Consider the following 72,089-nt stretch of genomic DNA (forward strand, 5'->3'; position numbering starts at 1 on the left):
CCGGATTTACGTATAAGCTGAAGAAGCTACAGCTTAGGGCCCCACTCTCTTGGGACCCCAAAAAAATTTAAAGGGGAAAAAATTAAAGGGAAAAATGTACATTTCCAAAATATAAGATAAAAAAAATATAAAACCTACATACAGCAACAATGTTTTGTGTTGTGTATGTAAGTAATGGGCCCCGCCTGCTAGCCTGCTCCCTAAAATATCATTTCTATATATAGGGTGCCTATATTCTGCATGTGCAAATGGCTATAGATACCTATTAGGTCCATAAATTACCATATAGCATATATTCAACACAAAAAACAGCGACAATTTGTTGTTGACAAAGGACAGCTGAACATATAAAGGGCTCAGTAGCTGAGGGCCTCATCAAACCTAAATCCGGCCCTGAATAGGACACACTGAAGGGAGGGCATTGTCACCGTCCCGCAACGGTGCCCAACTTGGCGGTAAACGTCATTACTCAACAGATGAAACATGTACGAACAGTTTTTCAACATTTTCTTCTGTTCTTTACGCTTCCACTGCCCTCTTATTTTTATTCAGTGGCCCCCAATTGCACCCAAGGCTTCTACATGCCCCCTGGATTGTTCCAGCACCACCCCCAGGGGGAAATATCACTCACTTTGGGAAACACTGACCCTGATGGGAGCTTGAGAAGATCAGTAATAATAACCGCAGCAACAAAATCCATGCGGCAAAACAAAAATGAATTCGTTCCATCTGCAATTGGATAAAGGCTGCCGCTACACCCCAGAACTCTGGGAATTGTAGTTTTGGGGGAAGTGGTGGATTAAAACCCTCACACAAATGTAGTTTGCAAGCAAGGGATAGCATCTGATGGTGGGAAGGAAAGGAGCCAGCCTGGCTTGCTCCTGTTGCTTTAACAAAGGTCTTCCCTGCTAAGCATAGCATGGAGCTAAGCCTTCTCTCCCCAGCTGCAGTGACGTAGTGTGGGTTGCTGGTGCCTGGAGCAAAGCAAGTGTTGTGGCCCCCTGGGCAGCTGGCTTGGGGACGCATGCCAGTGGTGTGTGCGTAGAGCCAGTGCAGAGGGTGAATGGAGCCCGCCTCTAACAGGCTCCTTGCCCTCTGCTTCCATCCACCTGCCCACTAAACCAACCCGCCTGTCACCACACCTCAGCTGCCAGGGCTCTGTGCCTTCGTGGGGGCACCTGATTGTGCCCCCTAAAAAATGTGCACCTGAGGCCATGTCCCCCCTGTACCCCCACGCTACCCCTCTGCACAGCTGTAGTAGGGGGCCAAGTTCAAAAGATGGGCAACTCTGTTTCTAGAGGGGCTATAGGAACCATTTCAGCACCATTTATCCTGTCACGAGACTCTTAAAGCCACAACAATCTTCTCAAGATCTGAAATCTAGCTGCTATTTTCTCCCGAACTTAGCTTGAGCATGAACAGATCCTAGAATTCCTGGCGAAATGCTGGATGAGTTTCTGTTGAATTTCCACCCTTCGAATTTCTGTCTGTTGTGCAATTCTTAAAGGGACGGAAAACCTTTCAGAACAATAGTGGCAATGGAGGGTTGATAGAGCCTTAGGGATAGAAGGCCACAGATATGTGATGCGTTGTGTGATGAAAGGTTTCATACACGAGAATGGGGAAATCTTGTAAGAAACCTTTTCTCTTTTCACCTGGGAACAGCAGTTCTGTTCATTCGTGGATTTGGCAGTCCAATTGCGTACCACAACACCTATAAGCGTCAGGGTTTAGAATGCCAGAGACCTGGCAGTTCTTCATTACTGAAGAAGCTAAATTCAGCAGCTCCTCTGAAACACCTGTTCTGTTTTCACCTCGAAGCTGCATCCTGAAACAGACTGCCCTCACCTGGCTGCAGGGCGACAGTGGCCTTGAGGGTTTATTTTATCTTGCTTTTCCTCCCAAAACTGGGCCTCCAGTTATAATAAATGTAGTAAATACAATAAAGTAAACACAACACCACAACAATTAAAGAACACAGCAGCATGCATTTTTAACATTTCAATACCCTTTTGTCACTAGATGGCAGTCTTTTCATTGCTTCCAAGGTAAGAAGAGCATGACTAGTCAGATTCTTAGCCCAGTTTAGGAAATGTAGTCTGATGTAATCTGAAGTCACATTTTGCCTTCCCAAACCTGTCATTTTCAGACAATGTAAGTGGTCGTCATCAAATTTAGCTGAGAAAATGGTACATACAAGTTTGACTGATGACCTGTATTTACTTTGTCCAGTTTGCTGTATTCAACAGCATCAAAATCCTGCAACAGCCTGTGTTGGAACATGCAAAATTATATTGTGCAACATTCAGGCTGTTTGCTGAGAATACATAAACTGCACACCCAGGTGCTAGTCCAACCTTCCACATCTTAAAATCTGCAGGTCTTAAGGCTCCTTTTGTTGCAGTATGTAGGGTTGCAATATGTCCTCTTATTCCAGGATACATCTTCTTTTTCGTGGGTATGTAAAATGAGAATCGTCATAGTGATCCGTAGTTAAAAGTAGAAGTTGGCAAATGTGTCCTCTTTTTTGCTCTTCAAAATATGGCAACCCTAAAAGTAACTTAGAAGCTGAACAGAGGTGCAAATGGAATAACCACAATGATGGGTTTTCTGTCTGGTTTTGGTCAAGGGGGGGGGGGCATGTTCAAATTTTCACTCAGCCTTGAAGCTCACTAGGCAACCTTAAGTTAGTTGCTCTCTCTCAGCCTAAACTACATCACAGTGAAGTTTTGAAGCTAATATGTGGTTTAGCATGTTTGCTGCCTGGAGCACTTTGGGGAAAAGACTGGAGACAAATGCAGCTTATATATTAGCCAAATTTAGGTCACCACCTGAATGTTATTCCAAATTTTCTAACAGCTTTACTGGAATCTGCGATGCTTTCATGTTTATTGCAGAAGCTAGGGGTGCAAGTAGACAGGACGAGATCTGGGATCAGATATCCCATGTTTATTTGAAGTTAAAAGTAGCTGAGGGACATGGGTGGCGCTGTGGTGTAAACCACTGATCCTTGGGCTTGCAGATCGGAAGGTCGCGGTTCGAATCCCCGCGACGGGGTGAGCTCCCGTTGCTCTGTCCCAGCTCCTGCCAACCTAGCAGTTTGAAAGCACGCCAGTGCAAGTAGATAAATAGGTACCACTCCGGCGGGAAGGTAAATGGCGTTTCCGTGCGCTGCTCTGGTTTCGCCAGAAGCAGCTTAGTCATACTGGCCACGTGACCCGGAAAAACAGTCTGCGGACAAACAGCGTCTCCCTCTGCCAGTAAAGCGAGATGAGCGCCGCAACCCCAGAATCGTTCGCAACTGGACTTAACTGTCAGGGGTCCTTTACCTTTACCTTTAAAAGTAGCTGAGGGATTGGGGATTGAATCAGGTTGCAGCTGTGGTAACAAAGGAGGGGGATTTAGCTCCATCCCTACATCATTTCACTGATTTCAATCCTTTCTGATTGCAGTATCTGCCTATTGCAGAAATACACAGGTACCTATTCCACACCTTTTTCAGGGGGAAGTGTTAAAGCAGGAAGACCCCTCTCTCCCATAGAACCTTAGTCTTCTGCAGCTGCTAAAAATGCCCCATGGAGAATCTAATCACAGATCCTGTGCCGTCTCATATGGTTTGATCCAAATCAGGCTCTGCTCATAGCTGAGAGGGATGGTCAGTGTATGGATTGAAGCAATAAAGAGTTTACTGTGGGTCACAAAGATCAGATGTGCATTCAGTTCCTCCTATGGCTCATGGCGACTGCAGCTAAGTATCATTCAAAGCTTGTCAGGTAGATCTCATCTGATGTACTTAGCAGAATGAATCCTCGCAAAAGACCATTTGAGGGGAGTTTGTTTTTGTTCAATGGCTGGATTCCTAGGAATCACAGCTGAGCTCTTTCCTAGGTATTCTCTTGCGTGCAAATGTTTGGATCAAATGAATATTTATCCAATAAATTAAAACATCCTCAACATATTCTGGTCTGTTGTGCAAATAATTCAGTTTTTAAAATATGTACTTAAACATTTTTTTAAAAGGCTTTCTCTAATAAAACAATGAAAAGTTCAGTGGCACCTTAAAGGAGACGAACAAATATAATGTTTAAATGTCAGGTGGTGATGTGGTTTTTGGACCTGGAAAGCAAAGAGAGAGATGCATTCTGTATTTCTAAAGGAACCAAAGCACTCTATGAAAGTCTATTGAGAGGGGTTTTTTTTTCTTACATCAGACTCTCGTGGCTTGAATTTGTAATGAACTTGTAATGAAACGTTAGTTGAAAATTACCCTGACATAGCAATTAAAACAAACATCAACACATGTTTTAAAGCAACATATCTTTAGTGGTGTGATTCCACAAGTGGAGAAATTGTTCCCAGCTCGTTTTTAAAGAGAAAAAAGAAGCATAAAACCATCCTTTCTCTGCTTGAACACATTACAAAAGAGGCAGCTTATTAATGGATGACGTTTCCCACATTTTATTTAAACAAATTAGATTGTAGCCAATGCTAGTCCTACCCCCCAGAGTACACCAGTTGAAATTAAGAGCCCAAGCCAATCATATATATATGTGTGTGTGTGTGTGTGTGTGTGTGTGTATATATATAATTTCAATGGGTCTACTCTGCTTCAGACTATCTATATAATTGGGCTAAAAGAACCAAGTTGCACAACGAGGTGCCCATAACAGTTTACAATTTACTTGTTGCTCTTTTGAGGCCATACTATTATTATAACAAGTTCATCAGTGAAGTGTATCAGAGCCAAGGAGGGTCTATCATTCACATACAGTGGTACCTTGGGTTGCATATGCTTCATGTTACAGGCGCTTCAGGTTACAGGCTCCGCTAACCCAGAAATAGTACCTTGGGTTAATAACTTTGCTTCAGGTTGAGAACAGAAATCGTGCTCCGGTGGCACAGCAGCAGCAGGAGGCCCCATTAGCTAAAGTGGTGCTTCAGGTAAAGAACAGTTTCAGGTTAAGAACGGACCTCCGGAACGAATTAAGTACTTAACCCGAGGTACCACTGTATTCAGTCAATCCCAGAGTTTCAGCACTCATTTGAGCCCAGAGGCTAAACATGGAAAATGAAATGCCAGCGTGAGGATTTCAGTCTGTTTTCTTCTGTGTCACGGTTGAGCGCTATGCACTGTAAAACTTGGGGAAAGCAGCCTCAGAGGCACAAATGATCAGAGAACTGAAAGTAAAGTTAGCCTGGGCCACTGTTCTGCCTATGAAGAAGACATAATTCAATTCATCTGTAGTTGGCTTTGCTGCAGCTGCACACTTTCTGGCCTGGGGGATAAACTGTGTCCCTGTCGAACGCAGATGTGCCAGTGAAAGTTCTTTTTTATTGTTTTTATTGTTTTTCAGGTATACTGGAACAAGTTATCTCAAGCAAAAGTACAGACTGTAGACAAAAATAATGAATCCCCGAGTCGACATGAGGCACTTTGACTTGGCTGAAGCGAAAATCATCTCCCTGGATTGCAGGAGGACACTCTGATGTCAAATAATAAAACTGATACATTACTGTCACACCCAAGAAAAGTCTAAAAACAATTATTAACAGTTTAATATATAAAGCAATTAAATCAATTTCATCTATAAAAAAACAATCATTTAAAAACAATTCCATGTATAAAAACAGTTTAAAATAGCTCCAATGCAGATGCAGGTTGGGATAATGAACCTCCACTTAGAACATGTGTTGGAAGAGGGAGGTCTTCATTCAATAGGTGCCAAAATAGGTGAATAAGAAATGGGAAGAAATGCTAAAGGAAGAAGAGGAGGAGGAGGAGGAGGAGGAGGAGTTTGGATTTGATATCCCACTTTATCACTACCCTAAGGAGTCTCAAAGCGGCTCACATTCTCCTTTCCCTTCCTCCCCCACAACAAACACTCTGTGAGGTGAGTGGGGCTGAGAGACTTCAGAGAAGTGTGACTAGCCCAAGGTCACCCAGCAGCTGCATGTGGAGGAGCGGAGGCGCGAACCCGGTTCACCAGATTATGAGTCTACCTCTCTTAACCACTACACCACGCTGGCTCTAAAGGATAGCTGTCACATCACTACAGACCTGATTCCTGTATCAGACAGAATGGACTTTCTGATATCAAAGACTTGAATATCAAAGACAATCTTCGGGTCATGCATCTTGTCTTTCAAGGGGAGCACAACCCCATTTAGAACGAGCTGAGTAACCTCTCCCAGATGCCAGAATTCCTGGGTAACTATCTGGATTAATTTCAATCTTGATCAGCTCCTATCTGTCCTGAACTGTTGCCAGTGACTGTTGATGTTGTAATCATTTGATGTTATAGTTATTAACCATCGGCCCATGATATCCCTTACGTTTGTATGAAATAAGAAATGGAGCACTTACTATGATCACTGGGCTGTCTAAATGGCTCCCCCAATTCAAGCAATGCCCTCCCGGTTCAAAGCATCTCAAGGTCTGCCTCTCCCCATTTGCATCAACCCTGTGATCATCTGAGCCCTTGTCTCCACAAGAGGTCTAGAGGGTGGCAACAAGAGAGTGGACCTTTTCTATACTGGCTCCCTGTTTGTGGAATGCTCTCTGGAGGGAGGCTCGCTTGGCACCATCGTTATATACCTTTAGGCGCCAGGCAAAAACTTTCCTTTATTTTCCTTCGGCCTTTAACTGTCTGTGGCCTTTTAGAAGTGGGTGGGGTGTTTTTAAGGTGTTTTCTTTCACCCCTTGGTTTTATTGTATCAACATGGAGGGCATTGTCTGTTGTTGGTTGGTTGGTTGTAAGTCGCTTTGGGTTGCCCTGTGCAAGATAAAGCAACTAAAAACTCAATAATAATAATAAGCATTTGTAAGTGGTCATCATGCTGAGAGTTTGCATCCTCTCCTGTTGCTTCAATAATTTTCAAAGGTATACACAAAATGTCTGGGTTGAAATTTGGAAGTCGCAGCTGGTGACTTTCTTTTATCGGTGGTGTTTTGAAGGTGTTAGCATGCCCCAATTGTGTATTATTTAAAATTGCAGTCAATTTTCTTATCCTATAGTTCGGGTCATTTATTCTTTCCTTTTTTTATGACAGGCATAAATAATGCCTAAGTGGTTCTATTTTTCTTTTGCAGAGGCACATAAAAGACGGAAGATTAATCTTCCAATTTAAACTGCAGCTTGAGGCATTTGCTAGATGCTTAAATGACAGCTAAAAGATAGTTTATGATTCCCTAGGTTGGGGCTCAAGGAAGAATTCAAATGCCCAGAATTTATGCAACTATTGTGGGGAATCAATAGCTACCTTTATGAAATAAATTACACCAGCGTTTAGCAGATGGTTATGCATGCAAAACAGCAATACAGGGAACATCAAAGCCGTTTATTGCAAGTTCCTTAAATGATTTTGCGTCAAGGTGTGTAGGTTATAAAACACGAAATACTTATTCCCTGCAGCATCTGGGACAGAACAGAGAATCAAGAAATTGACTTTGTATTGTGCCTAAAATCCCAATCACTTTCCTCGTGCAGTTAAGATATCAAGGGCAGCAATTTGCGGAGGAAAGCAACTCTCATTTTGACTCATTTTTCAAGAATTCATAAAGCATTTGATTTAGCATTGTTCGCATGGCAAACAACAACAGCTTGCCTATACTACATATTAACTGTAATTCATGGGTGTAGCCAAGGGGGGGCTCCCCCCAAATCAATAAAAATCAATAAAAATACATAGCTAACTCAGGTTCTGCCCCCTCCCCAGAAAAGGCCTGCCCCCCCCCCCCCAACAAAAGTCCTGGCTATGCCCATGCTGTAATGTGGCTTGTTTGTTTTGGCACCAGCTTAACTGTAATATGATTTATTTGCTTTGGCATCAAGTAGCTTTAAGAAAACATCCCATTTATATCGATGCCTGTGAATAGTCCTCTGTAATTGCACGTACTGTACTTTGGGATAGTTATTGTTGCACATCACTCCAATCGCCAAGCAGCCAAGCAGCCAAGAGATTCCAGGGCTTCCAGCGCTTATCGGGGGTTTGGTGTCCTTGGAAGGAAAGTCAGAGGGGCCTGTGGCATCTTCTGGGTATATGGTTTTATTTACACTTATATACAACCTGAGCATAAGGCAGAGGGGCTCACAGCACAAATATCCCAAAAGATCTTGCTTCTCCATTAGTCACAGCTTTGGACCCAGCCTAGAGCAAGCAGGTGTCTGTGTTTCCTGCTTCCAGCTCAGTTCACACACATGATCTCGGGCTGTTGTTCTCCTACCTAGCAGCTATAAGGGGGATGCGGGTGGAAAGGCTCACCCAGTGGCGTAGCGTGGGGGGTGCAGGGGGGGCCATCCGCACCGGGCGCAACATCGGGGGGGGGGGCGCGCTCGCACTTGCAGCTCTCTGCCCCTACCTGGCTCACTCACTCTCTCTCACTGCAGTGCTGGCTGTGTGAATCCGATCCGAGCCGCCGGGTCGCCGCCCACTGTGGAGGGGAGGGTGCCAGGCGTGCGGTGCGGTGCGGAGAGAGAGCGAGGGTCTATCTGGGGGAGGGACAGTGCAGCGGGGGCGGGGGGGCACAAATTACTTGCCTTGCCCCGGGTTAGGGGGCGCAAATTACTTGCCTTGCCCCGGGTGCTGACAACCCATGCTACGCCACTGGGCTCACCCATTTGTTCTATGTCACAGAGCATCTTCTTTGGTTCTGCTAATCGTGGTGTTTAACTAGTCAGCCAAAACCATTATCTAGACCAGTGATGGCCAAACTTGGCCCTCCAGCTGCTTTGGGGCTACAATTCCCATCATTCCCGACCACTGGTCCTGTTAGCTAGGGATGATGGGAGTTGTAGTTCCCAAAACAGCCGGAGGGCCAAGTTTGGCCACCACTGACAGACAAAGGGACTGGTTGGGCAAGCTTACTGACATACATTCTACTCCCAACAGATATAGGATCCTAAGAATTGGAAGGGACTCAGGGCATCATCCAGACTTACTCCCCCCCCCCCAATTCTCAACATTATTATTGCTGCATTAAATGGTGTCAGAGACTTGTCATTTTCAGTTCACACACAGTAACTTTTTCTACACATTTCCTTGCAAGCTGAAAAAACAATCTGGCCACATGATAGAGTGAGCAGATGACCAATTGCACCCTAATAGTCTCCCTTAGCTGCAATCTACCATACATATTAGGGTTGCCCAGCCAAGGATGAGACCTGCCCATGTGAATTGCATCTAAAGGGGGAAATTAAGGGGAGAAACTTAATTCGGTAGACTGGCAGCTCTTATGAACATAGCTTGCACAAATCATTCACGGCTGATTCTGGTATAGTAAGTTCTACTACATTTTTTTTAGATTTGCCTTGAGAGCATCTTTAAACCTCTTTTGTTGTCCACCGGCATTTTGCTTTCCGTTCTTAAGTTGGGTGTAGATCCAGAATTGGCCTCCACAGTCACCTACAGACTCACTGTTAAGACCTTATTCATGGGAAGAAAATCTTACTCGGCTACAAGTGATCAAAGAAGAAGAAGTAGAAGAGGAAGGAAGAAGGTTCTACATATTTTGATCTCCAAAATGATTCTAGGACAGTCCAGGGTGGAAAATGGTTGTGTCCTAATAGCTATTCCTGTAACTGGGATGTGGCAGAAATCCACAGGTTCCAGACAGGCTGTTTATTCACATAAGGTTTGGTGGTTAGCTCATGCTTTCTAGTGCAATTATACATCTATTTTTCTAGCTGCGAAAAGAATAAGAAAAGTGACAGAAATTGCACCAGTGACATCAATCACTGCTGTGTAACCACTGTGTGAAGATATCAGAACAATGCTAAAAAGAGAGAGAGATAAGGTTTCGTGCCAACTTCTCAGTGCAAATGTCCCATTAACAGCCAGTCTGGAAATTTCATTTGAAGGATCCTGCTCACAAGATCACCCTGTGAAACATTTTGCATGTGACTTGCTTCTGGCATAAACTTTCCTGTTGCTGAAGCCTTGTTTTCAAGCATAACTTTACAGGAGGTTTTTCCTGTAGTGTAGGCCACCTGTCCACTGCTTGGCAGCTTCCTCTGCCTCTGAGATTCTCTCTTGTCACCTGTCAACCTGATTCAGAGGGGGAGACTCCAAGAGCCTCCTTTTTTGTGAATTCAAGATAGATTCAGCCAGCTGCTGTCAAGAGGACCCCAGCTTGTCACACTTCAAATTTTGCTTTGGGGCACCAAAAAAAGAAAAAGAAAAAACACCCACCAATAAGTAATGTGAAATATATGAAATTCAGAGTTTATATACTATTATTTTCTCCAGGAATATATCCTGAAGCTGAGGCTCCAATACTTTGGCCAGAAGAGAAGACTCCCTGGAAAAGACCCTGATGTTGGGAATGATGGAGGGCACAAGGAGAAGGGGAGGACAGAGGACGAGATGGTTGGACAGTGTTCTCGAAGCTACCAGCATGAGTCTGACCAAACTGCGGGAGGCAGTGGAAGACAGGAGTGCCTGGTGTGCTCTGGTCCATGGGGTCATGAAGAGTCGGACACAACTAAACGACTAAACAACAACAATTTTCTCCAAGGAGCTCAAGGTATATATGGTTCTCCCCCATCTCATTTAAAACCTACAACCCTTTGAGATAGGTTAGGCTGAGAGCAGGGGCAGCATATTCTGTTTTGCCGCCTGCAGCCAAACAGGAAAAGTGCTTTCCCTCCCACCGCCCCTCCACTAGAATCTTGCTTACTGGGGTTGTGCACCAGTGGCAGCTTCCAGTGAGATCTCGTTCTGCGAGATCTTGTGAGAACTTGCTGGGTTCTGCTGTCACACCCACCCAACCTTGGCAGTGGAGGGGCAGGTGGGGTGCCCACGGAATCCTCTGCCACCCAAGGTGGCTTCTTCAGCCTGCCTCATGGGTGGGCCGGCCCTAGCTGAGAGGCAGGGACTGGCCTAAGGTCACCCATTGAGCTCCATGGCCAAGTAGGGATTTGAACCGTGGTCTCCCAGTTCCTAGTCCAACACTAGGGAAATGGTTAACAGGAAGACATATACACCCCACAAGCAAATCAGGATGAATGCTGAATGTCGTGTGGGCTGTATGGAGGTTGCCCTAAACCTCCCATGACTTTCATTGTGTGTGGAGATCCTGTGATTAGTTCCACATTTTGTTTTGTTCAAAAAATGCAGGCCAACAGCCAGCTGCCTTCCTCTCCTTCGGTGGATAATAGCCTTCCGCCACTTCTCTTGCTTTATTGTAGCATTTTTGCACCTGTGTTTCACAGGGTTGTGCCGAATTAACCAGGGGAACATTACGATTTCCATTGTGCCAAGAGGAAAACTGATGGAAAGAGATACTGGCATCTCAATTAAGCCCAAGGTACCTGGCTCGTCTGCTGATTTGGTTTCATTGAAGTAAATGGGAACAAATCAATTTAAATTGGAATTACTTTGGCGAGTAGAGGAGAGAATAGAAATGCTTTCAGCACGACCCCACAGATTAGCTTTGGCACAGCAGAATCCTGTTTTAGCAGCAAGGGAGCACCTGAAACCACCAGCTCCTTATGTTGCTTCCTTTTGAAGTTGGTTCTGAAAATCTCTAGGATCTCTGCTTTTCACTGCCGCATTTGGATGAATACAATAGATTGTGCTCTGAAGGGATTAGTAATAAGGATATTTATCTGTGTGCCACTTTGGACTGGGACATTTTTCCCGTGGACAGCCTCATGCAAATATTCTTATCTAGCTGACAAAGATCAACAAATGAACATAGAAAAATCCTTTGAGTAAACAGTTTCTGGTGAATGCCCTTTATAACTGCTAACATTGTAAGTCAGCGATAGTCTGTTTGCTTTAGATAAAAGTGCCTCTGTATATTAGCCACTCTTGCAAGCTCATCTGAACGATCCTTCATCCATTCCAAGCTTTGCAAATGTCTCCTTTAAGTCGTGGGAGCAGCAGCTTTCCACATCCTTCTCGGTAGTGGCGCCCACCCTGTGGAATGCCCTCCCATCAGATGTAAAAACAGATAAACAACTATGAGACTTTTAGAAGACATCTGAAGGCAACCCTGTTCAGGAAAGTTTTTAATGGTTGATGTTTCATTGTGTTTTTAATATTTTGTTGGGAGCCACCCAGAGTAGCTGGAGCAACCCAGTCAGAGGGGAGGCTAATAATAATAATAATAATAATAATAATAATAATATAGCTAAAAGTATTTTGTTGATTCTCCGATTAGGTTGCAATGTACCTCTTCTGATGCTGGAGAGCCACTGGCAGGCAGAGTAAATAATACTGGGGTTGTTGGGCAAATGGTCTGGCTTGGTGCAACTTTGTATGTCCATGACGTAAACCGGAAGCCAAAAAGAATCTTGCTTAACTACAAAATGAATAATATGCCAATAACTAAAAAGGATGCTAATGGTTTTTCTAAGCTGCTTCACTTATTATGATGAAATCCCTGCATCTTTTCTCTGTTCCTTTTGATAACACCTCTGTATTAAAATAAAATAAAAATGGTGCAAAAACCAAAGCATGATTAGTCAGGCAGAACATAATGCATTTAAACGAATGGCTGAAAGAATTCTCTGCCTGCTCCAATCCAGGCACCTGGCAATCACAGAATTCTATGAAGAAATCATTTTATTGCGCTTGACAGTGTTATTAAACTTTAACCGCTTTCATTGTCTAATGCCGTGATGTTCCTTTAGCTGAAATAAAGAGGCTTAAAGAAGTATTTACTAGATTCTCTAACACAATGTCTCAAAGTGAAACAAAATTAAAGCGTGCTGCCAATCCAGGATTTGCAATAAATTGGCACCCATTTTATGTAAGATTTCAAATGCCACACAGCACCAAGCAGTGTATTGAACAAGCAATGTGTGAAATGTTAAGCCTTTGGGAAGTTAATGATCAAGGACTGATGTCTCATCTCCCCCTTAGCTGTCAGTCCCAAAGTTACTTCAGGATTTGTAGAGGCGAGTGGGGAGCTGTTAGGCGTAGTAGCTGCAGAGTTTAATTGCCTGTCTAGAAGCAAATCATACACAACCCTCCCATTTGTTACTCCTCTCTTCCACTATTAAACTGCACAAGAAATGAGAGAAGAGGAACCCTCCAGACATATTATATACAGATTATGAATCATCTTCATCCTTATTTTTTCCCCCTGCTCATCAACTGAAAAAGCTCCCATTGGCTTTCAGAACAAGCAAGTTCCTGCCCTCAGGCTTACAATCTTAAAGGCATATCACAAAGGGAAAGGGGAATGGAGAGGGCAAAGGAAAAAAGCAAATTCAGGCACTGGTTCTTAAATTTACAGAATTGCTATAACAATCAACTAGAATGAAAGAAGAGGTCAAAAGGAGCTGGTCTCTCAGCGGTGTTGATGGAATACCCTTGCTTTTGCAGTCTGATGAAATGGAAACTTTTGTTCTAGGTGACAGCAATTCTAATTACTCCATCTGAAATCCACAGATGTTGTACATTTTAACATGCTTCTCAGGTCTGCTGCAAAAGATTGCGCAGCCCCTTCCTCTTTTTGAAATAATAATAATTTTTTATTAATTTTCAATTATAGTCCGATAATAGCTTCATTATAACAATACCGATTTGTTATAACATACCAATTTATAATACAATTATTAATGCCAATTGTTCAAATACCAAATTATATAATTTAGATAAAGTAGCCCCCTGCGTGCTAATTTGATGGTTTTCTTTACTTCTGCATTCCAAAATCTTATAAATTTCAATTACATTCCTGTAATTGAAATTTATAATAATAATAATAATCCCTTATACAACAACTGCAATATTAATAACTTCTATTCAAGTTGTCACATAAAATGATTTATAAAAATACAAGTGAGGAACTCAAACTATATGCTTGTTCTTCCTGTGTGGGGCAATTATTCTGTCTGTGGTGTTTCTTCCTGTCCTTGTAAGATGTTATGTCTTTCTTTCCCCCGGTTGTTGCTGTTATCAGTCATGCCTTAAGCAGAGCTGATACCCCATTGTTGTTCCAGAAATTTCTCCATCGCTCCACCCCGTGCTTCATTGTTTTGCAACTTTAACAACAACTGCAAAAGTCACTCTGTCCTAGTAAACAACCTGTTGTCACCATTTTCCCTCTCAGCATGGGAAGAAGAACGGTCTGTCGAACTGCAGATGATTCAATAAGAACCTTATCTGTTCCTTGGCAGTTCACAGACTCCTTTCATTCTTCCTTCCAACTGAAGTTACATGAACAATTATACTTCCAATTAAGTTAAATTCCAAGTTCTCTTAGCATTGTTCAGTTCACTTCATAAATAATAAAGGTCAGGGAAGAGTCAGCTCAAAGTTTCCATCGTAAGCCTTTTGCAAAATAGAGCTTCCCTCCCTTTTTCCTTTTTTTACACACACAGTTCCGTTTGATGTTATATTCCATATTTATAATCCAATTTCTTCCATCCTCGCTTGCACAAATATCATTTGAACTAATATTTAGAGGAGGGTTGCCAAATCATAAATGTAGAGAAGAAAACTTTAAATAAAACTGTAGGCTCCCCTCCCCCCCCCCATGTCTTTTGCATGGAATGAAGTCTTATCTCAAGTTCAAACCTTAAAGTCCTTGCAGTTGGTTTGTTCCGCAGTTTGCGATCTCATCTATTCTAGCACATGCCTGTACTTTAGTCCAATTAAGTTCTAATTAACAGGGGAGCCCCTGCAACACAGCCCACAGCCCCTTCCTCCTGTCTTCCCCCTGCTGCCCATTCGACCTAATCTCCCTCCCCCAAATTATTCCCCCGCCCCATAGTTTTGCCACCAAAATTAGCAGCAGCAGCGCTGGTGCTTTCTCCCTTCCTCACTCTGAGGAAGAACCCACAAGAACCTTCCTCAGAGCAAGGCATCCTGGTTGAGGGGGCTAGAAATGTGCCTGTACTGATCAAAAATTATGTTTGATCTTAGAAAAGGTTGAAAGTTACTGTGAGCCAATGAGCACCCTGTGAGCTCCCTCTCAACCCAACCTATTTCACAGGGTGGTTGTGAGCATCTTGGAGGGAAGATGGTGGTGATAGCTCAATTGGTAGAGTATGAGATTCTTGATCTCAGGGTCGTGGGTTTGAGCCCCACACTGGGCAAAAGATTTCTGCATTGCAGAAGGTTGAACTATGGTCCCTCCTGGTCCCTTCCAACTCTACAATTCTATGGTGGTTAATATTATTTAGAAAGAGGGGCTCATCTAACTTTGGAATTAATCTGTCAATAGCATGTGTTAGGGCTCTCATTGAAATGAGGTTCACAAACAGCTGGTCTCATGTTTAGAGGGTGTTGAAATCTAAACCTTCAAGTGGATTGTATAGAAGGGTGCGCTTGGTATAGCTTGGACGATGGGTTTTGTTAATATGCCCTAACATGGCAGAGGGCCTTCTCGGTAGTGGCACCCACCCTGTGGAACACCCTTCCATCAGATGTCAGACAGACAAACAACTACTTCACTTTTAGGAGACATCTGAAGACAGCTCTGTTCAGGGAGGTTTTTAATGGTTGGTGTTTTATTGTGCTTTTAATACTTTGTTGGGAGCTGCCCAGAGTGGCTGGGGCAACCCAGTCAGAGGGGCAGCACATATAGATATAGATTATTATTATAATCTAGGACTAGATGACCCTCGGGGTCCCTTCCAACTCTACAATTCTATGATTCTGTTATTCTAAGTGCTGCACGTAGTGGGGAGTGTAGTTCTGATAGTGTGCTTACCATACAAATCCAAACCTCCTTTTTTAGTGGCATGGATTCACAGACAGCTCATTTCAATCTAGAGATGAAAACTATTCACTCATTCACTCTGCAAGACCTGATCCAGCGTTGTCTGAACCTGGTGGCAACAACCCCTGCTGCCTTCAATGCATATAAAACCAGGCCTGAGCATTCTTGAGTTGATGACAAAATCCATAAGAGGGAAGCTCACCTCAGAGTCTAGCTAGTGCATTTGTAGTTGATTAAAATCAATAGTTGTGAAGTTTCTGGGCTGTGCGAGGTCCTTTTTGATCTTCGCAGTCCACGGAAACAAGTGTCTGTGTTGAGCTTTTCTATTATTTCACAGGAAAGAGATCAAAGTTCAGGGGCCCATCAAGAACACACACCACATGCAATTCAATCTGGTCATAACAGTCAAGGTGCCACTGCTGTCAGGGGAAGGATAAGCAAGCTCACACAGCAACAAGCAGTATAGAATATCTGTCCATTGCAAGGCTTCACATACTGTTTCATTAGAGTCTGCACCAAGGTGTTGTTTTTGAAGACAACCATTTATTGAAGACATACTCCTACTCAGTCATAAAGGGTATTATGAAAGAAACTGAAACTAGATTAAACTCACGGGGGGGAGGGCGCGTATGTTCAGTATCTTCCAGACATAGCATGTGATCAGCCGCCTCAAAGAAAGTGAAGTATTGGGGTGGGAGAGCTGAAAATAATACCAACATATTTCACATCTGGCAACCAATGGTTTCAGGTAGTACATGGGTAGACGAGTCTAAAAAGCCTGGGACAAAATTTCCACAACGCACTAGCAGCTATGGTGACACTGCTGGAGCCGGACATGAGGGGCAGGTCCTTGGGAGACAGGGAAAAGTAGCCTGGTTGTCATTGTGGGGCTAATGGCTGAGTAAGTTCAGGGACTCACAAAGCCACTTTTGTGTGTTTAACATTAGGGTGTGCCTGGACACAGTCGGCACACCCTGTACATACACCTATGATGCTGCCCCTGACAACAGTCCTGCCCTCAGACCATGCTCATCAAGTTTATGCTTTCCTTATGTCCTTAGTTGTTTAGACTGTTGTCTTTTTAGTGACTGGGTAAGCAATCCACCTCACTTCATATAGATGTTCCTGTGGCTTTCTTTCAACTGTCCTGTATTGTGAATGATGAATGATGAATTATGCATTTTGCTTTGCTCTATTTTCACCAGAATTCCTTATTTGTCAGAGTAGTTGCCTCCACTTTAGAAGAGACGAGTGACACCTGTCGCCTTCGTTGTTATGCTCTGCTAGAATCACTGAGGACATATTTTGAGAGGCCTCTCTGATCCTGGAATTATAAAACTAGGCCGTTGCTTCTGAAATACTTGTCCTGTTTTCGGATTCCTTCCCCCCCACCATACACTCCAGTTCCTCAGGTCCCTATTAAGCCTCCAGTTCAGTTTCTCTTTAAAATAAGCTTTGCACAAGTGCTTATTTTAATTTTTGACAAGAAGCAGAAAAGCAACTTTGAACTGTATTAGAAAGGTAAACTGAATTGGAAAACAATAGCCATGATCTTCCTCAGAGACTCCATTTGCTTTGATGCCCCAGCACTGCAATTTGCATTTGCAAATGATTTCTCCCCATGAACATACAACTGTGTGCCGCATATTTAATGGCAATATCAATAAGAGCCCTTAACTGTATTCCCAGCATACTTCAAACATTTTGTCATTGTGCAATGTCACTGGTTGGCCAAACACATTAATATCAAGATGCACTCAATATTCTGCATGCCAGAAGTGACTTAACTTCATTAGCAGGACGTGCATTTAGTTAAGAAATTTATTTCCCTGACAGTAATACATGTCAGGGCTTTACAGAATATGCAAAAGCATATATTTGCATGCCTAATGAACACTTTGGAATACTTGCTTTGTAAAATTGACTACAACACCTAAAATGCTTAGTTCTATTTCCAGCGAAGTTAAGTAACAAATAAGGCAACTTCATGAAGAGGGCCAGCTTCATGGTCAATGTTTAAGAAATTGCACAACTACTTAAAGAGAAAAAACAGATATTTTTTAAAGGTACAGTATGAAAATAACGTGGGATACATTGCTGTCACCTCTTTTGTGTTAAGGCTTTTATAGGCTTTCACAATGCAGAGTAAAACCTTGATAATTTTTGTGGCTAGGGAAACTTTCATCCCACTATGATAGGAGAATCCTGATTGGATATGTTGTCACTGTAACTTCAGGAAATATATAAGGAATGTGGATCACAAATATGCTGCAATGCCCAAGTGATTAAAGTGCTGGACAAAGGAAACCTGGATTCAAGCACCCACTCAGTCTGGGTTTATCTCTTTTCCCATAATGGAAACTGTGAATTGATTTCCCTGTCTCTCAGAAAAATGTGTAGTAGAAGCATGGACATCCTGATTCCACAAGCCCTTGTGCTATTCTTTTTCAAAGAAATAAACAAGGAGAATCATGCTTACCAGGATCTAGTACAAAAATACTAAGCAAAGGTACCATTTTAATGTCTCTGGTAAATGTTTGTTATAGACCAAAAATGCCTATCACTCACCATATGTGTTCTGGGACACAGCTGTCTAGGAAAACTTCTGATGAGTTGCTTTCATCTACTGGACAAATTGCATCTAGAGAGAGAGAGAGAAAGAAATAATTAATTCCTCTTGCTTCGGTGTTTGTTTGATGAACTCAACTACAGCAACGGAAACAAACAGACAAATATTGGGGGAAGAAAAGTATAACCACAAATCTTCATAGGGGTTTTCAAAGGCCCCAAACAGCTTCTAATGAGCTTTCAAACCCAAAGGGGACTTTAAAAGAAAAAGCAGAGAACAATTGACTTCTGTCGAATCGCTTCTTGTTCTTAGTGATCACCAAAGGCAAACAAAATAAATCAAACCACAGGTACAGTTTGAAAGATACTGACCTAATTAAATAGAAATTATGGAGAAGCCACACACAACATTTGTAATGCGCTAGCAGATGACATCAGTGTAGCAAAAGCCAACAGTGACTGGCTGGGTTACTTTTGTTAAGGTAATGCAGGAAAGGAGATTTCTTATTCCCTTTGGTGTTGCTGCTTTGGGGAGCCATTCTGAGGCACCACCAGAAGTGCTCCATCGGAGAACCTCAGTGATTGAGGTGGAGTAATAATATCCACTAAAGGCATTTTTGAAATCCATTCGTCTCACAAACATAAGGTGTCAACCTTCACTTTGCCTCATTCAGGGACATATTAGCACCATGATAGCCCAACACATTACTAAAGTTTTAAAAAGACACTTTAATCAGTGATGTAATCCTGGGGAATTTTTGTATCTCATAACCTATTTATGTTGCTGTCTTCAAGACATGATTTCTGGCTACAGTGAACCATAATCACCTTGCCAAGACCAAGTTTTAACACTAACCTAATTGTGATATGCCATCCCTTCAGGAAATAAGAAGAAAATCCCCTAACAATAAGTGAATTGTAATCTGATTGTAGAAAAGGCATTTGTATTTGTTTTTTATTATCTCATAAATGACATGAGACCTCACAGAATACCAAGGGCAAACAGTGCCGATTGTCTAGTTCACATGGATACTACAAAGCTTGGCTTGCTCAACTCCTCAGAAGCTGTGACGGTTCCTGGCTTAGTCTCTTGAGTTAAGTATCCAAAACACAGTTTGTTTCTGGTGTAGAGGGAAACCTTTTCTGCTTTTGAATATAAATGAGGGGAGATGGCTGAACTGAAGAATGAAAGCTGCACAACAAAGGGATATACCCCAAAGTTACCTGTCTCCAAAACTGCAAGAGGTAGGCAGAGGTGGCTGTTGATCTGGGATTGTGCTGCTAAGCGTTTTCAATTTTCGATATTGAAATTTGGCTTGAATTTTAAAATAAATCAAAATCGGAGTTGATTATAAAAAAAGAGCAGAAATAACCAAATTAATCAATCAATACACATTGTCTGTTATAACAAGGGGGAAGGAGGATTGAATGTCCTTGCAATCAATATTATTCCAAAATCTTTAGTCTTTTTTGTGCCTTTTATGGTGTTATCAACTTGCTATGTTTAATATTTTTCATATTGTGTTCCCCCTCTAAAACCTCCCAAACTAACAAAAATCAACTTGAGGAATGCATGAACTTGGATTATTTTTAGGGTTGCCATATTTCAAAAAGTAAAAACCAGGACACACCGAATGTTGTGGACAAACCACAAAGTGATTTTACAAAAACTCCCCAAAAGAGTGATTTTTCTTGCCTAAGATCCAGGACAAAGCACCACCTTTTGAAAATCACACCCCCACCCAGACATCAATTCCGCCTTTGAAATCTCAGTAATGTCCAGGAAATTCTGGGTGGAGGACAGCCCTAATTATTTTGAAAGGAGGCAACCTGTGTAGCTGTAAGAACGTGAGAGCTTAGAGCTTGGTCCAAATTACCGGTAATAACCCAGCAGCTGAGTTTTGCACTATCTGTTGTTCCTGGAAAACCTTCAAAGGCAGATGCACCTTCAGTGCATTGCAGTATTCAAATCTGGAACTCTGTATAGTTTTGTCTTAACCCACCCTAATCATTTACCAAAATCCCTGCAAGCAATTATCCCATTCAAAACAACACTATTTGCCTTGCTGAGTATTTGTATGTAAGGCACATACTTGCAGGTGTTCTAAAAATAACACTAATTATCAGGCTTTCATGAATCAGGAAGGTACAGTCGATAAATTATTACTTGTTATAAGTTTGATTTTTTTATTTAAAAAAGATTTTATATATAGACCAATAAATGACGAGCTCTTTCAGAGATTAGATCCCGTTCATTCTGAGCTCTGATAAGCGACTGTCTTCCTCTGTGACATCAGAGATGGTCCCAAGTAAATAATGATGGGTCAATCAATCAGGTGGATGGATGCTAAAGGACCACAACAGCTACTTCTCTTTCAGAGACTTGATGAATGGTTGCATTCATGCCCAACCATCACTTAAATTTATAGTAGGGAAGAATTTTTTCCCCTCTGGCTAGACTGACTGGCAACTCTGGTGTTTATTTTTGTGGGAAGAAAAATAGATACAGATCACCCATGTGGGGGTAATTAATAAAAGAGTGTGCTGGACGCCTACCATCCAGAAATGCAGGGCAAGCAAACTCCAGTAAGAAAAAGCCCCAGCAGCAGAGTTTTAAAGTCACAAAAGCAAGCAGCATGGGAATATAGGCTGTTAAACCTTTTAATTATCCCATCCCGAGTCTCTACCAGCGCTTCCCTGTTTTTAACCCTCTTGCAATGAACAGATCACGACTCTAGTCAGTTCAAACACTTTACTTACAAAACTTACAAAAGTGTCAGATTCATGCATTTATCTATGCAGCAGCAAGTAAACACAGTTTGAAATCTTGGGATACCAAATATAGTGAAATAGCTCTAAGCATATTGCCTGAGCTTATAGTGAGCAAGCTCAGGTATGTCCTATCTCAGTGAGTTCACATGGTGAGGAAAAAGGGTGAACAAAAGAGGAAACAAGAGATGAGGGGCCTAACGTAGCTGAGTCTATGAATACAATTCTGTGGTCTTAACCCCTTCATGCATTAACTAGCCCTAAGCTTGCTTGTTATATTGACTACAATTTCCCACAATTTTTACCAGTGACTTGGATATATCTGGGTTTCACCACCTGGCCTTCCCTCCCCCCCAAAAACCCCCAGACTTCTGCTTTGTATTTAAGGCAGACCAAAGGATTTATTACTATAAAGCAAAACTGGTGGAACTTATTTCACCTGCCAACAGAAGGACAACAAGGAGGGAGCCAGTCTAGCTTCTCCAGGGAGGAAGTTCCAGGGTCTGGAAGCAGCTACCAAACGTGCCCATGAGGGTGTTTGGACTGAGAGAAGGGCTTCCCCTGTAGATCTCAAAACCCAGACAGGTTTGTATGAGGGAGTACCGTGTTTCTGAAAGCTTGGACCTAAGCCGTATAGGGCTTTAAAGGTCATAACCAGTACAGTGGTACCTCGGGTTAAGAACTTAATTCGTTCTGGAGGTCCGTTCTTAACCTGAAACTGTTCTTAACCTGAGGTACCACTTTAGCTAATGGGGCCTGCTGCGCCGCTGCCACGCAATTTCTGTTCTCATCCTGAAGCAAAGTTCTTAACCCGAGGTACTATTTCCGGGTTAGAGGAGTCTGTAACCTGAAGCGTCCGTAACTTGAAGCGTCCGTAACCCGAGCTACCACTGTACTTTGAATTGTGCCGAGAAACAGACCAATAGCCAGTGGAACTGTCGTAACAAGAGAGTCGTATGCTCTCTATAATCATCCCCAGTCAGCTATCTGGCTTCTTTGAGCCAGGTGAAGTTTCTGAGCATGTTTCAAAGGCGGCCACACACAGAGCATGTTACAGGAATCCAAATAGGATGTAACTAAGGTGTTTGTCACTGTGTCAAATAAATAAATAAATCCAAAGTGTTACATTTTATGGAGAAAGCACCGATGCTCAAAATTTAATGTGCTTTGCACTTATCTTGGGAATATTATTAGGATTTGATTTTTCTCAGGAAGCTTAATAAGCCTCATTACATGCTTATAATTACATATACATATAAGTGCAAATTTGGATCAGGATCTTCATTAGCGGTTATTGTAAAGTTCTTCTCCTTGTTGTTTTTGATCCTTTGCCATTACTTTCAGTTCAACATAACTTTGGTTTCTTTAAAATGGTCAGGTCTCCTGTCAAAATTCCCTTTCTAAGCTTAGGTATGTGTGCATGTGTATACATGCTGCATATGTCAGTGTACATACACACACTGCTTAAAAAATGTTTTTAACTTTCAAAACTTTATTATGCAGTTAAATTAATAACAGCCCAGTAAGGAAAGTAACCCCAAGTCATGTCTCTTATTATTTTTTTGTTCAGGCGAATATGGACTTTCTTTCTGTATCAGGTCGGTTTTTGTTGCAACATCTAATTCACTCCGTGGTCTCTTGAGAATGTTATTTATTTTATGAGGTAGTGGCTGTGAACCCTGCGGGGGTTCCCCCCTTCTTTTTTAGTTATTTTATTTCACACTTCTTCCTGCTTTCAAGATATGAGATGCAGCTAGCAAAGAGAGAAGTGCTTGATAGTGACTTGTAACCTGAAGCCAGAGGGTCAGTTTCCAATCACAAGGCTCTCAAGTTGGGACATGAATTCCATTGAACGGAGATTAATACCAGCTGTCAAAAATATGCCATAAATGAGGGCCCCAATCCCTGCAAATGTGCTTTGGTTTCACTGAACAGCACTGTGCAAGAAAAAATCCAAGTGACTTTCTTCCCGTAGTGAAAATACGAGATTTACAATACAATAGAAAGCATACACAGAACAACTGCATATATATATATATATAAAGTGAAGCATTTTCATATATAAAATAATTATATATGTAAAACAATTGTAAAACAACAACCCATGTAGAATCAATTTACATCCATCACAGATACAGATAAAAGTCTCCACTTAGGATTGTTGTAAAAGGAACGTGTTGAAAGGACAATAGAAAAGCATCCAATAATTGGGCTATTGTCGTTTAACCATTTTTTGTTCAGTTCATTTGTATCTTTTAGTTCAAACCCCGCCCCCCAATTTCTCCAAATGGCTAACCAACAACAATTAACAAAATGCCACAAAACATGGTTTTAAAAACAGTGATATTAAAGCCAGCATCAAATAACATCAGGTATTTTTTTTTTAAAAAAAATTACAGCTGCAGTTAAAAGAGGCCTCTCCAAAAAGTAATTTACAGAACTAAATGTTCATTCTCACATCTGAAAAAGCTAAGTTAAGCTTTATACCAGGAGTGTCCATATCTTAAGCTTATAGGATCTACTTTGATTTTTACTAGATCTCTGAGATCCACCAACCAGAACCAGTGTAAAAAACATACACCAAGGCTGCAATCTATACAGTGGTACCTCGGGTTAAATACTTAATTCGTTCTGGAGGTCCGTTCTTAACCTGAAACTGTTCTTAGCCTGAAGCACCACTTTAGCTAATGGGGCCTCCCGCTGCCGGTGCACCGACGGAGCACGATTTCTGTTCTCATCCTGAAGCAAAGTTCTTAACCCGAGGTACTATTTCTGGGTTAGCGGAGTCTGTAACCTGAAGCGTCTATAACCTGAAGCATATGTAACCCGAGGTACCACTGTACATGCTTACCTAGAAGTACAAGACCACCAACGGATGTGCCAACTGGGACCCTTAGACTTTCAGCTTTCTTTTTTTAAAAAATAAAATAAAATATGTAAGTCTCTACCGCCCCCCCCAAAAAAGTTATGAAGCTAAATGTTTAGGTACTCTTCTAAACAAATTCTGTCAGTTAGTCAGCCTGGCTGCTCCCATCTAGCCAATGAGCGAAGGTAGAGCTGTGATTGACAGATGAATTCTCTGGGTTCCTAAAGAGCTGCTGTTTTGCCATGCCCTTCAGTGCAACACACACACCCCTTTCTGGCTTATTTTGCAGTCTGTGGATTTCTGTATTTTGCCCTTCTTTCCCCCTCCCCTTCTAACAACCAAGATGTATATTTTCTGTGGCGGATTTGTCTGAGATAAGGGATTCCCAAGGAGTTATTTTGTGTTTAGCATGGCTTGCTGACTCCCAGGTAAGTGAGTGCAGGATTACAGCCTAGGCTTTCGTTTAGGTCTGGCATTGGGGCAAAGCATAGTTCCTGGGCATTTAACAGTAGTGTGGCAGGCAGAAATCCAACAGGTTGAGCATCTTCTAGTATGGATATACAGTAAGCCCACAATTTATGCACATTTAACTTGCACACATTCAGCTTTACACGCTTGGCAATTTAAAAAAAACTTTTTTTAAAAAAGTAAGTAAACAGGTCTTGCTTCTGAGGAGATAGCAATAGGATTGCACTGTTAGAATTACAGGATTTTGAGCCCAGGAATTTGTTGTGCCAGAACTGAACTGGTACTGAACTTCCTGCTTTGAACAGTGTTCAGCTGACTCATGAAAGGCAAGATACCAAGCTACAGCTGACCTTGGGGCTAGAAGCTCAACATTGTCCATCATGCCTAATAATTAACTTCCAACGGAAGATACGAAATGCTTTCTTAGTACTCTTGTAGTTGAAGGAAACTATGGTGTCTGTTCTGTGTAACACAGCTGGACGTAAAATGATCACAAAGATGAATTTCCCTTTGAGGTAATGTTCCCCTTAAGGCTTAGATGAAGGTAATTTGCTGCCAGAACTATAAACCTGTGTGCATGTGGCTGTAAAACGTTTGTCCAGAGTTGGATGTAATGCCCTGAAGTTCTGTTTAAGGAGTCTGACCATATATGAAAGGTACAGTGTGGCTTCATCTAAAATAAGACATAATTTCATTTAGGAGCATATGGTAGGTGGCAGTGGAGATGCGGTGTGTGACCTGAAGAATTACAAAGTTTCAGATATGCCTGTATTTTTTATTAATATACTGTGAGGAATGATCCAGCCCCACCAAAGCACTTCTGTCTCATTGAGAGAGTAATGGAAGAGATTCCATGGGGTCACGAAGAGTCGGACACGACTAAACAACAACAACAAATTCTACTGAAATCAATGAGTTGCAGAAGTGCTTAACTTTGGATAGATGATGCCCTGTCCCCTGTGTGTTTTCTGTTGATTGTGAAAGTCTACAGCTGAAACAGACTATCAAAAAGTTCCTTAGAAATAAAACATCATTATTTTTGCTGGGGTTGGCAAGAGTGCAAATCTGTAGCTATCACCCTGGCAGAAACCTAGAGGTGGCATCAAGTGAACGGATTTTTACACTCTCAGAGTTGATTCCCTGATGTTTATTTTGTTGTTGTTGTTAAGTCATTTAGTTGTGTCCGCCTCTTCATGACCCCATGGACCAGAGCATGCCAGGCACTCCTGTCTTCCACTGCCTCCCACAGTTTGGTTAAACTCATGCTGGTAGCTTCAAGAACACTGTCCAACCATCTCGTCCTCTGTCCTCCCCTTCTCCTTGTGCCCTCCATCTATCCCAACATCAGGGAGTCTTCTCTTCTCATGAGGTGGCCAAAGTATTGGAGCCTCGGCTTCAGGATCTGTCCTTCTAGTGAGCACTCAGTGCTAATTTCCTTAAGAATGGATAGGTTTGGTTTTCTTGCAGTCCATGTAAAGTAAAGAAAGAACAAAACCCAAACTCCAGTTTTCCTTAATAGCCATGACTCATTCTATGCTTGAAGGCTAACAAACAAGTTATGGATTAAGGTGTGCTAGAACCAAGAATGCTAATATTACATAAATATAGGATAAAAAGATAAAGGCAAAGGACCCCTGGATGGTTAAGTCCAGTCAAAGGAGACTATGGGGTTGCGGCATTCATCTCACTTCAGGCCGATGGAGCCGGCGTTTGTCCACAGACAGCTTTCCGGGTCATGTGGCCAGCATGACTAAACCACTTCTGGTGCAACAGGACACTGTGATGGAAGCCAGAGAGAACGGAAACGGTGTTTACCTTCCCACCACAGTGGTACCTATTTATCTACTTGCACTGGCATGCTTTTGAAATGCTAGGTTGGCAGGAGCTGGGACAGAGTAATGGATTTGAACCACCAACCTTCCAATCAGCAAGCCCTAGAGGTTCAGTGGTAATACCCTCTTGCGAGTGTCATAGGAAACTCTCTTATACTGAACCAGATCACAGGTATTGTCTGCCCTAATTCCAGGATTTCAGGAAAGCCTTTCCCAGCCCAGCTGAAGATGCTGGAGACTGAGTTAAGGACCTTCTGAATGCAATGCAGGTCTTCTATGGCTGTGCTATGCCCCTTCCTCAGAGGAAGGTCAGTGTGGGATAGTGGCTGGTGTGTTGGACCATAGCTGAAGGTCAGGTTACCTGTCAGAGGACTTCAGTTTCCAGAACTGTAGCAAACTACAGTTCCCAGGATGCTTTGGGGGAAGCATATGCTTTAAATGTACGGTGTGGATGTGAATTTCAAATTGCTGTAGGTGAATCTAGGCTGGTCACTTTCTCTTAACCCAATCGACTCTACAGGCATGGGCATAGCCAAGAAGGGGCAGCTGCCTTGTCCCACCCACCCCCCCATCAAGTAAAACAATTGAAATACTTAACTGACCAATCACATTGGTTCTGCCCCCCCAAAAAAAAGTCCTGCCCCCCCAAAATCTTGGCTACGCCCATGTCCACGGGGTAGTTGCAAGGATAAATTGGGGGTGGGTGAGAGCCAAGTCCTTTCTGAATTCCTTGGAGGAAGTACAGGATAAACAGAGAATTTTTAAAATCTTCACCCCCTGCTCGATTTAAGTGCTGCCTCTTGGTAGCAATTTCTCAGCATTTCCAAGGCCTTGCTTCAACAGGAAATGCATCAAAAACAGGATGAACTGTCCTGTGCTACGCTGTTCAGTTCTTTGCAAAGAACACCAAGGACTCAGCTGTACACCTGCAAATAAAACGTTTTAAGTGCAATGTGCAATGTGGATAGCGATGGTGAGCCTTATGGAAAATTCAATGTATTTTTAAAAACACTTTAAAAAAAAAACATTTTAATAACTTTTTTTTTCAAAATGTGTGTAGATTCCACCCAAGTGGGTCTTTGGAGAAATGGCTCTTGGGCCAAGTTGTGTTTGAAGGAGCACTTTCACTCTGTTTACATGTGTCGCTGTTTCTCTCTCTATTCTGCTTCTACATCCACATGTACTGTACTCCCAACAGCCACCAGCAATGGGAAATAGCAGAAAGCCAGGATCACACCAAAGCCAAAATCCTACGTGAAGAAGCACAAGCACGACTGAACCTGCCTGAGAACACATCCCACTGAATATAAATAAGACTGACACCTGAGTAAATCTATAGAATTGGGCAGTATGGCTGCAATCTTATGCATACTTACATGGGAGTAAGCCTCATTAAGGACAGTAGAACTCTGTATGATACAAATAACAATCTTGCTGAAGCTTGTGTGAAATCTATTTGGCAGATGAGTGAAGAAATCCCAGCTAAAATCCTGCCTCACTCAGAAACTCCACTCTCTGGGGTTGCATTTTCACTACACACTTACTTGGGAGCAAGTCCCATTGAATTCAATGGGGCTTACTTCTGAGTAGGCATGCACAAGGTTGTGCTGTAAGTCACAGTGTGTTATCCCCCCCCCCCAAGCTCATTGGAGAGAGTGAAATACGAAAGTGATACAAATAGCATAGGGTTAATACAACAGTCCTACCTTTCAGGTTTGTTGTAGCAATTTCTGAGATAATGACTGCAAAGTGTTTTGAACACATAAAGCACTTGCAAGTCCTCCTGACAGCCAAAAGGCAAAGTAGAAATCATTTTAAACATAGAATCAAATGAAAGCTTAGCAGTATTATTGCTGCAGAAGCAAACAAAGACAGGTGCCTATACCAAGGTCTCTGGAGATAGGAGTGTCAATGGTACAAAGCATCTTTCTTCAAGCACTCCTGAGGTTGCATTATGTGCTTCCCTAAAATGAAAACAGGGGTGCGGGTGGTGCTGTGGGTTAAACCACAGAGCCTAGGACTTGCTGATCAGAAGGTCGGCGGTTCGAATCCCCGCGACGGGGTGATCTCCCGTTGCTCGGTCCCTGCTCCAGCCAACCTAGCAGTTCGAAAGCATGTCAAAGTGCAAGTAGATAAATAGGTACTGCTCCAGGAGGAAGGTAAACGGCGTTTCCTTGCACTGCTCTGGTTCACCAGAAGCAGCTTAGTCATGCTGGCCAGATGTACGCCGGCTCCCTCAGCCAATAAAGCGAGATGAGCGCCGCAACCCCCGAGTCGGTCACAACTGGACCTAATGGACAGGGGTCCCTTTACCTAAAATGAAAACAACTCAGAAAAATCCTGAACAGGAAGAGAAACTTAAGTATCTGTAGCTCAGATGAGATACCTGCATTTTTTTTGCTCTAAAAAGTATCCCCCCCTCCCCCCGTTTTTCGAAGGAATCTCATAGACTGAGTTTGGCACTACACATCTGCTGTTATTGCAGCTCTCCATCCTTCAAACCACAAAAGACTGGCACAAAACATTAATTACAAAGAGCAGCCCTGATGATCTCAAGCAGGGAGTCTTGAACAGCCTCTCAAACACACAGAGGGAAACCAAGGAAGGAGAATAATTAGATCCTCAAGACTTGGCTTTATTCGTTTTTTCCTTTAACTAACAGATAAATGGCAAAGCAGTACTGCTCTCAGATTTACATCTGGCATCAAGTCACAGTTTGAAATATTTGCTACAAAGCCTCTTGAGGATCTTTAGCAGTTTTCTTATGAGAGTGATAGGAATAAAGAGAGGAATGAGCAAGTTAATATTTACAAACATTTTGTTGTTTTGCAGTCTGTGTGTGCATTTTTATTTATTTATTGGTGGTTTTGCAAACCCCCGGGGTTACCCAAGCTTTCCAGTTGGGCTGCTTCCCGTTTCTGCTGGCACTCAATACCTGACCTCAGAATTACAGGGAGTCAAAATGCTCACATTGCTGGGATCTTCTTGAAAAAGGTGCCTTCTATCAGCAACAGAAGAGCTACCAGTAGCATGCAACCCTGTCAAGTTGTGGTCCTTCATAATGGATGGGTAGAATCTCTAAAATGTTTTGCCTCGCACATTATATAGGAATGATTGGGTATTAACTACACAACCTGAGAGGCACTTTTCGTTTTAAAGTGCAAGACTGTGTACTTGACCTGACCTGGGCCAGATTTAGGTTTGATGAGGCCCTAAGCTACTGAAGGTAATGGGGCCCTTTGTATGTCCAGCTGTCCTTTGTCAACAACAAATTGTTGCTTTTTTTTGTATTGAATATATGCTAATCTATGGACCTAACAGGTATCTGAAGCCATTTGCACATAACAAAATATGTATTTTTTTAGAAATGTACATGCATTTTTTTTCCTTTTAATTTTTTTTGGGTGGGTGGGCTTCAAGGGAATGGGGCCCTAAGCTATAGCTTGTTAAGTAAATCCGGCATTGACCTCCGCAGCGCACCAAGGCAAAGGCAGGAAAACGGACGGGGAGAGAGAGATCCGGCTTCCTCCTCTCGCCCGCAAGATCTCCGGTTGCCACGGGAGCAGCCTGCCGCCTGCGGGCGAGCGCGGTGCCAGCGCCAACTGGCCGCTACTCCCAACAGTCGCGGGCGGCTTGAAAGTAAGCAGCGCGCACGCCGAGGCGCACCCGGAGGGGCGGCGCGACGGCGGTCTCCACTGATTGGCCGCCGCCTATATAGGCTCGGCAAGCGGCGCCCGGGAGCCACTTCGAGTCCTTGCCCACTAGTCCCCACCTGCGCTGCGCCGGGAAGGAGCAGGGCGCCCCCTTCAGGCACCAAGGAAGAACCGCCCGCGTCAGCCTCCGCTGCGGGTGGGGAAAGGCAGGTGGGCAAAGGCGCGGCGAGGGTCCGCGGGGGTCCCCGGGCAGAGTTTAGGGAGGCGCTGCCAGGGTGGCTGGGTGAGTTGGTAGCGTTCCTGCGGGTGTCTTTGTAGACCGGGCTTAGTTTCGGGGAGGGTCGAAGCGCTCACTGCACAGGTGCCTTGGGGCAATCACTGGAAACAGGACTAGAAACTTGGGACGTTGGAAACGGAGGACTAGAAACTTGGGACGTTGCCTTTGGTCCATGTAGCTGAACATAGTCCATATTTCCAGCATTTCGGATAAGGGAGTGTTCCTTCCCAGTCCTACCTGGAGGTGCTGGGGATGGAACCAGCAGTCTCAGAGCAGATGCTCTACTCCTGAGCCACAGCTCTTACCTCATTTAGTGATTCCCAAGTAGACCCCTCTGCAGTTATTGCCTCCAGCAGCCTCTGTAATTTGTAATTGGCGCTGCCTGCAGGCGGGCTGAGATGGGCCCAGGTCACTTGCTGCAGGGTTGTGTGACCACAATGCTCTTATAGCTCTCTATGGGAGCACCTGGTCATCTTTCAGCTGCCACAGGACCAGCAGAAAAGGAGCTCTGTTTTTTTTAGAAAATGATGCTGCAGAGTAGAAGGCTGTTTGTGTTTGAATAATAATAAAAAACTTGCTCTGTAATATCCCTTAATAGTTATCAAATCCGAGAACAGGCTTGTGTAAACTTAGTAAAGGTAAAAAAGGATCCCTGGATGGTTAAGTCTGGTACCAGAGTCCTATGTTATATTTGGAAGCAAGTTTCACCGAATTCAGCAAGGCAAAGGTGATGCATCCCTTATTCCTCAACATGTTTAAAGGTAAAGGTACCCCTGCCCGTACGGGCCAGTCTTGACAGACTCTAGGGTTGTGCGCCCATCTCACTCAAAGAGGCCGAGGGCCAGCGCTGTCCAAAGACACTTCCGGGTCACGTGGCCAGCGTGACATCGCTGCTCTGGCGAGCCAGAGCCGCACACGGAAACGCCGTTTACCTTCCCGCTAGTAAGCGGTCCCTATTTATCTACTTGCACCCGAGAGTGCTTTCGAACTGCTAGGTTGGCAGGCGCTGGGACCAAACAGCGGGAGCGCACCCCGCCGCAGGGATTCGAACCGCCAACATTTCGATCGGCAAGCCCTAGGCACTGAGGCTTTAACCCACAGTGCCACCCGCGTCCCCTTACTCGACATGTTTACTTGGAGGTAAATCCAGTGGCACTTGGTTCTAAGCCTTAGAGTTGGGGGACCTTCAACTGTGAGCCACTTTTGCTGATTTAATCCCATTGGTTTCAGCAAGGTAAAGCTATTTGGTGGAAGGATGCCAGTTTTAAAGAAACATGTAATGCCAAGGTTGCTTTCATCTCATAAACTCTTTAATGTGATTGGCTTTCTGGGGGCTAAGGATACCGCAGTATTTCGTTTGTTACATTTATATCCCACCTTCTCCTCCGAGGAGCTCAAAGTGGCTATGTGGTTTTCCCGCTGCCCAGTTTATCCTCACAACAACCCTGTGAGGTAGGTGACTGGCTCAAGGTCACCCAGTGAACACCATGGCTGAGTGAGCATTTGAACCTTGCATGATGGTTGTGGCCCATCTCTAATATTGCCAGGGTTTTGTTATTTTTAAACAAGTTGCTCACCCTGTGCTTTGGGCTTACCGCGTTGAGTCTTGCCTCTCAGTTGGTTTTATGGAGGGTCACCCGAAACACTAGTGAGAGAGCAAAGATAAGAAAAGGCAGGCTTGTACAAACAAAGCTACGGGAAGGTTTCCGTTTTCTAAGAGTCAGAATCAACTTCAGGGTTGGGTTGCTCTTGAAGGGAGTCCATCTGAGGATATTGTCAGAAATTGGGTGCATTCAGGTATTACATTAGTTTTTCTGATTTTAATGCTACCGCCTCTGTGCCGTTTCCTAACATACCTTTCACAATGCAGTAACTGTGTCCTTTTGACTGAGATGCGGGCATGTCTCAGTAAACTTCATTTACACCAGTGGGGGTGATGTGACACAACAACAAATGCCATTAGACAACGTTGCTACTCCTCACACTTCCTGCACATGCATGCTTCAGTTTCCTCATGATTCTCCTATAAAAACGGCAGGAAGGAACAACTGTATGCCGACCCAAATCTTGTCACTGCTCTCGTGATTTTCTAGGTTAATTGGGCTGCAAATGTATTTTTTCCCCCTGGAAGCAATTAATACAGAAAGGGAGCACTAAACTTCCACTGCATTCTGCCAGGTTTCTGGAAGTGGCTGTCATATTTGGGTAGAAGCTCAAATATAATGCAGGAGTTAATAGTTGGGGAAATGGAAAGGACTGCTGTGTGGGTGCAGCCTCAATGTGTGTTTCTTTGTCTTTCCAGCATCAGCTGCTGACCCTGAGGAAATGCATTGCAGCCACAAAGGTGATGAGAAGGCACAAGATGAGCTTTGGGATGCCCTGCCGGCTGTTGCACAACCTCGAACCAATCAAAATCTCCACCAGAGAGCTATTCTGGGGGAGCTGACGGAAAATGGGCAGTGTTTGAGACCCTCTGTCCAGGTAAATCATGGAGGACTGGATAACTCATACGGAAGGTTCTTTTATCTCCTGAGCTTAGGAAATCAGAGATTTATTTTTTTGGAGTGGTAAAGGTGGGAATAAATGGACCAATGGTCTGTCTGTGTAAGGCAGCTTCTTAGGTTCAGTAGCTGTTTGCTACTTGTTTTGAGGCTCACTAACCAACCTAGCAGTTCAAAAGCACGTCAAAGTGCAAGTAGATAAATAGGTACCGCTCCAGCGGGAAGGTAAACAGAGTTTCCGTGCGCTGCTCTGGTTCGCCAGAAGCAGCTTAGTCATGCTGGCCACATGACCCGGAAGCTGTACGCCAGCTCCCTCGGACAATAAAGCAAGATGAGCGCCGCAACCCCAGAGTCGGCCACGACTGGACCTAATGGTCAGGGGTCCCTTTACCTTTACCTTTAACCAACTAGGAAGGGACAACAACCCTGCAGTTTCATGTTTATCCGCACCCGTGCATCTCTGAAGCACCTCTTCTGCTTACAACTCCACCTTTAAAAGGTTAGCTTTTTTTTCAACTGTAAATGAGAACTGTAAGACACTTTCTGTGTTTAAAAAAAGTGTTATGGCACTTTAAATACTAAACAGATTTTCTAAGGGCGTGAGCGTTCATGGACTCTGGGCAACCCTACAGTTTATTGGGGTTAAATCTAGCCAAGTCACACCCTGGGGTATTGTAATCAAGGGACATAACCAACTTAAGTTGGTCATTCTATTGGGTCTGCTTTGAGCACCCAACCCTTAAGCTACAATTCTAATCCTGTTTACTTGAGAGTAAGCCCACCTGAGTTTATTAGAACTTACTCACGAGTAGACATGGCTAGGGTTGTGGCGGTGTTATTGCTAGCACAGCAACTCCTTTGGGCTTTGTATGTTAAAATGCTGTAGGAATGGCAGGTCAGAGAATAGTGTGACTTGAGGTCTCAGCTGCACTGTACACTTAAAGCAGTTTCGAAAAGGTTGCCCTTCCCTTTGGGGGACGCTATATTTGCTATCAAACGGCATCCTCTGTAGAGGAGGTACAGAGCAGCACTGTGAGTTGTTGACTCTTCTTTTGCTCCAGTACTACCGAGGTATGTTCTTTGGGCTCAACGGCACTCAACGAACGACTGTTAAAGGGGTTTGCGCATGCCATGAGCTGTGGAATGTAGGACCACTGGAAAATGCATGCACTCTTTTTAACTGCCAGTGGGTCAAGTACTACTGAAAGGTTCCATCTTCAGTTTCTTGGAAACTTGAAGCGAGGGATTGAGAGGGACTAGAAGTCTTTCTCTCTGTGGTTTTCAGTGGGACTTAAGAATTCAGCATCAGCCCTGTTTTAGAGATACAGGTTTTTGCTGTTGTGCCAAGGAGGAGTGTTGAGCCACCAAACAGTTCTTTATGGGCTAGGCTTCCTCAACCTCGGCCCTCCCAATGTTTTTGGCCTACAACTCCCATGATCCCTAGCTAGCAGGACCAGTGGTCAGGGATGATGGGAATTGTAGTCTCAAAACATCTGGAGGGCCGAGGCTGAGGAAGCCTGGTTTAGCATGTTATGTATCATGTTATCAACCATACACCTCTCTGTCTTTCATCCAAGCAAGCAAGAGGTAATCTCAGAGCTCAAGGACATATCCCCGCCAATCAAAAACACTCAAGGAGGGTGCAAAGCAGGGCTGGTAGGGAGTGTGGCTGGATGGGTGGTGTCGCCTGGAGAGAGAGAGTATTGAAGGCTAGGTAGAGAGACTTGGAGGACTGCATTTGGCCCCTGTGCATTACCTCCCTATCCATACTCTAGGCCAGTGTTTCCCAGACTTGGGTCTCCATCTGCTTTTGGACTACAACTCCCATCATCCCTAGTTAGCAGGACCAGTGGTCAGGGATCATGGGAAGTGTAGTCCAAAACAGCCAGAGACCCGACCCAAGTTTGGGAAACACTGCGCAGTCTAGGTTGTTATCCTGCCTTTCAAAAGTTTGGCAATTGATCATAACCATGACTTTCAGAGGACTTTATCAGACGCAGAGTGTGTTGTCTTCAAAGACATTTTAAGTGTGAGAGATAATATGTATTATGCACATATGGGTGGAGAGAATTGTAAACTGTGGAGCGTCAAAAGACCATGAAATGCAAGAAACTGTGAAAGAGGTCACATGTATGCAAAGTAAGCAGAGTGTGATGGACTATGTTGAAATGGCAAAAATTAACTGGGAAGCTCAGAATTTGAGAAGCCAAGAACATTAAAAAAAAATGGGAAAAGTTTACAATTTATATATGAGATCATTGTAAGCAGGTTAAAACATTGGCAGGATTTTAACCACACTTGTAATGTAATGGAACGTTTTAATGGACAATTTAGAAAGACAAAAAATTGGAGAAGTATTGATACGCAATTGCAAATATTATCAACAGGACCCATGGAAGGGATGGGGAGGAAGTCAGGAGATTCAGAATAATCTCAATATTTGGATTCTGAATTGGTTTTTGTTGTATGTTTATACTTCAAAAAAAAATTATATAAAAAAAGTAAGCAGATCTGCCGTCCACAGCCATGTGAGGTTTGTGTAGAAATGCCACTGGCCCCCTTGGCCTTGTGTGGCCTTTTGGCCTTATTTTTTTCTCCCTGTGTGTGTTATAACTATGTGTAAAAGATAAGGTGTTCTGTTGTGCCAGAAGTGGTTTAGTCATGCTGGCCACATGACCCGGAAAGCTGTCTGTGGACAAATGCCGACTCCCTTGGCCCAAAAGCAAGATGCATGCTGCACCCCATAGTCCCCTTTGACTGGACTTCACCATCCAGGGGTCCTTTACCTTTACCTTTTAGCTATAACTTTGTGTACCAACTGAGGGCAATGCTTCTGTATCGAAACTGTGGACTTCCATTTCCAAAGGTTTGTGCTGCTGTTAAATCCATGTCTTTTTAAGATGCTACAAGACTAGCCTGGCTGAACCACTTTGGCTGAGCTCCCCACCCTCCCACCCCGTCTCTGTCTAGCTTGAAACGCCTGGTATTCAGTCATGGAAATTACGGGCACAGTGTCTCTACGTGCTGAATGGTAAATAGCCACACCATGCCGTGTTCTGTACTGATATGGAGTACTAATGATGGTTGCTTCAAAACCAAAATGTCTTCTGGTGCTGGATTGCCGGGGCTCTCTTGGAATACTGATTTGCCGTTAACTTTAGTCTCTGTTTCTTGTTGGAGTTTTCCAGCTCATCAGTAGGCTGCCTTCTGCTTCAGACTCTTCCCTGCCCACCTTCTTTCACAATGCATTAACTTGTTATGTACTAAGCTTGGATCCTAGAACAATAGGCAGGTAGGATCCTAGAATGCAACAACTGATTGGCCTGCAGGAGGAGACCAATCAGGCTCCAGGAGGGGAGCAGAATCAGCCAATCAGACAGGACTCATTGTGTAAATAATGTATATAAAGGCCTGAGGTTTGGGGGGAAATTGAATCACTGTTTTACAAGCTGCAATAAAGAGCATGAAATCACTGCAGGACTCTGAGTATATTTCACTTGTGCTTCGGTGTACTAAGATGCAGTTTAAACAAGTCGCACACCCTTTGGTGTGAACAAGCCAAGACTCCTTCCATAGCTTTTTGCAAACAGCTATGTTTTCTTGCCAATGAGCAACCAAGTAGGAAGCAGCATAAGATTAAACCTCCTGCACTATTGTCAGTGGCGTAATCACTGACAGATCAGTGTCACAGACTTGTACCTACGTCGTGCCCACTCCTCCTTGTATTCTTGCAAGTTCTGTGCAGCTACATTGGAATGTAGGAGTGTTTTTTGGCTTGATCTGGGAAAGACCTCTCACATTTCCCTTGTCCTGCTGGCCCTCAACAAGAAAGAGCACCACGGGCTCCCAAACTACAGTTTTGGAGAACTGAAGGCTTTCAGAGGCCACAATCCATATGCTTTGCCCTACCCTCCAGCCTTCATAAGGGAGCTGTTTCCAGAAGCACTGTGAGAGGAATGAAACTTTGCACTGGCCATCAGGCAAGGGCTTTTTCTACCTGCCTTGTTCCACCCTCCAGCCCTAGGGGCCTTACGAAGGGAGTTGCTGCCAGGGGCATTATGCGTCTTTTGATGAACTGAGTGGAAGATTGAGTCATGGGGGTGGAGAGAGAGAGAGAAATTCAACAGTGCTTAGTTTGTTTTTGGTTGCTAGGTTGTTAATCATAGAATTGTAGAGTTGGAAGAGACCATGGTAGTCATCTCATCCAACCCCCTACAATGCAATGCAGAAATCTTTCACCCAACGTGGGGCTTGAACCCACAATCCTATGATTAAGAGGCTTATGCTCTACCTACTGAGCTATCTGATATCAGAAAGCCAGGATTGTTAAGTTGTGGGTGAACATATCAGACGACACAGTGATTCTTCAAACAGCTCTTGTTTATTCACAGGCCAGAACAGAACTGAACTGAAGGGTTCAGTCAGCCTGCTTATATAGAGCTCCAGTACAACGTAACTAACAATTTTCTAAAACTATCCAATCACTGAACGTCACTTTCGATCCCTTATTTGCATAACTATCTACAGTATCCCCCTGCTGGCCCAGGGTAAAAACTTCAGTACATAACAAGGATATATTGCCCATCTGTTTTAATTGGCCAGTAAAACATTAAGGGAGCCTGACCAACAGAAATCCTGTGAGAGGACTTCCACATGTGCAAGAGAGCTTTCCTTTGGTTAGTATTGCTTTGTGAATTATGAGTGCTGGAGTACTTTGTGAATCTTATAAGATGACTATTGTTGGGTTTGTGCTGCTTCACTTATTATTTTTTAGTTAATAGGGCTTTATAGAATGTGTCTGTTTTACTGATTATTTGCCGTTGTTTTGCTGATGATCTGTTAATTAGTTTATACGATTCGTGTTGAATTTGTGATGTACAGTGGTACCTCAGGTTACATACGCTTCAGGTTCCATACGCTTCAGTTTACAGACTCCACTAACCCAGGAATAATGCTTCAGGTTAATAACTTTGCTTCAGGATGAGAACAGAAATCGTGCTCCAGCGGCGCAGCAGCAGCAGCAGGAGGCCCCATTAGTTAAAGTGGTGCTTCAGGTTAAGAACGGACCTCCGGAACGAATTAAGTACTTAACCCGAGGTACCACTGTACTATTAAAGGTAAAGGTAAAGGTACCCCTGCCCATATGGGCCAGTCTTGACAGACTCTAGGGTTGTGCGCTCATCTCACTCTAGAGGCCGGGAGCCAGCGCTGTCCGCAGGCACTTCTGGGTCACGTGGCCAGTGTGACAAGCTGCATCTGGCGAGCCAGCGCAGCACAGGGAATGCCGTTTACCTTCCTGCTAGTAAGCAGTCCCTATTTATCTACTTGCACCTGGGGGTGCTTTCGAACTGCTAGGTTGGCAGGCACTGGGACCAAGCGACGGGAGCGCACCCCGCCGCGGGGATTCGAACCGCCGACCTTTTGATCGGCAAATCCTAGGCGCTGAGGCTTTTACCCACAGCGCCACCCGGGTCCCTCACCACTGTACTATTACGTTGTTGCTATTTATTATTTGCGAGCTGCTTTGTGATTTGTGCGAGCAAAAAGCGGCATAGAAATAAGCGAACTGAACTGAAACGCGCCTTTTCCTGCACTCCTTGAAGCAGGAATATGGGCTGTCCCTACCAAGAAGATTCTCATTCTTCTTTTCAGGGAGCAAGCAGGCTGAGAGGCTTCTCTGGATCCGAAAATGTCTGTCCTGCTTTAACTACTGGCAAGAATATGATGCCCGTCTGCGTGGCGTCCAAACAAAGTTTTGCTGTTTACAGAGATGAAGTGGAAGGGAAAAACAGGTACAGCTGTATGGCTGTGGAAGAATCCAGCATGTGTGAAGTTGATACCTGCACCCGAAGACCCAACATTCACCTGCTGCTAAGCTTGAGTACAGGTACGTCCAATGGCCTAGCAGGGGCAGTGTTGGTGATGGTAGAAACCTGTTACCCTCCAGAGGTTGTTGGCCCTTGACCAGTAGCCATTCTGGCTGGGGTTGATGTGAGTTGAGCTCCAACAATGTCTGGAGAACCATAGCCTACTAAGCCTTCTTTTTAAATTACAGTGTATGTTGCCTATAACATCCAAAAAATCTAAGGGTTTATGACTTCTTCTGATGGAAGCATACACTGAAACTAATGGCTAATTTAACATTTTTAAAATATTTTTTAAAAATCATTCTTCCCGGTAATATGTTGGTGAATCCAGGCTCTCCGATGCTGGTGGATAAGTCGTTGCAGTCCCAAGATGAGGCTCTTCAGTGTTATAAAGAGGACGTCATGTGTGCTGCGGAATATGCAGAAGATATTCATCGCTACTTGAGAGAATCTGAAGTGAGTAGCGCTTTTAAGGAGCTCACTGTAGCCTTGGCTCAGAGATAGCACCAGTGTAACATGCACTCTGCATCCTCCCTTCTTTCTGATATTCATGCCGTGAGTATGTACTTTAGCTTATGGAGCCTAAATTGCACTCAAATGCATGTTTAGTCCTGTCCTCTGGAGCAACAATCTCAGTTTAGTATCATGGACACCTTGAATTCAAACTTCCTGTAAATTAACTCACAGAGGGGCTTCACACACACAGACACACACACACACACACACACACACACACACTTACACTTACACCTCCTTATTCTGAGGCCGAACTCTTTCCATGCAGGTGAAATACAGGCCCAGAGCATGCTACTTGAGGAAGCAGCCTGATATCACCTCGAGTATGCGTGCAATCTTGGTGGACTGGCTGGTAGAAGTCGGTGAAGAATATAAGCTTCGAACTGAAACGGTGTACCTTGCTGTGAACTACCTGGACCGCTTTCTCTCTTGCATGTCTGTCCTCAGAGGAAAGCTTCAGCTTGTGGGAACGGCGGCAGTTCTCCTAGCTGCGTAAGTAGGCTTGGCGTGAGCGAGCAAACCTTTGGCAGATGACAACTGTTTAGGGCGACCTGGTGAGACTTGTTTGGATCTGTCTCTTGAGTGCTCACGTGTCCTAGCAAAGGCAGGAAGCCACTTTATTCCAAGTTAGTCTATCTAGCTCATAGTTGGAGGACCTGCAGCTCTCCAGCTAGACTCCAGCTCCCATCATTCCTTGCCACTGGCAATACCGGCTGAGGCTGATGAGAGCTGGAATCCGTGTAGATGGCTGCAGGTTCCCCGCGCCATTCTAGGTCATTACTGGCTACACCCCTGTGTTACAAACAGGGCTATTGTCCAGGCCAAATTGGGAGATGCCAAGAATTGAAGCCTGGCGCCTTCTCCATTGTGCTCTGCCAATGGACTACAACCCTGTTTCCTCATAGAGATACTTGGAGAGTGGGCTAACAGTCTTAAATGTTGAAGGACAAAATGGGTTTTTGCTTGCTTTTTCATTGGCATTGGCTCCTGTGAGCAGGTCCCAGTGACATTCTGCTGCTGCTGAAATCACTGTAGGTACATTTTTTTGCAAGCAAATGTTTCACTTGCATCTACAACCTTAATCCACCTGAATAGTTTGTGGATCCCAAGTTCAGAGAGTGAGGAAATCAAATGAGTTGGTATGCTTTAGCTATTTGTGTGGGGATTAGCCCGGGAGACCCAGAATCATATCGCTGCTCAGCCACAAAACTTACTGGATGATCTTGTATCAAATTGCTTACCTCTTGGTCTAACCTATCCCACAGGGTGGTTATTGGAATAAGGAGAAGGAGAGATAATAATATATGTCAACATGAATTGCTTGAAGGAAGTGCAGAATAAATATAATATAACTTACTAAGGGTGCATTTATCTTACGTAATGTTATTATCGGTTTTGTGAGGTAAAACTCACATCTGTACTATTGGTCCATTGTTCTAACATTCAATGGGTCGTCTCTTCCAGCTGGTGAATGAAAACTTTGTTCAAATTCTTAGAGTGTTTACATACTTTAAGATTGGGACCATTTTATGGTTCGCATCCAAATGGTTCAGTAACAGGTTTATATAGGGACCAAGACATATTCCAGGAGCCTGGCATAATGTTATCTTGGTCTGAATGAAGTCTATTCTGAAAGGTATAAACAGATTCTTTTGTCTAGGCCCTAGTGATAACATAATGCATGTGCTGGTGGTGCAGTATACAAATCACTTGGAGTGGTTCTGAAAGTGTGGGACCACCACTGAGAAGGCCCTGTTTCTTTTGTGCCTGGCAGTCTCAGGATGGTGATGCCAAGGGATTAGCTTAATGAAACAAAATTTAAAATATGCAGTAAGGCTTTGTAGGTTGCTATTTCTCCTGATTCCCCAGGAAATATGAAGAAATCTATCCGCCAGAAGTCAAAGAATTTGTGTATATAACCGATGATACCTACACTAAAAAACAACTGCTCAAAATGGAACACCTGCTCCTCAAAGTCCTTGCATTTGACTTGACTGTTCCAACCATCAACCAGTTTCTCCTCCAGTATTTGCAACTTCATGGTGTCAGCATCAAGACAGAGAACTTTGCAAGGGTAAGGATATGACCTGCATGGCAAACACTTCAAAGGACACCCAGACCAAGTAATAATAATAAAAAATCATTAGCCTAACTTCCCTGATGCCAGTGCCCCTCCAGCTGCATCTTCTCTAGAGAAGGATATGTGTCGTAGAACAATAGAATTGTAGAGTTGGAAGGGACCGTGAGGGTCATCTAGTCCAACCCCCTGCATTGCAGGAATCTTTTGACTAATGTGGGAATCAAACCCACGACCCTGAGATTGAGTCTCATGCTCTACCGACTGAGCTGGTTCAGTTTCAGTCTTCGCCTGCTGCCTCTGTTGTGCCCCTGTCCAGTCTTGCATCTGTCTGTCTGCATTTCAGTGGTGACCAGCATTCTTGACCATTCTTGACTATGGGATAGACTTGAATCTCTCTTGATTTCCCTGTGATTAAAATGGTGTCCAATTCTCTTTAGTATGTGGCAGAGCTGAGTCTCCTTGAAGCTGATCCATTCTTGAAGTACCTTCCCTCACAAATGGCAGCAGCCGCTTACTGTCTTGCAAACTACACCGTGAACAGGCATTTTTGGGTAAGCCTGACTTTTGAATATTAACCAACTCCTTACAGCTTGCCGGCTCCCAGTGTTTTCAAACCCTTCAAAGAATGAAACTGGATACAAAATGGGAAGATGCCTTGACCCCAGGTTTAGCTGGCTTTCCCTCTTTTTTTAGCAACAAACTTAAAAAATGGCTGATGCAGTAGAAATCCTTCAGTCCGACACAACTACATTTTTGTCACTTGGGAGGCTATTAACTCTGCAGAGAGATGAACTCCGGAGCTTTCTGGGTTAAAAACAATTATGGGTTTAGTTGACCTTAATGCATCTTTGTTGCTGCCGCTGTTCTACACCTGCTATCTTATTAACTTTATGGGTATAAATGAGATTTTTCACGGGCACCTTCTCTGTTAATTATCCCAATATCTGCTTTGGGAATGTTGCGAGGTAAAGGATATGGCTGGTATAAAAAATAAACATTTCCCAAGCGCTCATGAAAGCACAACTCTGCAGTGTCTCTTCCTGGGCAGTGCACTTTAGTATGGGCTGCTTCTCATGAAAGGAGCCACCACCTCCTGTGTAGGGCAGTGGAAAACCAAGGTTGCATTGCGTACAAGTGGAGCATAAGGAAGCTGCCTTATACAAAGTCTGGAAATTGATCTGAATAGCACAGTATTGCCAACAATGGCTGCTGGTGGCTCTTCAGAATTTCATACCAGAGTCTCTTTTCCTGCCCTGCTTGGCACCGTCTGCACCCAAAGCATGTGTTTTGCCATGGCCCTTTCCTCTAAAAAAGTGTTCCCCAAGCTTAGGTCTCCAGATGTTTTTGGACTACAACTCCCATCATCCTTAGCTAGCAGGACCTGTGGTCAGAGAAAACAGCTGGAGACCCAAGTTTGGGAAACACTGCCCTGGAATAACTGGGGTAGGGAGTCTACCGGATGCTTCTCTGCTGGATTTTGCTCTGTGCTTGCCTATTCGAGCAGCCTTTTTCCCTTGTACCCAGCAGCAATTGGTGAAAAGTTGAAACAAAGCTACTGAGTGAGGTCTCTCCTAAACTTGATGCTGGCTCAAGGCAGGAGAGTCTCTTTCCGAGCGTATGTGATTGTGACACGTTCTTACCTGAATGGAATAATAAAACTCTAATCTCTCTTCTTCTGATCAGCCAGAAACCCTTGCGGCCTTCACTGGCTACTCACTAGGTGAGATAGTGCCTTGCCTAAGCGACCTGCACAAAGCCTGCCTGGACGCTCCGCACCGACCACAGCAAGCGATAAGGGAGAAATACAAGCTGGCTAAGTAAGTTCTTGGGCCAACAACTGCTTTCTGAACACCTCAGCAGCTCTGTAAAATTGTGACCAGTGGAAATAAGGGCTGTTAGAAGAGGAAGAAAGCTGGACACCATGTGGGAATATAATAGAGAGGTTGCAAATAATGCCAAAGGGGATGCGGATGGCGCTGTGGGTTAAAGCCTCAGCGCCTAGGGCTTGCCGATCGCAAGGTAGGCAGTTCGAATCCCCGTGGCGGGGTGCGCTCCCGCTGTTCGGTCCCAGCGCCTGCCAACCTAGCAGTTCGAAAGCACTCCCGGGTGCAAGTAGATAAATAGGGACCGCTTACTAGCGGGAAGGTAAACGGCGTTTCCGTGTGCGGCTCTGGCTCGCCAGAGCAGTGATGTCACGCTGGCCACGTGACCCGGAAGTGTCTTCGGACAGCGCTGGCCCCCGGCCTCTTTGAGTGAGATGGACGCACAACCCTAGAGTCTGTCAAGACTGGCCCGTACGGGCAGGGTACCTTTACCTTTTTTAAATAGCTTAGCTTAGCAGTATTGCAAGGGTGGGAAACTAGGATTGCACCTGGCCCTTGGCTTAATTTCAAAAGTCCTCTGTTAGCCCTCTGCTTTTTCCAGGCAGTTGAATCATCTGTCTCTTGCCCAGTAGCCTACTGGTTAGTGGGGAAGAGGAAGGGCAGGAGGGAGAGAATAGGGGTCATATAATGAGATAAAATGGGATGCGGGTGGTGCTGTGGGTTAAACCACAGAGCCTAGGACTTGCTGATCAGAAGGTCGGCGGTTTGAAACCCGTGACGGGGTGAGCTCCCGTTGCTCGGTCCCTGCTCCTGCCAACCTAGCAGTTCGAAAGCACGTCAAAGTGCAAGTAGATCAATAGGTACTGCTCTGGCGGGGGAAGGTAAACAGTGTTTCCATCCGCTGCTCTGGTTCGCCAGAAGCGGCTTAGTCATGCTGGCCACATGACCCAGAAGCTGTACGCCGGCTCCCTCGGCCAATAAAGTGAGATGAGTGCCGCAACGCCAGAGTCGGTCACGACTGTACCTAATGGTCAGGGGTCCCCTTACCTTTAATGAGATAAAAGAGGCTGGCCTGCCTACTACTGACTTTAGTCCTGTGCACCCTGGCAGATTTGACCTGAAAGGAGTTCATCCCTTCAATGAGAAAGAGGTTGCCCATGACTCACTGGGGAGGATGAGCCGGTGATAGCTTTAGGCTCATGTGCTCGCCTCTCTGCCACTTGCAGAGGAGGAATTTGGACACTTCCGTTTCCATTTTATATTGCCTCCAGCACTGCCTGCCTCTGAAACCCCTAAACCGTGGTTAAACGTGAACAATGGCTCATTCGGACAAACCAGCTGCTTAACCTGTGGCTTGAAATGGTTTGTTGAAACAAGACAACAGTTTGGATTAGCCACAGTAGTTTGGATCCGAACAATCCATGAAGTTCAAAGTTAACCCAAAAATAGGAGGGAGAGCTTCCAAACTCACTCTGAAGCAGCTGCCGGAGGGAAGATTAGGCGATGGGTGAGCCTAAGGCTTGCTGCATCTCATCCTCACAACATTGTGTCTTAGCATGACTTGCAGCCTGGCTCAAAAGCGTGGGCAGGATGTATATAATGAGTGCCATACACATGCAATTTAAACTTTGTACCAAGAACAATTGATTTTTGTCAGACGCATAAAGCTTTCGAAACTGTTAAATGGTAGCTTCCCCTATGACCACAGGAAATCTGTTAAGAACTCCTCTCTGATATCTCACTTGGTGTTGCCTATATGCTTTCAGGCTTATTTTCTCCGAAGGATTTTTTTTTTTTTAATTGGAAATTGCTTCTCCCCTGAGGATGCTCCAAGCGAGAACCAATAAGAACACAGCTGCCGTCAGAAGGGCCAGAGACACAGGCGTGTTTTCTTTTATAGAAGTAGAGATTCCTAGGCACTTGCAAATAGCAGAATAACCCCCACAGTCATAGATGTGAATCTTTTCTCTTTTTTAACTTACATCCACTGCAGGATTTCCCAATCAAGATTACGCAATCTGCTAATCTCGAGTACTTGAAGTGCCCCAGAATTATCAATGGGTAGTTTGCTAACTGTTTGTACTGAGTGGTTTCTTCCTTTGCAGGTACATGCAAGTATCCCTCCTGGAGCCCCCAGCCATTCTACCTCTGCTATGAACTGCAACAGACGCCAGTATACTGCACAGAAACTGAAGCACTTGCCTCCTGATCAATAGAATTGATCTGGCCAAATTATTATGTTTTTAATAGGGCACTGCAGGTCATGTGTCTAATCTTGTTGCTTGAACTATTTTTAGAGGACCTTTAGTATATAGCTGTACTGTATCACAAGGACTCGGGACTGTAGTTTTACCGCAAACTAAAAGCACTTTTAATAAACATCTTTTCATTTAAAAGAACTCTTGGTGTCTCTGCATGTGTGAATTGTTCTGAATTGCCATGCCTGCGTGACGGCAGCCTGGAGAATGAACACTAAACTTCCCAACAAAATGAAAAGCAGGAATGGGAATTGAAGAAGCTGCCATATACGGAGACAGACTGTTGGACAAGCCCTTCTGATCGGCAAGCCCAAGAGGCTCAGTGGTTTAGACCACAGCGCCACCTGCATCCCTATTCTACCTTTACCAACTCACAATTTCAACATTTCACTGGGAAAACTGATGATGGTGTACATTTTAAATATACCCTCAGAAAGCCGGGAGTGTTGCTATAACTAGAACAGACGAGAATGATAAATATGAGGCTGTCTCTTTGCCATTATAGAACAGTGCCATTAATTCCAATATAGCATTGTAGAACTAGACTAAAAAGTACTTGAATGGTGGGCCAGCGCTGGGACTGATGGCAGTTGTAGTTCGAAACATCTGGAGAGCACCAGGTTGGCACAGGCTGTTTTGGGGGTACACACCAGAACTTTGAATTGGGCCCAGAATCAGATAGGCAGCCAGTGAAGCTGTGGCGACTGGTGAGATGTGTTCGGAGTGAGCAATGTCCATTGCATGCTGCTTCAGATTAGTTGTCAGAGGCAGCCTGCATGATGTGTTGTGGTAACTGAGTTGGGATGTCTTCCTGTCCTACTTAAGACACAATCTTGTTCTTGATCTAGGATTGAGGAACATCTGAGGTCCAGAACAACACAACTCTTCCTTCCTTCCTTCCTTCCTTCCTTCCTTCCTTCCTTCCTTCCTTTTCTCTCTCTCATTTTTAATAAGCCAAGTACAGTACTACAAATATGGCACAGGAAAATACACTGCAGAATCTTAATAGGAATTAAAGTACATTGGTCTGATTTAATTGTGATACATTTGGTTATTATCTTATGTGGCAAGAGAACAAATGCTGAATGTTTGTCCCCTTGGAGAAAAATAGTTCCACAAAGCAATCTGCAGTGTAATTAACACCAGTGTAAAGGATTCACTCCAGAAAATGCAAAAAAGAAAAGAAAACCAGGCCTTTAGAATTATAATAATGAAAGCCTGTAAATGAGATGGGAATGCTGCTGTGGTAAAATTAGGACAAGCCCAAATGCAGCCAAAATGGTATTTGTAAAGTACATAGGAAAGTATAACATAAATGCTTATCTTAATGTTTGGGCAGGGGGAAGTAGCCTATATTCCAAGACCCCTCTAATCCCTGGATTTAGCAAGTGTCAGAATTCAGTCAAGGCTTTTAGTTCTTGGAGTAGCCCAGCTAGTCTCCTTGTGAGCTGATAGCCTGAGTGATGAGCCATTTAGGCGAACAAAGGAAGGGGCTCTGTGGAAGATTGCAAATGGGTGGAACCCCTCCACCTTCCCCACTCCCTAAACTCATAGATGGTAAAAAGGACAAAAGCCAGGGTTGAGAGTTTTTGGGGGCATTGATGTGACCTAGGAAAAGGTAGCAAGTTGGAGAGAGAGTCAGAGCAATGTCTGAGAGCAATGTTTGATTTCTGTTTAAATCCAAGGCTGTGACTATGGGAGAAACAAGACCCTCTTGGGATGTTGATGCTGCGAACCCCTCCACTGTGGGCTCAGGTTGTAAAAGCTAAAGGGACCCCTGACCGTTAGGTCCAATCGTGACTGACTCTGGGGCTGCGGCGCTCATCTCTCTTTACTGGCCGAGGGAGCCGGCGTAAAGCTTCCGAGTCATGTGGCCAGCATGACTAAGCCACTTCTGGTGAACCAGAGCAGCACACGGAAACGCCATTTACCTTCCTGCCGGAGCAGTACCTATTTATCTACTTGCACTTTGACGTGCTTTCAAACTGCTAGGTTGGCAGGAGCAGGGACCAGGCAACGGGAGCTCACCCCGTCACATGGATTCGAACTGCCGACCTTCTGATCGGCAAGTCCTAGGCTCTGTGGTTTAACCCACAGCGCCACCTGCGTCCCTGGCTCAGGTTGTATATGTGTGTAAATAAACTCGTATCATAAAGACACCACAGTCTCCACTTTGCCTCATTTCCAAAGGAAACACGAACCCTGGGTAAGTGCCTGGAATCTGGCACCACTTGGAGACGGGTGGTGTGTAACACTTGAATTTATGCCACACCCTTCCCTTCTCAAGGAACTCAGGGAGATATATGTCCCTGTAGGTTCCATCTGAACTTTCTAGTCCTGCCTCCTTGTATCACACTACAAGCAACTCAAGTAGAAGCAATGTGATCTGAACTGTTGCCAAGAGCAGGTTATTTTTACGGTACCACCCAAGCGTGTAACTTTTTTTAAATAATAAAGCAGATTAGCCTGCCCTGAGGGGCGTTGAATCTAGAAATCAGAACAAAGACAAGGGACTGGGAAGGAAGTCTGGGATAAAGAGGAACAATATGCAGTCATTTCAGAAAACACTGGGGTCCGGGGTGGGCAATGAAATAGAAAGGACCTCAACTCAGTGACGATGAGTTCATTTGCTTTGGATGCAGAAGGGCCTCGATTCAATTCCCGACATCTCCCAGATGGGCTAGGAGAGAACTCTGACTTTAATCCTGGAGAGCTGCTGCCAGTTAGGTCCCCAGCTGTGCTATTTGCTCGGTGAGGCTTGTACAGAAGAGGGAGGAAGAGACAGCTTGACTTCCAGAGCTGTCCCAAAGTTATTTCTCCCAGTGGATTTCTAGGGCAGGATGTCCAACAGGTCGATCGCGATCTACTGGTAGATCCCCACGAGGTTTTGGTAGATCACGGTCAATCTCAGGCTCCCTTTCCTTAGTGTCGCTAAAACTGCCCCGCCCCCTTCCCTGCCCTCCAATGTTGTTTGATCTCTAGAAGGGAAGACGGAGCTTTCATCCACAGCGAACTTATTGTGGAAGTTTCCCCCCCCCCAAAAGAAAGCTGCTTCTTTTTCTCCTCCCTAAAAAAAGCTCAATAACCGAACCCCTAAAAACGGGTCTTTCCTCCTGCCTAAAAAAAGCCACTCTGCTCTTCAACTGCAATACAGACCTCTGTCTCAGAGCCAGGGTGAGGCAGTTGCCTCATGCTTTCTATGTGAGCCTGCTGCACTCAGGTAAGATAGAGGATGCTGTTGAGACAACTGTCAGCTGCTGGTCTTAGTGGCTCCTGTACCTGAAATGGGGAAATTGCTATCTTACCTTTTGTCTCAGGCAGCAAAGCCAGTGTTGGAAGCAGCTTGATGACATCATCTCCCTTCAGGGAGGGAGAAGCTGTGGAAAGCAGCCTCTCAGAAGGAATCTCTGGCCATTTCCTTAGTTATGCAGACAAATGCATCATCTCATCTCATTACATTGCATTTATATTATATATACCGTATATATTATCTTATGAACTGCTCTGAGATCTTCAGATGAAGGGTGGCATATAAATTTAAACCACTGAGCCTCTTGGGCTTGTCGATCAGAACGTCAGGGGTTTGAATCCCTGCAATGGGTTGATTTCCCGTTACTCTGTCCCAGCTCCTGCCAACCTAGCAGTTCAAAAGCACGCCAGTGCAAGTAGATAAATAGGTACCACTGTGGCAGGAAGGTAAACAGCATTTCCATGCGCTCTGGTTTCCATCACGGTGTTCTGTTGCACCAGAAGTGGTTTAGTCATGCTGGCAACATGGCCCAGAAAACTGTCTATGGATAAACGCTGGCTCCCTGGGCCTGAAAGCGAGATGAACGCCACACCCCATAGTCGCCTTTGACTGGACTTAACCATCCATGGGTCCTTTGCCTTTTTTTTTTAATTTTTACATTGCTGTCCAGGAGGAAAGAAGCCATGTTTTTGTCCTAGACAGGGTAGAGAGTTCTTGCTATAAAACTTTGCTCCTTTTAGAGCAGCGGTGGCAAATTAGAATGATCCCAAAGACTGAACATTCCCGTTTTCTTAATAAAGAAACTGCCGATAAGACTTTCTTTGAGACACACACACCCGCTGCACAATGGAGTATCACATAATTATTCACCAGTTTCTTTGGCATGAATTTAATTCCAGCATTCCAGTCACATTGTCACCGTGGATACTAAGAAACAGATCGAGTAATTTAAGTTTTACTGAATTTGGGTGCAAGTTCCTCGCCCGCTTGAAATCTATTATTTCCTTTCTTAGTGCATGTGAAATGAACTGGCAAAGTTAGGAGTTTGTCATGCATCAGTGATGAAGGGTCCCCAGCAAAACACAGCTGGAATGAAAATGAGGGGGAAGCCTAGTATTATTCAAGGAAAAGGTTTCTGTCAGTAAAAATTGCAGAGAGCATGAAAAGGGAATGACTGGTGTACTGGAATGCTAGCAGTTTGCTAAGAATACCTAGCATTTCTCTACCACATACTGGATATTTATATACAGTTATATGTAATCTTGCAACTTATAAATTAAATCAGCACTATACAAGTGGGAATTGGGGGGAAAACTGTTGCAAGAGATTCTTGCTCCCTAAGAGAAATGCTCCTATTTATGGAGCTTGCCACATTTAAGGAACCCACAAAGATGCCCGGCAGCTGTAATTTACCCCATAAAGGTAAAGGGACCCCTGACCATTAGGTGCAGTTGTGGCCGACTCTGGGGTTGCCGCACTCATCTCACTTTATTGGCCGAGGGAGCCAGTGTACAGCTTCCGGGTCATGCGGCCAGCATGACTAAGCCACTTCTGGTGAACCAGAGCAGAGCATGGAAATGTCGTTTACCTTCCCGCCGGAGCGGTACCTATTTATCTACTTGCACTTTTACGTGCTTTCAAACTGCTAGGTTGACAGGAGCAGGGACTGAGCAATGGGAGCTCACCCCGTCGCGGGGATTTGAACCGCCAACCTTCTGATCGGCAAGTACTAGGCTCTGTGGTTTAGACCACAGCTCCACCCGCGTCCCTGAATTTACCCCTTACAGAATTGCAATTAAAGGTAAAGGTAAAGGTACCCCTGCCCGTATGGGCCAGTCTTGACAGACTCTAGGGTTGTGCGCCCATCTCACTCAAAGAGGCCGGGGGCCAGCGCTGTCCGAAGACACTTCCGGGTCACGTGGCCAGCGTGACATCGCTGCTCTGGCGAGCCAGAGCCGCACACAGAAACGCCATTTACCTTCCCGCTAGTAAGCGGTCCCTATTTATCTACTTGCACCCGAAGGTGCTTTCGAACTGCTAGGTTGGCAGACGCTGGGACCGAACAACGGGAGCGCACCCCGCCGCGGGGATTCGAACCACCGATCTTTCGATCGGCAAGCCCTAGGTGCTGAGGCTTTAACCCACAGTGCCACCCGCGTCCCATTCAGAATTGCAATTACCAGTACCCATATCAAACTACAGTTCCTAGGATTCTTTGAGGGGGGGAAATGTGCTTCAATAGAATGTTTGCTGTGTTTGCAAACATTGTAAGCTGCGAGGGGCTTAAGGAACATAGAAAAAACTGCTGTATAACAATTTGGACCATTGGTCCATCCAGCTCTTAATAGATTGCAGGGATGGGGCAGGATGTAGGGGCCCAATTCATAACTGGGCCCAGGATATCCTTTTGAGGCCCCTGCCTCTTGAGGGGTTTGTGACTAATCTGATTTTTGAGCTGGTGATTTCTGACTTGCCCTGCTTCAGCTTTTAGGCTGTGAGCCGAGTTCAGCATCATTAGTATGCATGCTCTGCTATGGCTCTCCCAAGCAAACGGTTTTGACTGAAATGGTGCTTGAGAACAAAATGTTGCCATCATTAAAAACCACAGGTTTCAGGAAGAGGTTCATATGTAGCAGCTGCAAAGGCAGGCAGTGTCCCTTTGTAAGAACAACCAGAACTTGCAGGTATTAAATATGTTACTTTCTTGGCCCTAGCTTTCCTTAATCTGAACCACTGGGACTGCTGGTTACTCAGGTGTGCAGGGAAGATACTTCATGTATGTTCACAGTCTCATCTATTTGCATATGTCATATTTTGAAAGGAGTCTAGTCTCAACACTGGGATACAAAAGCAGTTTAAGAAGATGGTGGCAGGATGGCCTCAAATTACATGCTATAATTGTCTAAATGGCAGAACAACACTGGCTCTCACCTACATCTCTGTGCTAAAACCACTCAGATCTATTGTCTTACAGCCTATTCCCAGGTGGTAGGCCTTAGTGGCATAGCATAGGTTGACAGCGCCCAGGGCAAGGATTGCATTAGCACGGATGCCAAGAGGCTGCACCACAGAGCAAACACCATGGAGACGGTTCGGCATGTGCACTTGCCACTCTCCCCCCCCCCCCCCCGTGCACCTGGGACACTTACACCTAGCGCCACCGCCCGTCTGTCCCACCTCACCCAACACTATGCCACTGGTAGCCCTGCCCTTGCTTACAAACACCCCCAAATAGCAGCTACTCACAAACAACAGAGGGTCACATAAACAAGTCCCAAACACAGGGGCCAGACCCTGCAACAAGTTCAGATGCCAGCTTTGTCTTTATGTCTCCTCAGACATTATTTCAGTACCCAATAATGCTAGCCATAAGACCACAGGCAACTGAATTAAATGCAGGCCTGTAGCAGCTTCGAATATGCATAAGCTGTGCACACTTTTCCTGTGATGTTTGAGGAAATGCTTGTTTCATAACTACCCAGCAGGGCATTATGCATTTTAAAACTTAGTTGTTGCTGTTTTTCCAATCCAATATTTTTTCCCAAGGCTCTTTTAGGCTTGAGGCTTCAGTCCTGGCAGGGGGAAAAGCAGTAACCTTTCAGACAATCACCAACAAGAGGCTGGCTCACCATAATGAATCTGGCTGCAATAGCAAGTCTGATGTTAGGAGCAGTAAAGGCGCAGTAAAATTTCAACTGTGTGGTGGGCAGGTGCTTGTGTTGTTGGCATTGAGGAAAGCTGAAGCAGCTGCTCACATTGGAAGCTGCCTCCTATCAGATCAGGTCATTTGTCCATTCAGTATCATCTATCATCACCTACCCTCCAACATTTCTCCATTGAAAATAGGGACTTCCCATTCCATAATGATAAGTTTACTATTTATACCCCACACATCTTACTGGGTTGCCCAAGCCACTCTGGGCAGCTTCCAACACATATGAAAATATAAAAAAACATAAAACATAAAAAAACCCCTTCTCTATACAGTATTGCCTTCAGACAGCTCAGGGGTCAGGTAACTCCACCCCCTCCAACATTTCTCCAATGAAAATAGGGACATACTAAGGAAAATTGGGACATTCTGGGATCAAATCAGAAACCGGGACAGCTTCTCTAAATCAGGGATGCCCCTGAAAAATAGGGACACGGAGGGTATGGATTCGCCCGGGAGTGCATCCTGGAAGTGTTTCATAAGTATTGTATACAAATGCAGATTAGTTTGCTTTTTTGACTAAGTCTTCTGCTGTTATTTTTATTCTTATCTATTAAATTCAGGGACGCAGGTGGCACTGTGGGTTAAAGCCTCAGTGCCTAGGACTTGCCGATCGAAAGGTCGGCGGTTCGAATCCCCGCGGCGGGGTGCGCTCCCGTTGTTCGGTCCCAGCGCCTGCCAACCTAGCAGTTCGAAAGCACTCCTGGGTGCAAGTATATAAATAGGGACCGCTTACTGGCGGGAAGGTAAACGGCGTTTCCGTGTACAGCTCTGGCTCGCCAGAGCAGCGATGTCACGCTGGCCACGTGACCCGGAAGTGTCTCCGGACAGCGCTGGCCCCCGGCCTCTTGAGTGAGATGGGCGCACAACCCTAGAGTCTGTCAAGACTGGCCCGTACGGGCAGGGGTACCTTTACCTTTACCTTTTATTAAATTCAACCTTCAACCGGCATCATTTAGTATTAATGCAAGATGCATGTTTCCTATTCAGGCACCTATATCAGAGCAGTACGGGGCAGGAGAGAATCGGTTGTATTCATGGCAGGCACTGATTATACCTTTTAACTCCAGGTTTCTGTAATACATGATGTCCCAAAGTCCCAAGGTCTTTCAAATGAGCTGTCAAATAAATAAATAAAAATCCAATGCTCTTAAATGACAGACAGCAAGTGATGTGGACAGATCCACTTGCTGGCAAATTCTTTCTCCTAGAATGCACCATCCACAACTGGAGCTGGAAAAGAAGCAAATCTAAGGCAGATACATTGCACTTGAATTAGAGATTGTTTGTGATACCTGCTGTAATCAGACGCAAGGGTTTTTGTTTTCCCTCCAAAAAAGGTGGGATTGATATAATCATATGTAGTGACAGTGACCCCAATTTTCTGAGTGCTGATTTTTAAATCATGAAAATGACCTCACCCACGTAGAATAGGAAAGTTTCTGTATGCTTCGGGAAACCCAAAGGTCTGCAGAACTACAAAACACACACATGAAAACATGGTGGGGAGATACCTACATAAAAGGACTGAGGACTGAGGACTGAGCATGCTCAGTGGGCACAGAATGCTGACTGACTGTTGAGGGAAAGGGAGGTAGAAAACTGATGGAATGTTGGGAACCCTGAGCAGAAGCACTCTGCACTGTAACATTTTGTGGTAGATCGCGCTTGTGTTATCCTATTCAGAGAAGCATGCTTTCATTATAATGCAAAGCATTACTGCAGTGAAGCTATTTACAAACCATTTCCCTTTCACAGTGGTTTATAAGCTCAACTGGCATTTCTATAAATGGAAAAGAGAAATGTGACAATAGCAGGAATTTCAGGAAAATGAAAGGGGGGCATCACTTGATGTAGGGATGCCAACAGGAATTCCTGGGTCTGGTGCACTGTATCCGGATTGGGACCCTTCTATCCCACCTGCCCCTCCTCAATCTATTGACAAGAGCTGCTGCTTATGTACATATATTAACCTAGCCTACCTCACAAGACTGTTGCTATAAAATGGGGGAGGGGTGGAAAAGCAGGATGCTCCACAGTGCGTAGTTAAGCTATGGAATACACTCCCATGGCAGACAGTGACAACTACCAACCTGGATGGCTTTTAAAGAGGTTTGGATAAATTCATGGAGGATAATCAGAGTGCTGCTAGCTACAATGCCCATGGTCTGTCCCCTCCAGTTGGAAGGGAGGTCCACCTTCCTTCCTTTGGTCCCATAACAGCAATTAAGCAATTACATGTCCTTAGCAATAATGCTGCCTGCCGAGTGCAGAAGCATTAGAGCTGCCTCTGCATTTTCTGCTTTAACTTTCTTCAGAAATGTCTGATTACTTTTTTGAAAATAAAATAAAGCTAAGTGCCTTGGGTCTCTGCTGGCTCAAGGATCCATTAAACCCTACATCAGCAGACCTTGGCTTAATGGCAGAGCTGAGCACATGCTGTTCATCTAGAAGGTCTCTGCTTCAGGCCCTGGGATCATCTGGTGAAAAGGCTTCATGCAGACAGAGCAGGGAAGGATTTCTGCCTGGAGAGGCACCACCAGCCCAAGTAGTTAGTACTGGGCTTGGTGGCAGTACGGTCCACATTACGGTCCACGGCAGCTTTACCACATTCTTCAGATGGTTAACTTCTTACCCTGCAATACAGTATAAGAGGAATGACATCAAGATTAATTGATTCAACCTGGTATGAGTCAGTCCAGGACACAGAGCTTGCAGAGGAATGGTGCCTGCATCACAAATGTGCACACAACTAATATATACCGCACAGGCATGAGCTGAGCTGGGGGATGACTCATGTCCAGACCCTGGGGAAAGTGCTTTGCTCACCAAGGTGCTATCTAAATCAGCAGCTGCATACCTCCTTGATTAAATATATCAGGTGCCATGGGGACAAACATTCCGTTCTGCAAGAAGAAATGCTGGAAAACTTCCCAGTGCATCGAGCCTTTAGGCTGTTTTGTTTATCTTTGCAAACAGGATACTGACCTTCTAATATAATTGATGTTGCAGATCAACAGAGCTTTAAACATCTGGAGAGACATAGGTTCCTTATCCCCGCTCTACAGCAATAATATAAAATACTATCTAAAACTTCTTTCAGATGTGTCTGATGTGACGATTTTCATAAGTAAATCTCGCTTTTATTTAACAGATTCTTTGTTTGCCCTGGGTTGTTCAGATTCTTTTCACAACTCGAAATCCTTGACCAATGATTTGCAATGGATTAGTTCGCTTGGTCCAAGAATGATTCTGAGAGTTACACATAAGTAGAGTCATGCAGAACAATCTCTGGACCATGACTGGTAATGTTGCATGGGAAAATATAGTGGTATCCACTTAGGGTGGAATAAGGACCAGACAGACACAGCTTTTGGAGAAAAAGAAGGTGAGGTTTTATTGCTGAGCAATAATGGACCCAGTTGGAATCTTTTCCAAAAGACTGGGACCCAGAAGCATACAATTCCTGAGGTTATATACCTCAGCAAATCACAGATCATGAGACAGTCACACACGCCAGCGAAAAATAACCAATTAGCACTTCTTCTTGCCATGCTCCCAGCTCCAGGCCGAGTGCAGAGTTTACTCCCAACTTCTGCTTTCCATTGTCTGCACAAATTATGTACAATGATGCACAGTCTGACCTTTTCCCTAGTTCTGACAGAACTGAGACTCAGGGAGGGAATCTCCTGGGCTACCTCCCCCTATGCATTCTGCATAGTTTTTGTGGTTTGGCCCTTCCTGTTCTGTGGACTATTTTAGCCTGCATTTGAGGGGGATTTTGTACCAGTGTCTTCTGATTCATGGCTTCCCTTTTCCCCTTGGGTACAAGGATGTTTCTAGGTGAAAGGTCGGTTCTAGACTTGCTGTTCCAAGCAGTTTGCAGTTAGCGAAGGCAAAGCTTCCCTTGATTCAAAATGGATTATAAAAGCCCTGATTATGTGTGAGCATATGTGAATATATTGATTACTGATAACTGATTATATGAATAGCATAAGGGTAGCCCCCATTTTCTCGCTTCAGTAAGAACTGCTGAAGACCCAATACAATTTCATCATGTAACTGTATTACTTATTTCTGTTTTTTTATATATATACAAACCAACAAACCTCTGATTCTGGCTCTTGATGAACTAGGTGCACCAACATCTCCATCTGATATTCTCTCGTACAACCTGCTACTGTAAACTTCTCAGCCATTCCTTTTGAAGATGACACAGTCCACTCTGCACTTGAAGAAAGCAGAAGTTGCCATGCTCAAGAGGCTGACAGAGGTGCTTGTCCAGCACAGAAGATAAGCAAGACTAGATGCTTGGGGGGAGTGGGGTGGGCAACATAGTTGTAAGGTGAGCCCTGTACAGGCTTAAGCAGTGGCCATGTCAGTTTCTGTGTCATCCCTGCTCCTCATCCAGTTGTCTTAGAGCTGAAAGGTGGGAAACGGCAGCAGGCAATGCACATCACTGCACAGAATCATAGAACTGTAGCGTTGGAAGGGACCCCGAGGGTCATCTAGTCCAACCCCCTGCAGTGCAGGAATCTCAACTAAAGCATCCCCGGCAGATAGCGGAATATGCAATCTTGATTGCCTTATATTAGTTAAGGGGATTTTTTAAAAACACACCTGCCAATTCACATTTTAAGCTCAGACTGTGCTTCCCTGTTTTATGCTCAGACATATTAAAGCCCCAAAGCACAAGCGGTTTAAGATATTTTATTGCCTTTAGGCAGATGTCTCTTTCTCCCAAAGAATAGTGTAGTGCAATGTCAGCTTCCCAAGCACACAGAATGGACAACAGTACCTTTAAGTCCTTCAAGTGGGGTGCAGTGTCTTGTGAAAATGGTCTCAAACTTCATCTGAGCTCTGTGGGAATGGCTCTGGATTTAATGCTAAAATATGAAGACTCTCCACAGAAGGCTGATCCTTAGTTTCAGACTTAGGATCAGTCTTTTGGAAGGCACAAAATTCAATTATTTTGCTGGAACTTACGCTTTGCCACAGTTTAGAATCACCATTCATTTGGTCCTCTCACAGGGTCATTGTGTTCTGTGTTCACTGACCACATCTGTAAGGAACCCTTGATTGGTTTTTGCTTAGAAAGGCAGGCTATACATTTTGGACTTACGCCCACCACGGATTGGAGATGGATGCCTGAGCCCTTGCTCATGTGTCTACCTGGAAGGGAAGTCCAGCTGGTGTCTACAAGGAACAGAGCCTTTTCTGCTGGGGCCCCACAGCTCTGTCATTCCCTCCCCTGAGGCATAACAGCAGCCACTCCTTGGCAGTGATTAGGTGGGCTTTAAAAATGTTTGTGATTGCTTCCTATCTTCTTTGGGTATGGAAATATTTATATCCTGACATTGCCATTGTTACAATGGAAGGCAGCTAGTAAAAATTTTAAACAAATTAATAAGCACAGCCATATCCTCACCAAGGAGACAAATCAAACCAAGCAAAGGTGGGGGGAGGATCCACCACAACCTCTGAGCAAAGTGAAGGAAAGCCGTCATTTCCATTGCAATATGCTTTTCTGAGTTAGAATTAACCTGGTAGTGAACAGCAGGTGACAGCAATGCACTGGCTTAATACAATTTACGCACCAATGGAACACTTGAAGAGGTGTCAGGTAGCTTTCTTTATCAAAGTAGAGCCTTGTCATCCGAAACCCCACTGGGTGACTTCTTGAACATCAGCATCCCTTTTGCTGCAACAATTTATGGCACTATGACGCATGTTTCAAGCATCCACCTATAGGAAGCCTTATGCTTCATCTCTCCCCCACCCTGATGTGCTTTTACAACTCAACACTTTTTGTTTTCCCCCGGTTTTACTAAACAGGGGGGAATAATTTGGCTTGCAATCACCGTCACCCTCTTGCCTCGGCTATGTACATGCGCCAGCTCTGAGTCCTGTGAGAGCATTAAAACTCACAGGCCTCTCCACTTCCCTTTCCGGAAAGATTTCTAGCAGGGGAAAGAGATGATGGCACTCAGGACTTGGATGGGGGGGGGTGTAGGGGGGACAACTCCTTGTCCCTATAGCGGAGGAAAGGATTTACACATGGGGAAAATGCTTACATCTCTTGCTGGCTTAGGGCAATACTATTTTAAAACCTGTGTACTGAATTGAGCGATTGACCCAATGCCTGCTGAACCTGTTTTCTTTAGCTGTGCTTGTCAAGCATGTTTTGAATGCTAATCCTAGCCAATGGCAAGGAGTATTTTCTTATCTGCATTCCCAGGAAAAGCACAGCAGCAAAGCCCACCTCGTAGCCCCTACATTGAATTTTAGCAACCACCTCAACTTTTCATTCAATTCTTATCTGCCAATTCGCTTCTTCTGGGCAAACTGGACTGGTAGATTTCATTGTCTGTTAATTGCAGCAAGGTGATGGGCTATTTATCTGATTTGCTTATTTCTCACTTTAACCCTTTTACCGTGTTTTTTTAATTATTATTATTCACAAAAGCAGAGCTGCCATTGGCAGAACACACAATCCTTTTGCAGTGGGATTAATTTGCTGTATTGGCTGCTCACCAGAGATCGCAGGTTCATTCCCACTAACAGTCAACAGCTGGGAAGTTTGGAGTTTTGTCAGCGCAAGGGAGATGAGTCATCTGTGACAAATGGTGGTTCTCTGAGAGGTAATAAAAAAGCACAGGGAATGGATCGAAGTTACCCAGTCTAATGAACTAGAAGATTCCATGGGAACAATAGTTAGCTTCAATGATTCCTTTAGCTACAGCTGAGTGTTTGAACAATTCCCAGAGATAAGTCCAGTAATGGGAAGGAACAGACTGCAAGTGTTCATAAGGGAGTCATTTCACTGACTTTCCTCATCTTTCCAGTTGTTCTTCTGTGCTTTGATCCAGGTTCTCTTTAATTCTTGTCTGCACCAGATGTGCCTAGCATGTGGCAATAAGATCTGCTTCTCTCTTTGTCCAGAGAATGTCTGCAAGCAGTTTCATAGAATCATAGAATCATAGAGTTGGAAGAGACCACAAGGGTCATCGAGTCCAACCCCCTGCCAAGCAGGAAACACCATCAGAGCACTCCTGACATATGGTTGTCAAGCCTCTGCTTAAAGACCTCCAAAGAAGGAGACTCCACCACACTCCTTGGCAGCAAATTCCACTGTCGAACAGCTCTTACTGTCAGGAAGTTCTTCCTAATGTTTAGGTGGAATCTTCCTTCTTGTAGTTTGTATCCATTGCTCCGTGTCCGCTTCTCTGGAGCAGCAGAAAACAACCTTTCTCCCTCCTCCATGTGACATCCTTTTATATATTTGAACATGGCTATCATATCCCCCCTTAACCTCCTCTTCTCCAGGCTAAACATGCCCAGCTCCCTTAGCCGTTCCTCATAAGGCATCGTTTCCAGGCCTTTGACCATTTTGGTTGCCCTCCTCTGTACATGTTCTAGTTTGTCAGTGTCCTTCTTGAACTGTGGTGCCCAGAACTGGACACAGTACTCCAGGTGAGGTCTGACCAGAGCAGAATACAGTGGCACTATAACTTCCCTTGATCTAGATGCTATACTCCTATTGATGCAGCCCAGAATTGCATTGGCTTTTTTAGATGCCGCGTCACACTGTTGGCTCATGTCAAGTTTGTGGTCAACCAAGACTCCTAGATCCTTTTCACATGTACTGCTCTCAAGCCAGGTGTCACCCATCTTGTATTTGTGCCTCTCATTTTTTTTGCCCAAGTGCAATACTTTACATTTCTCCCTGTTAAAATTCATCTTGTTTGTTTTGGCCCAGTTCTCTAATCTGTCAAGGTCGTTTTGAAGTGTGATCCTGTCCTCTGGGGTGTTAGCCACCCCTCCCAGTTTGGTGTCATCTGCAAATTTGATCAGGATGCCCTTGAGTCCATCATCCAAGTCGTTGATAAAGATGTTGAATAAGACCGGGCCCAAGACAGAACCCTGTGGCACCCCACTAGTCACTCTTCTCCAGGATGAAGAGGAACCATTGATGAGCACCCTTTGGGTCCGCTCAGTCAGCCAGTTACAAATCCACTGAGTGGTAGCATAGTCAAGACCACATTTTACCAGCTTCTTTACAAGAATATCATGGGGCACCTTGTCAAATGCCTTGCTGAAATCAAGGTAGACTACATCCACTGCGTTCCCTTCATCTACCAGGCTTGTAATTCTGTCAAAAAATGAGATCAGGTTAGTCTGACATGACTTATTTTTCAGAAATCCATGCTGACTATTGGTGATCACAGCATTCCTTTCTAGGTGCTCACAGATTGTTTGCTTAATGATCTGCTCCAGAATCTTCCCTGGTATTGATGTCAGACTGACTGGGCGGTAATTATTTGGGTCCTCTCTTTTCCCCTTTTTGAAAATAGGGACAACATTTGCCCTCCTCCAGTCTGCTGGGACTCCGCCTGTTCTCCAGGAATTCTCAAAGATGATTGCCAGTGGTTCTGAGATCACATCTGCCAGTTCTTTTAATACTCTTGGATGCAGTTCATCTGGCCCTGGAGACTTGAATACATCTAAACTAGCCAAGTATTCTTGTACTATCTCCTTAGTTATTCTGGGCTGTGTTTTCTCTGCTGAATCATTTGCTCCAAATTCTTCAGGTCGGGCATTGTTTTCTTTATCGGAGAAGACTGAGGCAAAGAAGGCATTGAGGAGTTCAGCCCTTTCTGTGTCCCCTGTTTGCATTTCACCATCTTCTCCTCTGAGTGACCCCACTGTTTCTTTGTTCTTCCTTTTGCTACGAACATACCCATAAAAGCCTTTTTTGTTGCTTTTAACCTCTCTAGCAAGCCTGAGTTCATTCTGTGCTTTAGCTTTTCTGACTTTGTGTCTACACGTGCTGGCTATTTGTTTGAATTCCTCTTTGGTGGTTTCTCCCCTTTTCCATTTTTTGTACACATCCTTTTTTAATCTTAACTCAGTTAAAAGTTCTTTAGATAGCCACCCTGGCTTCTTTAGGCACCTTCCATGTTTCCGTCTCATTGGTATTGCCTGAAGTTGTGCTTTTACTATCTCCCTCTTAACAAACTCCCAGCCATCATGAACTCCCTTTCCTTTTAGTATTACTGTCCATGGGATCTCACCCAGCACTTCCCTAAGTTTTATGAAGTCGGCTTTCTTAAAGTCAAGAAATTGAGTCCTAGTATGCTTGGCTGCTCCTTTCCGCTGTATAGTAAACTTCAGAAGAGCATGATCACTTGCGCCTAATGATCCTTCCACTTCTACCCCATTAACCAGGTCATCAACATTGGTTAGGACCAGATCTAAAATGGCTGTTCCTCTTGTTGCTTCTCCCACTTTCTGGACAATGAAGTTTGGCATCTTCTACTTCTTCCCAGTCTTTGCTAATTTTTTTATATATAGTAAAGCTTTTTAAAAGGACTTTGTAGACTTTGTTGCATATGTTCCAACAACTGTAAAGTGCAGGCAAAAATCACAGATCACGTTAGGTGGCCCACCTTGACTGAAACAGCTGATACAAAACACTGGAACACGTAAGGACCCTTCTTCAAGCACAAATGTTCAAAGCAAGAAAATGGATAGTTAATATGCCATGACTGAATATGCCGATCACTCTTAAATTACAGTTAGGAACTGAAACTGGAGGCAAAAGGTGCAATTTCCCAGAATGTTCTCAGAAAGAACTATAAATAATACAGTATTCACATTATACTTGCCCCATGGACGATGAGTGATGTGTGATAGGTATCAGGTAAAATTGAGGCTAGAATAAATAAAGTTTCCAGTAGTCAGCAAAGGACTCTGCAGAGTTATCTGTCCTTCCTCTTGACTAGCACAAGCAGAATAAATTATCCCATATAAACTTGGTTTACTTATGCAGATCACAGAATTCAGCTTTCCTTAAGGCAGAAAAGGGCAAAGTACACAGAGTGCTGTCCATGGTGCTTAAAATGCAATCTGGATGTTGTTCTGTATCCCATCCTTCTGTTCTGCTTCAATACTGCGAGCTCAGTAATTGTCTGCCGTGTAGGCTTGAAGGTTTGTGATTCAATGTAAATCTCTAATTAGTTAAATATCAGTTTGCATTCAAATAGCCCACACATTCAGTGTAATGTAACATTTGCACAAAGCACGCGCGCATGTTATTCCCATGGCTAATTGCAAGCAGAGAACTTCATTTAAAGTCTGCTGTGGGCATTCATGCACCGTGAGCTAGCAGATGCAAGCTGTTAGCAAATATAGATATTTGGTGCCCTTTCTATTTATACAATTCCGCCAGGAACATCTGCTGTAAGAGCCCCTTTGCAAGAAATGGATATTGCATATCATAGTGAATTGTACATATACTATGCCCGAATTTAAAGGAATGATATGTAAAAGAACAGGAGCTATAAGAACAACATAATTCTATTTTCAGAAACTGTACATCTGTGCAAGGCTGAAACTTAACTCAGCTCCAAGGTAGTTACTCCATGAAGAAAAAAACAAACTGCTGTTTATCCCAAATTTCACTCCCCCTCCCTTCAATATGCACAATATCTCACAACAAACCTGTGTAGTGGATTAGACTAAGAGATTGTGAGTGGTCCAAGGTCATGCAGGGAACTTCATGATGGATTTGAACCTAGTTCTCCCTGATCTTCTTGATCAACCACTGCACCACTCTGCCTTGGTATATTTCATACATCGCTGAAAACCTCAGAGGTGAATTGTCTTTCCTTCATGAGAGTACAAAAACAGCAAGCTTGGCTGGCAAGTATAACAAAATGGTACAGAGAAGCATTTCATTTATCTTCTAAGATAATTAATGCACCCCTTTTTGTTAACTGTGACTAAAGCTTTTTTGGTTTTCAAACAATGATTATTAGCATGGGTTCTTCTTATTATCTTTTCTCCCCTAAGGAATTGGTCTTAATGAGTATGAAGATAATCTTTTATTTTCAAATCAAGAACTTTTAAATCAAAATCTTCATAAGAGAGAAGCTCTGAACATTTTAAAAACTATATACACAGTGTGCTGTGGCTAAACTAGACGCAATGCTAATTGTGTGGATGCAATTGAAATTTTGGGCTGGCAATTAGAAGAATAAGAAATATTAAATTCTGGTAGGTTAAAATCCAGACTCCCCAAAATGACTTAACAAATTCATTCATTTCAATAAAGTTGGACGTGCTGAGAGTTGCCTGCTCCATTGAAGTGAATGACAAAATCTGCTGCATGAGAGTTCCATTCATGAAATGGAGTGACTCCTATCAGAGTCCTATCTCAAGAACAACCCAATTACAATGCCAGCCCATTACAGCTGAAATCCATGAAAATAAGGCAGGTGTGCAGCACCATTGCCTATATTTGAACATTACCTACCATGCAGTTACTATTTTGTGACTTGTTTCCATTGCCAGATTGGTGTGGTTGCCAGCCAACACAGCATGACTCAGTTCCACTGAAATCAAAGGTTTAGTCATGTTTACATTCCATTGCATTGCATTCATTGAGACTGGATGTAAACACATTTCTTCTAAGCTGTGCCTATCTACTGAGAAACCACAAACCAGCTATGTGGTATTATGGAACATTAAAAGATAATTCTTTGTGTTGTTTACTTTTTAATAATACATGGAAGATGGACCTCCCTCGGGAGCTTCTGGACTCTCCTTCCTTGGAGGTTTCTAAGCAGAGGTTGGATAGTCATCTGTCATGGATGCTTTAGCTCAGTTTCCTACATTGCAGGAGGTTGCACTAGAAACATGACCTTTGGGGTCCCTTCCAGCTGCAGGATTCTATGTTGTTTTTTTCTTCAACAGTGTTTCATTATGTTCCTATCATTTTATGTAATTGTATTTTGTATAAATTAAAAAATATATAAATAAAACATGCTCTATTTACAAACAAAACTTTTAAATAGCTACCTTTCTACTGGTAGGACGGGGGGCATGGGCGTAGCTAGGACTTTTGTTAGGGGGGCAGGCTTTTGTTGAGGCGGGCAGAACCTCTGATTTGTATTGATTTGTATTGACTTTTATTTATTGGGGGGCAGATGTCCCCGCCGCCGCCCCCCCCCCTTGGCTACACCTATGGGGGGCACAGAAACATCCTTAGGAGTTGCCTTGCATCTGGCTTATAATGAATGTTCCACAGGGAGCTGTCCAGAGTTCTGATCCCAGGTGATTGGACTGTTCTCTTGCTGAGTCTCACCAGCATCATTATAAGGTTCCAGCCCTGAACAGGATGCATGCAAGGACATCTCCCAATTCCCCAACACATGCGTATGTTGTTGAAAATACAGTTTACAGTGTGGTGTAGTGGTTAAGAGCGGTAGACTTGTAATCTGGTGAACTGGGTTCGCTTCCCCGCTCCTCCACATGCAGCTGCTGGGTGACCTTGGGCTAGTCACACTTCTCTGAAATCTCTCAGCCCCACTCACCTCACAGAGTGTTTGTTGTGGGGGAGGAAGGGAAAGGAGAATGTTAGCCGCTTTGAGACTCCTTAGGGTAGTGATAAAGCAGGATATCAAATCCAAACTCTTCTTATAATTATTCTTTTACACATAAATTCTGCAATATAGTATAGAGCTGGGTGGGCTTGAACCAATGGATGCCAATGCATTAGGGCAAGAATAAGACATTGTGACACCTTAACAACTAACCGATTTATTTTAGCATGCAATTTTTTCTAGGCAAAAGCTCATTGAATCTGATTTCAGGCACAACTTAAAAATTGCCCTTCACTTTTTGTTAATGAACCCCCCCCCCCATAGGAATACAGGTGAGAGAAACAGGTGCTTTTGTAAACTGCAAGAAGGAGGAGGCTAAAGGTCTATGTTTAGCAGATTTGTATAAAAATGCAGCTCTTAGGGAAACAAATGTGGTATTCAAGAGCGTCAATATTTGCTTTTTATAAAATATTGCTGAAGCTTTAATGGGGAAAAGGAGTGATTCTTCTGTGTGCTGAAATCAAATACTGACAAGGGGGAAAGGATGAAGAATGGGAAATTAAAGGCATCCAGTCAGCAATATGTCATTAACACATATACTAGTTCAATGCAGGGTGGCCCATTCATCCATCTCTGTGCAATTTGCAAGCAAGATGGATGGGACTGTAGCCTACAGAAGCTGCATTCTGTGTCCTCATCATTGTACCACTTACACATCTGTGCAGTAACCTTGAAATGCAGATTTCAAAGGACATTTCCAGGATCAGTGAATTCAATTCAGAAACTCTTAACACCAGCCCTTGGTTGAAATCACTTAACTGTCAAGGATTTGTAATATGTGTCTTTACTATTACACTGTGAAATACAGACACTACAAATGAATGTTGATGATGCTGTGTAGACAGCACAGAAAGCCGATGGGCAAATGGTTTTGATTTTTTAAAATGTTATGCAGGGTAGAGTGGGAATAAATTAGAGCAGCTAAAGTGCATGGATAGCATCACCTTTCATGCGCTTCAATTTGCCTCTTGGCACTTGATTATAAGTAGAAAAGTGAGGGGAAGGATGACAACAGATAGCTGTCCTTTATTTCTTATGCAGCTTAAAGTTAATTCACACTACAGTGAAAAGTTGGGCAAACGGTTATTGTCCTTGTTTCCCCCTAGATCTCCCTCCTCTGCTGTTTTGATCCTAAGAGGTAGCAGACAAAGGATGGGATGAGGAAATTTCATCAAGTTTTAAAGTCTGGTTTTTGATAGATTAAGATTTAATTAACACACCCATAAAGGGAGGGGGGAAGAAAAGTGTGATTTAAGATAACCTATGTACAGTGGTGGTTGTCAATGATCATCATCATAACAAGCTTTTTAAGGTAAGTGAACTCTAGACTCTTTCAAGAGCTTTGGATGAACCCTAAGGGATTTGACAGGCTCTAGCAACGTTAATAGAGGCAGTGTGGCATAATGGTTAAAGTGTTGGAGTAGGAACTGGGAGAGCAGGGTTCAAACCCCCATTCAGCCATGAAGCTCAATGGGTGACCTTGGGCCAGTCACCGTCTCTTAGCTTAACATACCTCACAGGGTTATTGTGAGGATGAAAAGGGGAGGAGTAGAACCATGTATATCACCTTGAGATCCTTGGAAGATAAAGGTAGTATAAAAATGTAATAACAAATAAATAAATAGTAGGGGTCACTGAATTTACTGACATTCCTTCCACACCAACACTTTTTGTGATTCCCCCCCCCCACAGGTTTCAAATGATCCCATATATTAATATCAACAACTTTGTCATGAATGTGCAGTGACAATATATATGCTTCCCAACAACAGAGGAGGAAAGATGAGGACTTAAGGAAGTAGAAGATTGTAATCAGCTAATTGATACACCAACATCTCAGTTGCTCGGCCTGACTCTACTGAATGAAGGCCATTGGATATTATGGTAAAGTTGCCATACTTCTAGAATTTCCCAGACATACCCAGAATACCATGGTCAGAAGAAATGTCTGGGCAGGAATTGCTAAACTGCCCAGGAAAATCCTGATTTTCAGTTTGAAATATGGCAACCCTACATTATGGAGATAAAGTCTTTATAATTCTGCCTCTCATGCCATCATAAATTTTACATTATACATGTCAATGTAAAAGTAACACTGTTCTAGACCAGAGATATTGTTTTTAATGTGCGTTATAAAACATACATTAGAAGTGTAATGTGTGATTAAATATTTGTCCCAATTATTTTTTAAGAAAATATTTAGTACCTCAACAAGTAATACAAAGTCATGGGCTGTATCCAGTGCCCTCCCCCACTAGTGCCAGGGCTCTTGCACTAGTGAATGGGTGAGTTTTAATTTTGCACACCAGAGGAATTCAATGTAACAGTTGTGATAGGAGGAACTCATTGCAGAACAAATTGCACAATCCATTTTGCAACAAATCACCAGCAAGTTTCTTATGCTATTGTTATTGTCTTTTATTAGCATAATAATAATAATAAAAATTATACCCCACCCTCCCCAGCCAAGGCCGGGCTCAGGGCGGCTAACAAGCAATAATAAAACAAGCTGAATGAATACAACTTAAAAACAAGATTAAAATACAACATTAAAACACTGAAACATTAAAATGCAGCCTCATCACAGGAGGAGAAAGGAAAAAAGAAAGAGGGGGAGGGAATCAAATTGATTCTAAGCCGAAGGCCAGGTGGAACAACTCTGTCTTACAGGTCCTGCGGAAAGAAATCAGATCCTGCAGGGCCCTGGTCTCATGAGACAGAGTGTTCCACCAGGCCAGAGCCAGTGTTGAAAAAGCCCTGGCTCTAGTTGAGGCTAATCTAACTTTCTTAGGGCCCAGGACCTCTAGGGTGTTGCATTTATGGACCTTAAGGTCCTCCGTGGGGCATACCGGGAGAGGCTGTCCCGTAGGTACGAGGGTCCTAGGCCGTTTCTTATGCATTAACTTATGCAACTAGATTCTGCAGACACAAAAATTTCACCAGTGGGACTTTCACCCTCTTGTTTTTCGTGATTGGCATTAGTAAAAACATGGCACTTTCATAAACTAGATACAATCTTATTTTGGTCTGGTATTCTTTAAACAACCGCACCACAATGGTATTTTAAAAAGTTCAGAATGGATGGGATGATTTGCAGAAAGCTTGAATGAAAAGCTCTTTGTTTCAGCTTTGTTAACGATGCTTTCTATAGTCATGTCCTAAATGTGCTGCTGTCTCCATAATAAACACATATTCAGTTGAGAATTACCTCCGAGCTTATTGTCAGTTTAAAGTTCAGCAGATGACTCATGTTCTAGATGAAGGTCTCCATTCGTTCAAAAGGCAAATCCACACTCATCACTAACTGATGACTTGAAAAACCTGCCAAGCATGAGTAAGCTCTCAAGTGGAGTCTCTCCAACCTTATACATATATTATTAAGCATTAGGAAATGCCTTGGGGTGTCTTAAATGTCTACTGTTGAGAATGAGTTAGTGAAGCTGACATTATTCCTGGCTTTAATGAAACAGAATTCACTGTGTCTTGAAGACCCCATCTCCAGAGACATTGTGTCTGAGATATTTCTGCTATTAATATAGATGAATCAAACTGCCTTAATGTTTTATCTCATCATTTGTTTTCTATCTTGCAGGTAAAATTCAGACAGGATAAATACGGAACAGAATGCCCAGTAGGAATACTGTCTACACAGGAGTTCATTTTTTATTTTATTTTGTCAGAAGCTCTTTATTTCTCCTCAGGTACAAATTCTCAGCACAAAACAGGGTGTTTCGCAAAAACCTAATAGACAGGAAAAGTGTGAGAAATCATTCAGAAAGTACAGAAGATGACAAAAGATAAGACAAAGCACTGAAGAAAACTTTGGAAGGCTTCATATTAAGGACACTTAGCTGGGAGTAAGTCCCACTGAACTGAGGAAAACTTAATCCTGACCAATCACACAAAGGATTGCACCAGAAATGGACAGAATTTTTCTTTCTGTAATGGGAAGGCTTACAGATCCCAGAGAGAGCTGCATTATGACAGACACATTGTATAAGCGGATAATACAAACACAAGCGCCGCCTTGGAGAATTCGGAGAGAAGGATTTGCAGAGTTCATAAAAAGGTGCATCCACAGATAAACAATGGGAAGGAGGCCTCAGTAGAGACAGGTGTGCTTGCATGAGTTAGAACAGCAGCAATGTCATGTGGTAAATTAAAGGAACAGTGAGGTACAATTGGTGCAAGGGAGGGAGATGTGCAGTGAACAAATACTATTTCAATAATGCAGAAAGAAGAAAATGCAGCGGGAAGAAATGTGGGGAAACCTGAGAAGATACAACAGCAAAGCCAAATACTGGACCTAGCTAATGTATTATTAATTTTAATATGCATGGAAATAGTAAAATATAATATTGTTTTAAATTTTACAGCTGAACACTATTGTGCTCTCTTGAGAGTGGGAGTGGGAATGGAGGTGTTAGCTTTTCTCATTAGAAATGGTTTTTATCCCCTCATTCCTCTCCCATCTCAGCAATATTTGTAATCACAATATTGCATTTTATTGTTCATTGTTAAGTTGCATTTTGATAGCTGGATCATGGGCCTGTCTGACTGTAGGGCTTTAGTTGATTAACTGTCTTCTGCTTAGCTATCTAATTGGATTTGTTATCTGATTAGAATAAATACAAGAGGGTTTTTTTTCCCCCTTTGGAGATTTATTGAGGATAACAGTTTATAGTTTTGAAATCATCCAAATAAGAATGTTAGAAGAGTCTGCTGCACCAGGCTAAAGGCCCATTGAGTTCAGCATCCTCTTCACATAGCAGCCAACCAGATGCTGTAGGGATACCTGCAAGCAGAGTCCAAGCACAAGAGCACTCTCCATCCCACCTGGCTTACAGCTGGGATTCAGAAGCATCACTGACTCTGACCATGAAGAGCATAGTCATAATATCTAGTAACCATTGATAGCCTTAGCTGCCGTGAATTTGTCCAATTTATGGTCATCTAGGTTGGGGGTCATAGCTGCCTCCCATGGGAGCGAGTGCCAAAGCTTAACTATGACCTGTGCGAATATGTTATAATATTACTTTAAAAAAGATGGGCATGCATATGATTCCTAACTACTCACCAGGCTTCCTCCCCATTTTTTAATGGATTGAGTCCCTGTGTTTTTAATTTCTGAGTTGCACACCATCCCAATGCAATTCTGGGCTGCATCAATAGGAGTATAGCATCTAGATCAAGGGAAGTAATAGTGCCACTGTATTCTGCTCTGGTCAGACCTCACCTGGAGTACTGTGTCCAGTTCTGGGCACCACAGTTCAAGAAGGACACTGACAAACTGGAACGTGTCCAGAGGAGGGCAACCAAAATGGTCAAAGGCCTGGAAATGATGCCTTATGAGGAACGGCTAAGGGAGCTGGGCATTTTTAGCCTGGAGAAGAGGAGGTTAAGGGGTGATATGATAGCCATGTTCAAATATATAAAAGGATGTCACATAGAGGAGGGAGAAAGGTTGTTTTCTGCTGCTCCAGAGAAGCGGACACGGAGCAATGGATCCAAACTACAAGAAAGAAGATTCCACCTAAACATTAGGAAGAACTTCCTGACAGTAAGAGCCGTTCGACAGTGGAATTTGCTGCCAAGGAGTGTGGTGGAGTCTCCTTCTTTGGAGGTCTTTAAGCAGAGGCTTGACAACCACATGTCAGAAGTGCTCTGATGGTGTTTCCTGCTTGGCAGGGGGTTGGACCCGATGGCCCTTGTGGTCTCTTCCAACTCTATGATTCTATGATTCCAAGCAAGATTCTGAGGGTTCCAGGGCTTATCCAGGTTTGCCTTCCTGAGAATGAGTGACAGCGGAGACTGTGATATCTGCGTACAACCTGAGAGTATGGTGGAAGGGCTCACAGCATTCACACCTTTTGCTTTTCCAATAGCCGCAGCCTGGTGCTGGGCCCCAATCCAGTTCGGGCAGAGCATAATGCCAGACTGAGGATCTGCAGTGGCTTTTCCTTCAAAATAAAGTGGCAAGTTGGAGCACACATTTAAAATGAAACACAAGGGAATGAATAATGCAGGAGTCTGGCCTTCGGTTACCCACTTTAATCTAGACTGTGTTGGAATTTGATTGAAGGTTACTCTTTTGCTAATGCTTTGGTGCATCTGCCTGATTCCTGGCTTTTGAGGGCAGATGTTTAGATCTCAGTTGCATGAATATGTATGCCCCTTGGTAAGAAGCTTCTTTCAGTTGTTGTTTTTAGCTGAATTGTGTGTGCTGCTCTGAAACTGATATCAAAACTGGAGAATGGAATGGGTATCTGCAACACACTGTTGCATTGTGGGAGACTATTCGAGATTCCAGGCTGCCAGCCTTGCCCTTCACTAAATGCTCCATTTCTTTCCTTCTCCCTCCAATTTTCCACCTCACAACAGGCAGGTGGTATTCCAACCCTGTCCTGATTGGGCTGTTCTGTTTTGGTTTCTCCCTCTAGATTTCTTTCTTTCTTTTTTGGAGTTGTGTACTTTCTTTGACTTATGGAAACCATGGGGCTCCAGTAAGCCTGCTGATGCACTCATGTGCATTGATGGTGACATTTTGGCTTAACGTAAGTAAATGTATGAGTTTACCATTAGTATATAGGATATATGATGAGTGTGGTACGGCCCTCTAGACAACACATTGACCCAGTTGGTCATTTTATAACTTTTTAACCCAAAGCAAATGGATCAAGCAATCTGAGAATGTTTAGCAAGGGAAAATGGGCCACTGCGATGCAAATCGAGCATCTTTTGGTATCTTATATCTTACGAAGGTCTTCCTCAATGCGACCTGCAGTGTCAGACATAAGCCATGTTCTCTCGCTATGAAGTCATAGTTCAGTTTGATGGGGTTGTATTCAACAAGGGATTTCTATCTGTGAATCTTTGGTGGATTACAAGCAGCACCCATAAAAATGGAGATATTATGGCACACCTCTCTTGCTCTTTCAAACACATAAACATACAGAGAGAGAGAATAGTAATAGCTGCAGCAGTTGGACCAATAAAGCTAAAGGCCCACTAAATGTTTCTGCTGACCCAGAGAAATGTGTCATAGCTAGCCTGCAATCATTCTTGCTGGGTCAAAGTATCATGTCCAGGAAAAATAAGGTTATAATTCTGTCATGAATAGATATATCTAATTAAATCTTCAGCTTCCCGCTGTGAGTGAATGGCTGATCCTATAAATGATCTGGCAATGCTGTCATGGACTGTCCGTTCTCATTTTTGTTTTGTTTGAGTGATATTTTGTCAGTGGTGTGTAGGGCCTATGAAAAGGATTCACAGAAGCCCCATTAGCCCACATAAAAGGGATTGGACTACATCCTTTTCACCACACTTGAGGGCAGCAGACTAGCTGCAGGTATCCAGGGCAGGCTGGGCTGCACACACTGTTTTGTACTCCAACAAAGAGGCTCATGAAGAATGCCTGAGACAGCTGCCTCAATTTGTCTAATGGTAGGGCTGGCCCAGTTTGGCCTTATCATTGCATGTATGTTTGTTTGTTTGTTTGTTTGTGAAGGATTTGGAGAGTGGTGAGGT

General features: G+C 43.8%; 1 protein-coding gene across 4 annotated transcripts; it reads left to right on the plus strand.

Annotated features, from left to right (window-relative positions):
* Nucleotides 1-19,360: 19,360 nt before the first annotated feature.
* Nucleotides 19,361-45,292, plus strand: CCNA1 (cyclin A1). 4 transcript variants are annotated; one of them, XM_083437181.1, is made up of 10 exons: nt 29,844-30,039; nt 31,534-31,558; nt 32,409-32,587; nt 38,260-38,494; nt 38,806-38,930; nt 39,259-39,482; nt 40,860-41,064; nt 41,508-41,621; nt 42,754-42,887; nt 44,999-45,292. In XM_083437181.1, exons 3-10 carry the CDS (start codon nt 32,432-32,434, stop codon nt 45,048-45,050), a joined length of 1,245 nt encoding a protein of 414 aa, XP_083293307.1. In that variant the 5' UTR covers nt 29,844-30,039; nt 31,534-31,558; nt 32,409-32,431; the 3' UTR covers nt 45,051-45,292. The 4 variants fall into 4 exon arrangements, with proteins under 4 accessions (XP_083293305.1, XP_083293308.1, XP_083293307.1 ...); XM_083437179.1 differs by lacking the exons at nt 29,844-30,039; nt 31,534-31,558 and adding an exon at nt 19,361-19,486; XM_083437182.1 differs by lacking the exons at nt 29,844-30,039; nt 31,534-31,558 and adding an exon at nt 29,628-29,815.
* Nucleotides 45,293-72,089: the final 26,797 nt, after the last annotated feature.

The sequence above is a fragment of the Podarcis tiliguerta genome (assembly GCF_965153285.1).
Source record: "Podarcis tiliguerta genome assembly, chromosome: 4".
NCBI lineage: Eukaryota > Metazoa > Chordata > Lepidosauria > Squamata > Lacertidae > Podarcis > Podarcis tiliguerta.

Bases quoted from the DNA above. Each gene is read 5' to 3' on its own strand.
- CCNA1 (XM_083437179.1), top strand. From the start codon at position 19,411: ATGGCTGAACTGAAGAATGAAAGCTGCACAACAAAGGGATATACCCCA. The intron at 32,588-38,259 runs GTAAATCATGGA...TCTTCTTTTCAG, and splicing joins GTTTGAGACCCTCTGTCCAG to GGAGCAAGCAGGCTGAGAGG. The intron at 41,065-41,507 runs GTAAGGATATGA...AATTCTCTTTAG, and splicing joins AGACAGAGAACTTTGCAAGG to TATGTGGCAGAGCTGAGTCT.